General features: G+C 42.8%; 4 protein-coding genes across 5 annotated transcripts; 3 read left to right on the top strand and 1 right to left on the bottom strand.

Annotated features, from left to right (window-relative positions):
• The first annotated feature begins 12,620 nt into the window (after window positions 1-12,620).
• Window positions 12,621-17,177, top strand: LOC122040853 (phosphatidylinositol:ceramide inositolphosphotransferase-like). Of its 2 annotated transcripts, XM_042600310.1 has the most exons (13): window positions 12,621-12,865; window positions 12,949-13,178; window positions 13,304-13,393; window positions 14,172-14,258; window positions 14,365-14,433; window positions 15,378-15,458; window positions 15,551-15,622; window positions 15,728-15,788; window positions 15,878-15,980; window positions 16,067-16,162; window positions 16,251-16,297; window positions 16,386-16,507; window positions 16,807-17,177. In XM_042600310.1, exons 2-13 carry the CDS (start codon window positions 13,125-13,127, stop codon window positions 16,885-16,887), a joined length of 963 nt encoding a protein of 320 aa, XP_042456244.1. In that variant the 5' UTR covers window positions 12,621-12,865; window positions 12,949-13,124; the 3' UTR covers window positions 16,888-17,177. The 2 variants fall into 2 exon arrangements, with proteins under 2 accessions (XP_042456244.1, XP_042456245.1); XM_042600311.1 differs by lacking the exon at window positions 12,621-12,865 and having other exon boundaries at window positions 13,119-13,178; window positions 13,304-13,562.
• Window positions 17,178-18,545: 1,368 nt separating this feature from the next.
• Window positions 18,546-19,734, bottom strand: LOC122044429. Its single transcript, XM_042604909.1, has 4 exons — window positions 19,574-19,734; window positions 19,342-19,502; window positions 18,916-19,245; window positions 18,546-18,833 (listed from the first exon to the last, which is right to left on the bottom strand). Exons 2-4 carry the CDS (start codon window positions 19,421-19,423, stop codon window positions 18,712-18,714), a joined length of 534 nt encoding a protein of 177 aa, XP_042460843.1. The 5' UTR covers window positions 19,424-19,502; window positions 19,574-19,734; the 3' UTR covers window positions 18,546-18,711.
• Window positions 19,735-21,199: 1,465 nt separating this feature from the next.
• Window positions 21,200-29,810, top strand: LOC122040851 (protein DEFECTIVE IN EXINE FORMATION 1-like). Its single transcript, XM_042600308.1, has 13 exons — window positions 21,200-21,563; window positions 22,857-22,967; window positions 24,280-24,362; window positions 24,607-24,724; window positions 24,791-24,951; window positions 25,258-25,730; window positions 25,858-25,928; window positions 26,522-26,778; window positions 27,384-27,565; window positions 28,217-28,500; window positions 28,585-28,702; window positions 28,963-29,145; window positions 29,231-29,810. The coding sequence occupies exons 1-13, from the start codon at window positions 21,424-21,426 to the stop codon at window positions 29,543-29,545; spliced, it is 2,496 nt and encodes an 831-aa protein (XP_042456242.1). The 5' UTR covers window positions 21,200-21,423; the 3' UTR covers window positions 29,546-29,810.
• A 139-nt stretch (window positions 29,811-29,949) lies between these two features.
• On the top strand, window positions 29,950-32,129 carry LOC122040852 (protein NRT1/ PTR FAMILY 8.1-like). The gene is made up of 4 exons (XM_042600309.1): window positions 29,950-30,128; window positions 30,217-30,434; window positions 30,526-31,076; window positions 31,150-32,129. Exons 1-4 carry the CDS (start codon window positions 30,011-30,013, stop codon window positions 31,994-31,996), a joined length of 1,734 nt encoding a protein of 577 aa, XP_042456243.1. The 5' UTR covers window positions 29,950-30,010; the 3' UTR covers window positions 31,997-32,129.
• Window positions 32,130-70,830: the final 38,701 nt, after the last annotated feature.

Genomic DNA, 70,830 nt, shown 5'->3' with positions numbered 1-70,830 from the left:
GTTTAATTTTTAATTAATTGTACCATAAATTAATTAAATATGTATTTATTAATTAACAAAATATTTCTACATACATGTAATTAATTAATAGATGCATTTAATTAAACATTTTCGTGTAAAACCTATGTTTTTTTTCTACTATGCTTCGTCAACAGAACTTCATTGTTCATCTCATTTGTTTTCTATTGAATTGATTAAGATTTAATCGAATCGATTGATTAATTGATTAAAATGAATTCAATCTATTGATGATCGATTAAGTACATGAATCATTGTACCGTGAAATTAATCGATTCAATTTTCTTATCAATCGATTCAAATGAATGAATCGATTGAGTAATCGATTAAAACAGGGGAAAAAACGGTGCCGTCAAATAGCACTGTTCATCTTCTATCTTGCGACAAACGCGAGGCTTCCCTCAGTCGACTTTCACCGGTATTTAAACACGGTCGTCGGTGCTCCTCTGCCACAACTCTATGTCGTCGAGGACTATACGATTTCCATATAGCCGAGTGGAAATAGCGACTTCGGGATGCCGATTCTCGTAGAGATTGAGTGAAATCGCAACGTCGCGATTTCTCAGTTCCGCGCATTGATATTCATGCATTTAAAAATGCTCTAATACCATTGTTGTCTTTTTGACAGCATGAATCAAACATGAAATAAAACTATAAATATTCACAGTGATCTCCTGAGAAGAAATCGAAGAAGATGTCGACGAAGACGCTACTGCTGTCGCCGAGAAGATCACCGTTTGGAACCTCCTTAGATTTTTCATGAATCAAATCCCGACCACAGGACGTTCACTTTGCCCACCGTCGCCTCCACTATGCACACTGATCACCATCGCACTCACTCTCTCCGATTGCTCTTGGATACCAGTATAAATAGGAAGCAAGCATCGATTACAAACCGATGCTTTGATGACATTCAATGGAGGAAGATGAAGGTGAATGGGCATCCCTTCATCTTCCTAACATTGCAACTGATGCAACGTCCAATAGAAATGGTGCAGGAAAGTGTTCTTGAAGTCCTGAACCACTTTTATGTCGAGCCAGATAGAGTGTTTAAAAACACCTGACACTTAATAGCACCATTGTACTTGTGCAACAGTGCAGCATTCCGAAATTTGCGAATGTGATCTTTTGGATCCTTGCTACCATCATATTCTCCGATGGCTGGGGGCTTATACCCCTTCGACAATTTCTCCTCAAGCACCCTCAGAGAAGGGTACTTGCAATTCCTCGGGCAACTCCCTCGGCTCTTCCCTGACGACTATGGCCTTGCCCTTCTTAGAATCTCTGGGTGGGGAACTTTCGGCCGTGGAGGGCTGGTGTTACTCTTTTTTTGTTGTAATACTCCGGCAAGGGTCACGATAGAAAGCTCGGGAGAAATCCTCTAGCTATTTCCTCTTAGACTCTTTGTCTGAGGCGTGGGTTTGGTCCTTTGAAACTGCAGGCATCTTGTGTGATTTTGAAGCAGTGGTGTGCCTTTCAAAAGTCGCTCACCTCTTGGTTTTCTTGAACAGTTCGTATTCTCCGGTTGTCATGGTGACGTTGATCTTACCAGTGTCCTCCATCGTCATGTTCCAGAACATGTGAAGGAGATTCCCACAGACGACGCCAAATTGATCTTGTCCGGAATCTGAGTCAGACGGAGGCCACCGGAGATGGCGTTGGTGTTTGACGGAGAGGCGACTTTGGTGCACCCGGTGTATACATGATCGAAAAGTCAACCCTCACGTGGAACTCCTTGATCTATAGTACCAGAACTGATGGTAAACAAACTCTACACCCACTCAGACAAGCACCCAGAACATTAGAGATCAGAAATCAGGGAAAAAGTCCCCAGCAGAGGCCCCTCCGATGCTCAAATTAGGTTCTTTTTCCTAGAAGAACAATGTACGATGGAAAAAGAATTGTTGAAGATGAGTGCGTATATGCGCATACCTAGCTAAGGAAGAGGACTTCCCTTTTTATATGATGCTACATACCTTCAGAGTCTGTCGATTGTCAGAGAATGTCGGGTGTCATGGCCTGTTAGGTGAAAGAGAATGTACAGTGACCTCCTATTGGTGGAAGGAAGGTTCCATTCGCAGATGATAGCCGACCATGAGAATATTTCTTGACGTATGGTAGTTATTCTCTGACAAGAGGTTACGATTCCCTGACATTGTTGTCGCTTAGTGCTTTTCATACCACCCGGGTGTTAGTTATAGACAGCTCGGGATGACCGTTCAGATGTACCACCCAGCTTGAGTCTTGATGCAGAGGATGAGCTGTGGCAACCCGCCGAGCTTTATTTGAGATTGTGGCGAGAGACCCATCTTTCACGTCTTGATCGCTGAAGGGCTGGCCGGGAGTTGTCTTAGTGACTATATCAGGCCTGTCTACACGGCCCGAGCTGGGGAAGTCCGATCAGTCAAGGACAAGTTAGAAACTAGTCCAAGCTTTGTCTCACGCATCAGATCTGAGGACCTGCCCTACTTATGACTGACTTGAAATTATACGGTTGATGACGTGAGACGGTATAACTTGCTCCTTCTCTTGACTATCAACTGTCACGTATTCTTAACTTCTAACTGTCACGTCCTCTTAACTTCTAACTGTCTGATCTTATCGGACCCATCTTTATGCACCGTATCAATAATCATATGGTAGAATTTCATGGGTTGATTTTCTTAGAAAATCTCCTAGGTCATTCCTTAGAGAACAAATTATTCTAACTTAGAAGGTAGGAGGTGAATAGTGAAAGAGCGATGAGTATTATCATCTTATACATAACAAGTGAAGTTTGTTTTAAAACCGAACATCTACTTAATAAAAAATAAAAATTTTAAAAACTAAGGGAATTTTGTTTTGAAAGGAGACCATCATCTTAATTCTCAACCCGCAAAACTAATGATTAGCTGGACAACAATGTCTTAACTATAATTTTAAGACATTGAACAAAATTTTAATCGATCCGCCAGCCACCGACCGCACTATCATTCCCTTCTCCGTTCGTCCATCCGCAGCTTGCGTTCCTCGACCCTCTCCGATCCAGAAGGCTTCTTATTCGACTCGAAGAGGCGGCGGATGGCGACCCTCTGGTCGACTTGGTGGTGGTTGTTTGTTCTTCGGTTGTCCGTCGCTTCGGATTCGCTGGCCATGGCTCCGTAGTGCGTCTGCGCTCTCCTTTTCTCATATTCGATTGCTTTGGTGCTGTTCTGTATTATTTCCTTGAAGATTTTTTATTTCGATCGTGATCGCGTTCGCGTGGGACATTCGGAACTAGGGTTTTCGAGTTGAAGCCCGATTAGGCAATTAGGGTTGCATGTGATCAAAGCGGCCCACAAATGAGCACGTTTTGAGAGAGAGAGAAAGAGGGTACGGCACTACCCGCCGACACCGAGGTAGCTGGTGAACATATAGTAAAAACTTCTAGTTACAAAGCAGAGAAGACGATAGTTACAAAGCAGAGAAGACGATAGTTACAAAGCAGAGTTGAGTCATGCCATCTAAATTTCTAGCCTATGAAAAGGATGATCAAGAAAAAATGGGAAGTAAATCTGCAGCCCATGTCAGAAAATTTTCAACTAGCTGTCAATCCTCTCTATTATCAAAAGTCATGTACTGTGGGGAGATTTTCCCTCTAGTGCAGCCATGTACTCTCCCAAAGGAATTAAAACTGCCAATTTGGAAGAGCAAGAGCTTATAGAAACCAAATAGCTTGCAGATACAAGAGGCTCAGATTGCCACTCACGTTTCAGTTCCAGTTCGGTTCTATCAGAGTATCATTTGAAATCAAGCCAACTATTATTGAAGAGGAGCAGGTGAAATTCATGCCGATCAGTCAGTATTTGGAGGAAGCTTATAATATCCTGGCTAAGGCTTTCAAATCTGGCGTCATTGATTGGGGATTGCTCGAGAGACTGAAGTATCATCAGAAATGTGTGGTTGATGAAGGAACCAATAGACCCAAATCAATCAAGAACAAGTCTCCAGTGCTTTATACATTTGACACATCCGCACAACACACTAGAGGAAAAACTTGTCTCAAATCTGAAAGCTTTGGTTCTCTTAATCTCAAAATGAAACAGCTAACTGTGGATGAACATTTGGAGCAATTGAATGATTCTAATAAACATGCTGCTGATAGTCATATATATACAATGAGTCCTGTTCAGAATTGAAAACCGCATGGGCTGAGTTTGTCCATGCATTCGGATTGGGGAACTTCAGTTCCAACTTCCAATCTTCTCTATAATACTTCAGCTGCCACACATGATACCACAGAGATTCAGGCCGCTAGATTGCAAATTGGAAAGGAGTTCCAAGATTATCCTCATAATCAAGGTTTAACATATTGTTTGTGGCAGCTACATCATGGCAGCAACATACACAATCATCTATGCGAGGAACCGTTTTGAGTCTTGTTTTGATGACACCATTTTAAGGGAAGGAAATAATTGTGAAATTTCAATTTTTCATTTTGTGGGTGACAAATCCATTTATGAATCTCCTTGCCTTTCCAGCTCATGTCCTTTCCCTTGTGTCAGTCTCAGCAGAGCATCTAATACTTTGCAAGCTGAGACTGAGATCTCAACTGAAAAATCAAAAACCCAAATTAGTAGCCAGAAGCAAATTTCTCAAAATAGTCTCCAGCATTTTTTAATCCTTGCAGGTAAAGAAGAGAAAAAAAACAGTGAATGTGATGTTTAAAGGATAGTTCCTCTCCAGTAAAGCTGAAAACAGTGGATGTCAAGTTATAAAGTGAGGTGGAATCCATTGAGGATGGTATTTAACCCTTTGCTGATGCCTAATTTCCTCTTCACCTGCTCAGACTTATTTTATATATGAAAATGAAACAGTTCTGATGTCTGAAAAAACAACATATACTTCAAATGATGAATCCTGTTGAAAACAAAGATTACTCACAATGACAATCATGATGCTAAGATTTGGAAAGCTATTCTTCAAATTTCCTGGAAAAATGGAGTGTCTTTGTATATGCTCTCATCCTCACATGGTGATACTCTTGCAGCATGCACACAAGTATGATTCCGAGTGCACTTGTACAATATTTAGTCTTAATGAAGTTTAGAAGATTGATGCCTGGGCTAATATGGGAAAAAGGAGTAATAAACACTGGTTGGTATCTAATAATATCATTGGTAGGATGAATATTTACAGAACGAAGAATCATGACCTAAAAAATCATTATTTCACAGGAGAGTTTGTGTTGTGTATGGTGCTGAACCAACACCATTTCATCTACTTGTGTTCATTCTTCAAGGTTCCTGAAGAAACGCCAGAAAGTTGTGATTCTGTGCTGCACCCCAGCAACCTCAGTGATTCTTTTGAAGAGAGAAGTAAGACTGCAAGGTGATCGGGACAGTAGTAACTCAGATCTATGCATTATGGTAATTCGACTTCCAAGTGGAATTCATGATCCGTCAATTGATGGCAAACCTCCACCTATGATCCAAAGATGGAAACCAGGAGGAAAATGTGACCGAGGGACTGTCCAAACCTCAACACTGGGGAACAGTGGTCGACTAAAGCTGTTCCTTCAGGTACATATGCTCCTCTAATAGCCAATTTGTTTCCGTTGTTGGATCAATTGTTGTTAGACTTGAAAAAAGTTGCTCCACCTTTTTTCAAATAACGGTGTGGCTTTTCTCAGGGCGGATCACGGGCAAATGCTCATCACGCCTTCCACATGATCTCGTCTTTCATTTCTTGCATTCAAGCTTTTGCAATTTGCTTAGCAGCTCTGCACTGTTGGGGCCCTGCCATTCGTTCTGCTGCGTTAAGAAAGTTGTCACTGCCAGATAAAAGATCTCCTCCCACTAGTTATCAACTTCACTGCCCCCCTCTGTCTCCTGTCGGGAGAGCGTAGTTGTCTCTGAATCATTGTGGGTGGAGGAGGTAAGTTAATGAGGAAACATGCTTTATGACATTTTTTCTGATCCTGCTTGGATTAGCCACTATTTGTATGCATTGACTTGTCATAGTTTAATTAGGTGCATGGGTAAAAAAACAGAAGAAATTACGTTCCATCTTCATGCTATGCATTTACTTTTGTATACTCTAATTCTTGGTCTGTTAATTATTCACTCGGCTTACTGTGCAATTGAGAGTCGGCAGATGGTTCATAAGTTCAACATCCCTTAGTTGTAAGTTTTATTAGAAAAAAAAATCTCTATAAATACGTTGTAACTTGGAATTAAACCAGGATACTTAGAAGACAACTGAGCACTTATGCTAAATAAAAAAAACATTGATGATATTTGTATTGTAATTGTCATTGTCATCGCGCACGATATTATGACCTTGGGAGTGTAGGATGTACAACTTAGTATTAATTTTTGTATAGGTGCTATAAAAGGTTATCAGTTCTAAAGCCGTAGCCGAGCTAGTAATCATATTATAGATTTACAACATAAGATAAGGAATGAATAAGACGTAGTTGAGCTGATAATCATTTCGTAGATTTACAGCATGAGATAAGGGTTGAATAACGAGCTTTACAGCATGAGATAAGGATTGAATAACGGTGAAGTCATGAAAAATGTCCTCCTATATGAGGACTTGTTCGGCATCTAATTTACTTATCTATATTTAACCGTTAAGCTAATAATATTGGACTGTTTGAGATAAGTAATATCATCTTTTACTATATATATATATGAAAGATTATCAAATAGTTTGGAACACTGCTTATATGGTCATTCATGGTCTAGAGGTATGGAGAATTGTAGTGTTTTGATTTGTGGATTTGAAGGGTCATTAACCTTAAATTATTTGATGAACCAACATGGCTGATGTTACTGTTGGTGCAGCAGGGACCGATAAGAGGGGAGTGAATTGCCTGCAATCAAAAAGTATACCTTTCTCAAACTTTCAACTCTAAAATAAAGCAACACTAATAATTAAAGTAATTGACAGAAAAGAAAAGAGAGACGACTCAGCTATTTGACTTGGTTACAATCGAGACGGTTGTTAATCCAAGGCGGTGGAAAGGCGCACTAAAAGAATCTCCTTCTTTGAAGGCAGAGAAGCTTTTTACGCTTTAAGAGCACAGAGGTTGTTTAGAAAAGAATTACAGAATTGATCGTTTTCGTTGTGCAATTGTTCTGTTCGAGATCCCTTTATATAGGGGTTCCAAGACTCATCCAGAACCCCTGATCTTCGGGATTAGGGTTTGACTTCGAGAGGGGGATCGGTCAGCCGATCCCCAGGTTCGATCGACCGATCCCCAGGTTCGGTCAACCGAACCTGTGTACTTTCCCAGCTTCCCGTCTGGATGCAAGCTCTATGGATCGAGCTTAGGTTCGGTCGACCGATCCTTATATTCGGTCGACCGATCAGCCAACGGTCTCTGCTCGATCTGACCCGATCAAATCGCTTCGACCAAGTCTGTGATTATCTTCGGTTCGGTCGACCGATCAGAGGGTTCGGTCGACCGATCATAGGGTTCGGTCGACCGATCAGCCATTGGTTGCTGACGTGTCTCCAACGGCTGGCTTCTGATGAAAGGGGTTCGGTCGACTGAACAATTGTCTAGTCAACTTCCCGGTTGACTTGCTCTGGTTCGGCTTGCTTGGGTGATTTCGGCCATCCGGAATAGGGCTCAGCCGAACCCAGTTCCCGGCCTTCTCCTCGAGCAGTCTTCCGTCCCGGCTTTACGTCTTTCGAACGCTGCGCACGTTCTTCACGGCTACCGATGTACTCTTCCGTAGCTCTCTCATCCTTCGGACGCACCGAGCCCGTCGGCTCCCTTCCCGTGTCATCCTTCTTGCTAGCTGCGTCTTCCGCTCGACTTCCTGCGATCCTAAGTTCCTGCACACTTAGACACAGGGATCAAACAAACAAGACCTAACCTAAACTTGGTTGATCATATCAAAACAACCACAGAGTCCAATAATCTTCTCATTTTTGATGTGCATCAACCCAAGTTTAAGTTAGGGTAAAAACAAATAAATAGTAATTTTAAGAAAATTACTAAACTAATATTTTAAGTACAAAAATGATAAAATTTGCAACATAAGTTAGAAGGGAAAAAATATTAAAAGTTTAATTTTTCCTAATTCCCCCTAAACTTGTTACTAAACTCTCCCCCTTTGATCACAGCGAAAACGGGGTAAGAATAATTTTCTAAGTCATTTTGTAAATTTGCTAAGTGAAAATTTAATATTATTTTTTTTAAAAAAAAACTTAGCTTTGATAATTTTATCAAATCTAATTTCAGAAAAGATCTTTAAAAAATGAGAATTTTTATTAGTAAAAATTTCAAGAAACAAAAAAAAAATTTGGAGAATTTTTAAGGAAATGTTTAAAAATTTTTCAAAGCATTATTTAATTCTAATTTTAATGATTTTATCAAAAAGTTAATTAAACATTTTATTTCGATATTTCGACATCCAGGTCGTGGCGAGGGACTAAGCCTTCTTGGTTATTGGAGCAACAACCACTTCCTTAGACAAAGTTTTCATAAAGAAACTCATTGTTTAATTTTCTCACTGTAAGTTTTTAACTAAAAGAAAATTTTAAACTAGCAAAGATTTTGAAACCCAGTAAAGGTTCCTTCCTACAGGGTTGGTCAAAAACTTAGTGGTATATATCCTTTAGGTATTCTTCTATGTTGACCTTGATATTTTCTTATATACCAGTTTAGTTTTCCATAAATATTAATTTTTTATTTTTGAAAAGCATTAATTTTTAAATATGCATTTTCAGTTTTGAGTTTTTCAGTTTCCAAATTTAATTTCTTATTTTCTAAATTCAAAATTTCTAACATTATTTTTAAATTGGTAATTTCTTTTTTCTAATTTTACTAAGTCTTTAGTAAGCACTTTGATAAACTTAAAAGACTGAGAAGGAGTGAGATCACGTACCTTACTTACATCACTTGGTAATGCTCCCCCTTCATCGTTGCTTTCTTCTTCTGATTCTCCTCCTTGATCAATGCTCATCTCTGAGTCTGAATCACCTTCGAAGAGATGGTTGGCCACCAGTGCTAGTCCCGAGAAAGCTTCGGCTTCTAATTCGGAGGATGAAGAATCATCCCATGTAGCCTTCAGACTCTTGCGTGTTGTGGACGTTGGTTTTTGAGGCTTCTCTTTGTTTTTTTTTTCTTCAGTTTGGGACAGTCATCCTTGATGTGTCCTTCCTCGTTGTAGTTGTAGCATCGGACCGTCCTTCTGTTGCGTTGATGATTCCTCGACTATGATTTAAATTTGTTAGATTTAAGGAATTTATTAAAACGTCTTACCAGTAGCGTCGCTTCGGTTTCGTCGATCGATGCTTCGGAGTCAAGATCGTCCTTTTCGGCTTGTAGGGCAATGTTGAAGTTCGACTTCTCTACTGGTTTCTCTGCAAGTCGAGACTCGTGAAGTTCGAAGGTAGAAAATAAGTTTTCTAAACTACTTACCTCAAAGTCCTTAGAGATGTAGTATGCATCTACTAAGGACGTCCAGTCTGGTGTTCTGGGGAAGGCGTTGAGCGCGTATCGGATGGAATCCCGGTTCGTTACTTCTTCTCCAAGGTTGCTTAGTTGAGTTATTAGCTCCTTAATCCTTGTTTGGAGTTGCGCTATCTTCTCGCCATTATTCATTCGGAGGTTCGTTAGTTGTGTCCGAAAGATATCGCACCTCGCTAGCTTTGCTTCCGAGATACCTTCCTGGAGCTCTAGGAATTTTTCCCAGAGGTCTTTTGCGGAGTTGTAGCTTCCGATCCGATTTACCTCCTAGGGCGGAAGAACGCTGAGCAAGTGGAACTCAGTCTTTCCGTTAGCGACGAAATCAGCCTGCTCCTTCTTCGTCCATTGGTTTTCTTCTTTGTCTTTTGGAATTGCAAAATCATATTTCATTGTAATAAGAATGTCAAAATCCGTTTTAAAGAATACCTCCATTTTTCGCTTCCATGTAGCGAAATCTCCGTCGAAATTCGAGGGATGAATGTTCGCGCCGACCATTGTTCTGATCTTTGTGCTTCAGATGACGGTTAGTCCTTCTGAGGCTATTGGGCTCTGATACCAAGTGTTGGTGCAACGGGGACCGGCAAGAGGAGTTAATTGCCTGCAATCAAAAAGTATACCCTCCTCAAACTTTCAACTATAAAATAAAGCAACACTAATAATTAAAGTAATTGACAGAAAAGAAAAGAGAGACGACTCAACTATTTGACTTGGTTACAACCGAGACGGTTGTTAATCCAAGGCGGTGGAAAGACACACTAAAAGAGTCTCCTTCTTTGAAGGCGGAGAAGCCTTTTACACTTTAAGAGCATAGAGGTTGCTTAGAAAAGAATTACAGAGTTAATCGTTTTCGTTGTGCAATTGTTCTGTTCGAGACCCCTTTATATAGGGGTTCCAAGACTCATCTAGAGCCCTTGATCTTCGGGATCAGGGTTTGACTTCGAGAGGGGGATCGGTCGACCGATCCCCAAGTTTGGTCGACCGAACCTGTGTACTTTTCCAGCTTCCCGTCTGGATGCAGGCTCTGTGGATAGAGCTTAGGTTCGGTCGACCGATTATTGTATTCGGTCGACCGATCAGCCAACGGTCTCTGCTCGATCTAACCCGATCAAATCGCTTCGACCAAGTCTGTGATTATCTTTGGTTCGGTCGACTGATCAGAGGGTTCGGTCGACCGATTAGCCATTGGTTGCTGACATGGCTACTGACATGTCTCCAATGGCTGGCTTTTGATGAAAGGAGTTCGGTCGACCGATCAGAGGGTTCGGTCGATCGAATACTTGTCAAGTCAACTTCCCGGTTGGCTTGCTCTGATTCGGCTTGCTTGGGTGATTTCGGCCATCCAGAATATGGCTCACCCGAACTCAGTTCCCGGCCTTCTCCTCGAGCAGTCTTCCGTCCCAGCTTTACGTCTCTTGAATGCCGCCCACGTTCTTCACGTCCACCGGTGTACTCTTTCGCAGCTCTCTCATCCTTCGGACGCACCTAGCCCGTCGGCTCCCTTTCTGTGTCGTCCTTCTCGCTAGCCGCGTCTTCCGCTCGACTTTCTGCGATCCTAAGTTCTTGCACACTTAGACACAGGGATCAGACAAACATGACCTAACCTAAATTTGGTTGATCACATCAAAACAACTACGGGTCTAACAGTTATTCATTCAAAAAATAATAATAATAATAATATGTGAGGGGGTCTGGTGTTAAATCTTTTTTTTTCATATATCTATTTTAATTTTTTTTTAGAATTACTAAAAAAGTAAATCTAAACAAATAAAATAAAATATTAAAAAAAAACATTTTTAAAAATATTTAATATTATTATGAAAAAAATTTCATATTAAAATCAACCTAATCAATCCAAACCATTTTCTTCCAAGTCAACATTATGAGAGTCACATTAGTTATCCTATTAAAAATTTTATTTTAAATTTGATAATGAATCACATTCTTTAAATATCATAAGGAAAGAAAAAAACTAAAAAATTGATATAAGAAGAAAATATTTAAATTTAATAAAATATTTTTTATTTTAAATTATACATTTTAATAATGAAACAGTTTAAATAAAAGTAATTTGTTACTTTAAATTATATATTTTCGATAAGGAAGTAAGTGTGGACGTGCATCTTCAAGCTCTAGGTGTTAAAAATGAATCCGATTCGATAAATCAACCGGAATCGATCCAAAAAATAATAGATTCACGTTAGAGATTTTTGGTTTAGGTGTTTTTTTGTTATGTTAAGATTTAGTTCGGGTTGACCAGAAGCTCGTCCTTTGTCAAGTTGGACTCAGTGTTTCTTCGACTGAGAATATTTTAATGTCCATATTTTCTTATTCAATAGAATTTTATTTTGCTGCCGATCGTTCCAATAAAATTTGTTTGCATCGATTACAGAAGCCGCCCTCGGCCGTCCTACGCTCTTTTCTTTTTGATCGATTCAAAGCTTCCTATGCTTTGACTTTCTGACCCGAAATCTCTCTAGCTAGCCAACACAATCTAGTGACCCTCTGCTTCAGTCGAACGGTGCTTGTGTATTTTATAAAGCTGCATGGGACTGGTCGAGCACGCCCAAACTTTTCTCGATATTCCCTCCTTTCCTCTGCTTTATCTTCGTCTCCCTCCGATTCCCTCTCTGCTATCCGCCCTGTCCCGCTTCAGACAGCCTCCGGTGCTGCGCAGTGCGCAGGCCAGCGGAGACGTTGACAATTCGAACACGCGCAAGCAACAGCGCAGCAGACGCGCAGGCAGCGGATTCCCACATCAACTTGCCTCTTCCGTTACGCGCGGCTCGCAACGGTCTGCGCCCTCACGTGGCTCGCCGCGTCGCGCGGAAGCAGCACTAGCACGAGCGTAGCGCGAGGGCGGCCGTTTTCCAGCTGCGCGTCGTGCTGTTTGGTAACGGGCGGGGGTGGGTCGAAGTTTTGAGTGCAAGCCACGAGGTGACAGCCAACGTGACCTGGATCCTGACGCCCCCTCACTCTCCCTCTCCCTCTCGCCCAGTGGGCGCGGGCCACCACCGCGGGGCCCAGTCTGTTTCCGGCGGGCAGCGGATCGGGCAGTGCGACAGCCTGTTTTAAGTTACGCCCCTGAAGAATTAAATATGACTCGAATCGTATTAAGAAATTCCATTTTTATGATTAAATAATTTTGTTAGACAAGAAGGGGTAAAAGAGGAGCGTCTCTCTCTCTTCTCTGCTTTCTATTAATTCTTAAATCTCTTCTTGACCTTCGGTGGCGGTCCTTTTTCTCTGCTCCCCTTGGTCTCCTCTCCTAGTCGCCGGAGATCCGTGTGAAGGCCGCGTTTTGTACGAGGCGAGGAGAAGGGAGAGGGGGGAATCTGGGATTCTCAATTTTTCATCCTTATTTAACCCTGATCACTTCTCAACGACAAATTACATAATCTCGTAGGTGTTTGTTAGCGTAGGGGAATCATAGAAATAGTTTTTTTTTTTTAAAATCAGGATTCTGTTTTCTTTGTTTGTTTCAGATCGAGGTCGCCTTTGGGATTTGGACTGACGGAGTGCGAATTCGGTCTCCGTCCGGTGAATAAGGTTTTGTTTTTTTTTATCTGCGTGCTCCGATCGGTCGGGTTGACTACAGAGGAACGAAGAGGGGCCATGTGGAAAAGAAAGGAGGGTGGATGGTGAAGGAGTATGGGAGTGAATGGGCCTCTGGTTATCAGTGATGACGATGTACATTGCTCGCGAGTCTTCCAAGGTGTTCCTTTTTTCTTTTTCTTTCACAGGATTCATCTGTTTTGGTTAATCTTCTAATTTGCCTTTTTTTTTACTTATTTTAATTCTTAACGCTTTTTGATATGGGTTACGGGTTTCCTGTTGCAGCTATGGAGGAAGATTTACATGGAAACATCTGTGGAACTTCAACTTCTTATGGAGAAGTGGAAACTTCTGCTCGCAGGACTGATTTTCCAGGTATGTTGATGATACTTCTCCTCAAAACTCATTATTTTGTAGAGTTGTGCTTTTTGTAGGGTTATTCTGGAATGCTTTTTGAGGACTAAAGAGAAAAGTGGCACACACAACTTCCCGTTCAGAAGTACTTTAGTTGTTTTTGATCATGGAAAAACTTTTAGTTTGTAAGGTTGATTATGAATTTCGTCTATCCTTTTCTCGAATGAAAATTCCACTTGCATTATTTCAACTGATGTCTCTGTCCATATCAAATGTTTTAGAATGATTTATTGTCGATGCATCATTTTACTTATCTATGTGGTCATAATATTTGAAATTTTTTGTCTTGTATATGACAGTAGGAACATTTGAAATGGATAAACTGACAGTTAACCACAAAATACCCCATGCAAAAGTAATCAATAATTCTTGAACATCTTATTAGGTTATAGTTCAGACAAAAAAATCTATAAGTTATGTACTTATCTATAGGTTTGGCAGTATAAACTTACACTTGTTAATTGACCAATTTTTTTATTATTATGTTTCTCTTAGCATCTAATAGAGCTATTAGCGACTACATATGCTTGGAATAATGATTGGAGAAAGGGATTACTTCTCTTTTTAATACTTGACAAGTTATTTAGTCAAATATTTTGTAATTGTTGAAATATATGCTGTGCTTTTTAATTATGACCATTTGCTAAGTTTTGTTAGCAATAATTTTGTCAGCATTATTTGCTTAATTCTTAACTTAGCAATTCTGTTGATTAATCATGCAAGAATACCTTGTCTCCAGTATATTCATGGGCTATCTGCACGAGGAGTTCATTATCTACATCGACCTGGTCCAACTCTTCAAGATCTTGGCTTTATGCTCCTTCCGGTTTGTTCTACTTACTGGGATTAACTGTGATCTAGAAAAATTGAATGCCAGTAAGATTTTAGGGGGCATCTGAGTTTTTTCCTTATATTTTGCTTTATATTTCTAGGAACTTGGGAAAGAACGTGGCTACCTCAGTGAAAGTCTATTCACCTTCATCTTTTTGTCTTTTGTAGTGGTATGATTTGTCTATCTGTTGTTTTATGACTGTTTTCTGCAATCACAGTTTTGTTTGGAAAAACATAGAGTTCTATTATGTAAGTTAACTTTGTCCACCTCCATCTTTTTGTCATTGTTGTCTTATGATTTTTCTAATTGATGCATAGAACTAAGAATGAGTAACTATTAACAGAAGAAATGCCAAAGTTAGTTCAAATTCAAATATAAAACTCGTTAAAAGCTAATGCCAGAAAATGCCATGGTAGTTTCATGATTTGCAGACTTTCCATCTTTTTGTGTCATATGCTTTTTTCTACTTTCATGTTCTATAATGATTTTATTCTCATGACACTTATCGTCTAATTATGGCATCATAATTTCACATGGTCATCGTTTACAATGGTAGAGAGGCTTTTAATTTCCAAATGATGGTAGGGAGGGAAAATTTAAAAATCGAATTATAATCCTCAATCAATGTATTGAAGCTGGATACTTACATCTTAGTTTTCAGTTTTCGATAAACATAGGATATCAACGAAGAACTAGAATGTTGATTTTTCTCTCAGCTCAATGTCACCTGAATGTACTATACTGGGTTGTCTAATTCTTAGCTATTCCAAACATGATTATGTAAACAACCGGGCTCATCATTCATGTAAGTGACTCATGGATTGTTGTTCCGAAGCATTAGATTTCTACTCATATCAAATAAGACACTTCCAGTTTTTGTTACTTATATCTCTCCCTCTGCCTCTTCCATTGGTTCCTTCTCTTTGTGATGTCTTTATGTTCATGTGCATCCATTACATATGCTGTTATGCACCTTGTTATAAACTATAACTTGGGGCAGGCATTGTGCTTTGTACTCTCTTATTTGTATTGACAAGGTACTGTTATTAGTTTATTACTAAATACCATTTATTGATTATTTGATGATGTGTCGGTGTGCATTTACTATTGCAGTGGACTTTTCATCCTTTTGTTTATCATAGCAAGCGCTTCTACACTGTCCTGCTCTGGAGAAGAGTTTTAGCTTTTCTCGTCGTAAGATTTTGTTGAGCTATTCTTGTTTCGTAATGCTCTATGCTTCTTTTTTGCAATTTTTCTGGTTTTTAAATGGTCAATGGTCTTTTCAGGCTTGCCAAACTTTGAGGATCATTACGTTTTATTCTACTCAACTTCCTGGTCCTAACTATCATTGCCGAGAGGTTTTTGCAAAATTTTGTGCTAATTTCTAATTTTCTGTCTCAGTTTATCTGATCAACTAATTCTTGTCATGATTCACTGTAACACTTGTTTTCCTTTCCACGTAGGGATCAAAGCTTGCCAGACTCCCCCCACCAGATACTATAGCCGAAGTGCTGTTGATTAACTGTGAGATACTTTTTTGATATTAGCTCACTCATTATAGTGAAATGGTATAGTTTTGTATTTTGAGTTTTCATTATTTAACTTGTTTGCAGTTCCTCGCGGAGTCCTTTTTGGTTGTGGTGATCTCATATTTTCATCCCACATGATATTTACGCTTGTTTTTGTCCTTACCTACCAAAAATATGGATCTAGAAGGTACATTTTACCCTTAAATTGGGTTCACATCTTTAACTGCTTGCTTCTTTGGGAAAAATTGTCATAATTTGTTTAAATTCCTGCAGGTTTATCAAGTTCATTGCCTGGGTTATTGCTACTATTCAGAGTTTACTTATAGTAGCTTCTCGCAAACATTACACTGTTGACGTAGTTGTTGCATGGTGAGATGGATTTGCATGCCAAGATTTTCTTTAAATTTGGTACTTTAATTGTAGCATTTGTATGATATTTCCGATTATTTGCTATCAGGTACACTGTCAATTTAGTGGTATTCTTTATCGACAAAAAACTACCAGGTGTGTGTAAATAATGCATGAGATTTTTCTCAAAAATTATATCCTATACAACATCTTTGAGATTTGAATTTTCTTTTATTTATTACAGAAATGCCTGAACGTTCTAGTGCACAACCATTGCTACCACTAACTGCTAAAGAGAAAGATGGAAAATCCAGAGAAGAGAACCACAAACTATTGAATGGAAATTCAGCCGATGCTGCTGATCGGGTACAATATTATTTGTGATTTGTTGCTTTTTTATCATGTGGTTCATTAGCTCTAGTTTCATATTAATTTGAATATACCATCTCACTAAAGCATTGTTAACTAAACCTGAATACATCAGGATGATCGACATGAATATTTACTTGATTTGTTGAACAAGTAGATAAGAATTGCAAGTTACATGCATTAAAGAGGAACCGTCTACTAACTCATGGAGTGATCATAATGTATTATTAACAGAGTATCCTACAAAATTACTTTTGTCGACTTGAGTGCAAATGTCTGTTTTTCTTCCCAACCAGAGGCAGAGACTGCAAATGAATGGGAAGCATGGAGAAGATGCTAACCACAATCATTCTGAATCGTTAGCAAACGGTGCTTAGATGTTCCCGGACATCCAAAGGCTTCAGCTGTACACAGGGAATACAAGCAATCAACATGGAAAACACCCTGTACTTATTCAACTTGAAGCCGACAGGGAAGTCCTAAGCTATCTCCACACCCCATATGACAACTGAGCATGTTACTTCTTTCACTCCTTGCATCAAGAATGTTCATATGTATTATGTCTCTATCTTCAACAATTCTTTATCCTGCAGTAAAAGAAAATGTTCTGACTTGCAGTTCATTTGCTGAAATCTGATGTGCTGTCGCCGGTGATGTTCTTGTTTCAGGAGTTCCTGCCATACTTATTTTCTATGTTGAAAAATCCATCAGAATTTGTTTGACACCTCTCCATTACTGCATTTCAACAACAGCCCTTTTGCCTACTACTGTTTTACGAACGTTTTAAACTCGGTCGAAAGCTTCAAAGTTCCTCAGCATTATGCATTTTCTGACTACTGATTCAAACCATTCTCTGTATATTTTCAATATCTTTTTCTCTTTCACGATGCCTCTTCGCCAAGAGTCTTTTATTCCGACCGCTCCGTCCATTCAGTTAGACGAGCAAGTCCAAGGGTGAATGGTTAAATGTGATATTAATATATATATCTATAAATTTGTCCAATGTAAAATTATTTACATGTTTTTCTTAAAATTATATCTAAATTTTTAAAAGAATCTAAAACTATTCTCTTCTTTTTTAAAACAAAAGAAAATGCTTTAATGAGCACGGATCCTTAGTCCATTTTTTTATGATTCTTGTCTGCTCCTCTTCGTAATTGTGGTTGGATGGTGATTAGAATTTGGTCGTGATTAATTATGATCCTTTCTTGAGTTCATATTACCATCCAGGTTAAATAGTTTGGATTTAGACAAGTGTGTCACAGGTTGCTCGGAGGTTACTGGCAATGGGTGGATTGTCGGGTTGCTGAGTAGAGCGTTCTCTCATCTTTTGTTTTGATCTAAATTATAATTTAGATGGAAATGTAAACTCATTACAATTGTGAAAGAGAGTAAAAGGAAATCATAGAAAAGCGGACTAAAAAATTTGAGCTCGACACGCTCTGTTTTAATTGCTATTTAAAATGTGACTTGATATACATGTCATATTTTAGCATGCTAGTTTAGGCAACAATAAAAAAGCTATTTCTTTTAATTGGAATGTCATAGGTATGTTCCGTTTTTATTTATTATCCAAAGGTGTCTTATTCAGTATATTTTATTTTTCACTCTTATTTATGAATTTATAACTATTCACATTTCAATTTTGACAACACAAACAAATTATATTATAATTATAATTTATAGTTATTACAATTATAACTATTCACATTTCATATCATTACTAGCTAATATTATGTTATAACAGTACTTCAACTCAACACTAATAACAATCTATTGTAGCAAATATCGTGTTATAATTGCTATTATAATTGCATACCTACGTTAAAAATAAATATAATTTTTAAAAATAAAATATGTAAGGTGAAATAGGAAATCTTTTTTATAATAAATAAAAAAAATGTCCTTTTAAAATTCTAATATAAAAAAGTCCCTTTAATTTTTTGCACTGGTTTACATGTGGATGTTAACATGGAGTTATTACATTTTCCTTAAACCAAGATTAATACATTAATCTATCAAAACGTTTACACAATTTTCAAATCTAAGCTTTATTATAAGTTTATCCAACTTTAACTAAAAACTTGGCATGACCTCCACGTCACAGTTCTTAAAAATAATCTATTGAACTTTAACAATTAATCTAAATATAAATGAGAACATCACTGTTAATTTTGATGACATAGTGCATGGAGAAGCAATCAATAGGAAGTCGGGGCAGGCGCCACGGCGCCGCCAAGCGAGGCGCCGGAACTGAGAAGCTCCGCCATGGCTCGCCGAGGATTCACTTTATGCTCCGCGCACAGACCCGGTAGAAAAACTCCTGCGCCATTTTCACAAAATGAATATCAGATTCCGCGATTTCTTGAGGCTTCATGATCGGAAAATGCATATATATACAACACCTTCCCCGGCAGCGAGATTGAAGTAGAGGTCGACGATGTTGGGGCAGTTCTGGTAGCACGCGGCGGAACAGAGCTTCCCGGCGAACTCGTGCTCCAGCAGGGAGTCTGAGGAGAGGCCGACGGCGTCGCGGCTGACGCCGCACGCCCGCACGCACTCGTCGGTCTCGACCCAGTCCCTCATCCTCCGCTCCACCTCCACCTCCGACGTCCTGCACTGGTACTCCGTCGGCCCGCCGCCCCGCAGAATGCTCTCCAGCAGGCACCGCTTCCCCGCCGACGAAATGGCAAAAGCGCACGCATCCTTCGGCAGCTCCTCGCAGGTCACGGCCCCTGCCAAGGCGCCGCACATATACGCAGCAGTAATCCATCAACAACAGAGCAAATTAAATTAACCTTACCATTACGTCGAACAGGTGGCGGGCAAACCTAAAGCGTAGGGGAAGAAGAGGAAAAATTGAGAGAGCAGGATGAAGGCCAGGGCCATATCGGAAGACACCGGAGAAGCCATCGTCGGTGCTATCGATGTATCGATCGAGCAGGGAGACGATGGTGCTTATATAGCCGACGGGACAACGTTCTCTGCCTGGCTGCCAACCAAATTCTAAAATATTTATTTGTGCAACCACAGGCAAGAAATATTTATTTTCCAGTAACCTACTGAAGCTAAGCGTTAGAGGCATAAATTTGGGTATTTAGTAGCATGGGGAGAAACTGCTTCCTGGTTTAATTTCATTGAATCAATTCAAACGACTGGCATTTTTATCGAGTTGATCATTTTGATCAACCAACAGGATAAATCAAGAAAGAAGTTCTCACAAACGTCCATTCCAGCTGCTGATATTTCTATTCACAAAAATTTGTTAACAACCGTCCATTCAAGCTGCTGATATTTGTATTCACAAAATTTTGTTAACAACCACCGAAATCAGAAAGTATTCGTAGAAATCCATTTCATCCATTGAAATGAATAGCATTCTTAAATATAATATTCTTAAATTTATCATTTCATGAGAAGAAAATTTATATAATGTAATGCGGTGATAAGGAGGGTCCATCAAGTACAGATAAAGGACGGAATAGTAATTGACGTGGAAGTCAAAATCAAGGTGGTCAATGCCAAGGAACCAACGAGCTCACTAAAAGTGAGCCGAGCAGAGGTCAACTTCAACTGCCGATCGGACTTGATGGGTCTGATCGTCCTGACAAAGTCATATAGAAAGAACATCAGATAGTGCACAATTGACCAAGCGAGTGCGGACCGACTGGAGCTCGTGTCCGGTCAAGCAATAAACAATTTGACGAACTGAGATACTATGAAGAAAGCAGCCAAAACTGACCGGGTAGAGGGTCCCGATCGAGCGGCTACCCTGCTCGGTCAAACAGTGACCCCTTCCCATATCTCTTAATATCCCTCTGGAAGATAATGCCGCTGATAACATGACATGGTCAATAGACGAATTGTACGACGGAAGTTTCTACTGTCTTGTCAGGGAATTGCATGTCCTGTTAAAATATGGTATTAGAGATACTTTTCTGACATGTCCTTTCATATGATAGTTTGGAGAACATGTGCACGCCTTGAAGAGCGTGCACGTCGCCTACTTTAGCACTATATAAAGGGGGGGCATCGGCGATGGCATGTGACATCTATTATTTGCACTTGTATTTTCACTGTTGCTCCGTCATCTTTCTACTACTCCAGTGATTGACTCGAGAGTCGGAAGGTCAAAGTCGAGGATCCTTTTTTTGATCCGACACTGACATTTTTTATGTTGTATATTGTAACAGAATCTTTATGAAATTAGAGGAGAGTCTTCTTAAGTAAGGTCAATAGAGAAGCCACGTCCCTAATTAATTTTTTTTTACTTTTTTCAGACAAGATCGTGATGTATTGTAGTTGAGATTTTTAATTTAGAATTTTATTATTGTTATTTAAAAAATAAATCAGTTATTTTGATTTTAATCTTAGTTTTAAAATTTAAAAATTGATCAATGTACATGATCAATATTTTTTCAAAAAAATTTAAATCGTGACTCGACTCTCGATTGATGATGATGGATTCAATTGTCCAATATTAGCAATAGCAGTGTTGATATAAAATAGGTTGGATTTATTCGATTTTTGACAAAGTTTGATTGATTTAATTTATTTTTGTTTTATGCTCAATCGGTTCGATTTTAAATCGATTGGCATTAACCTGAGTTATCAAGGTTACAAAAATGGGCCACAATCAACAGCCCAGCAGCCACAGCCAACCCATCTAACGGTCACTTCCGGTCTTCGACAAGTGAACTACGGCCGACGAAGGACCGAGCGAGTTCTCGGTTTGTTGTTTTTTTTCCATTCCGCTTCATCGTCTCTTTTATCGACGGCGGTAGGAGGCGATGCCAGGCGATCCTCCTTGTTGATCATCTTCCAGCGCCGGGTTGCTCTCTTCTCGCCTTTTGCTTCCATAGTTTACGGCGTTAGGGTTCTATCAAGTACCTGGAGGGAAAACTCCGGATCCGATGGGGCTCCTTGTGGGTCTTTTCATCCTAGCGCTCCTGGTTGCTCCGCAATCGCTCGCGGTGGATGGTGCCTCCTCCAACAGAACCAACAAATTCCGCGACCGCAAAGCAACTGACGATATGACTGGATATCCCCATCTGTAAGCTCTACAATATTTGTCCCCGTCATTGATTTCCTCTAATTATTTTCATCTTATTTATGTTTGTCTTTTAATTTGTGAAAGATCAAAGTAACGAAAGATGCAAATGCTAATTTTGGAATACTATTTGCTTATTGTACTTGAAAGTAACATGTGAGAGTTAGAGAGATGAAAGTAACATAACCAGACTTAGATGAAAAAGAGCCATCAACTATGCTCACTTTTTCTCTACCTGAACTTGGAGCATATGATACAAAAGAGTTTTGACGAACCATATATATGATTAGATGATAAACTCAATATTCCAAGAAAACCTAGAAAAGTTATGCAAGGAATTAGCTACACAAGACACCTGATTAAGCAAAATGAGAGTTGTCCACTGAAGAGGAGGATGAAACTTCGACTGTGGTAGAGGATGGAGGTCCAGTAGAAATGTAACCTAACTTAGCCATAAGAGTTTGAATCTCATCTGATGATATGGAAGTAACCTGTTAAGGACTATCATTGAGCTTGGAGTAGTGAGCTTGTCCAAAACCATGATTATCATTCCGTCCTCCTCCTAGGTAACCGCCTTGACCTTGCCCACCACTATGAAAATGTTTACTATATAATTTCAACAATTATCCTGTGCACGACCATCTTCAGGATGAATATGCATCTACTTTGATCCAGAGTTATTTGGTGAGCCAAACAATAACTCTCCTCTCAATGGCCCAGGAGCAACTGTTTGCACTTGAAAGCCAATGCCTTCAGGAAGCAGGATAGAAGCCGGTGCACCTGGTGCACCTCACCAGTCACAGATCTGTAATGAAGGTGTGCCTACACGACACAAGGGAAGCACTCATCACTTCTTCCATTTTTGCAACTCCACCAGTTCTTACAGCTCAGTTAGGTGTCTTCCAGGTCCATAATGAGAACTTACTTGTGAAGCTGATTTCACAAGAGCCTCCTCTGATCTGTGCATTGCAAAGGGCACCAGAACCGAGTGGTTTGATACCAACTTGTAAATAGGGATCCGTATTTTTCCCTTATTCCATTAGATAGTAACATACACATGTTATATTAGAAATACGGCCTTAAACTTTTCAACATACAAAGTAAACCTTAACAACAATCATGATATTCATTTTTATCTAGCTCCATTACAGTGCCCGTATTGGTAGTTTCTTAATTACAGTATTTCTATGCCATGCATGACTCAATATAGAAAATAGGTCCTTTTAAGTAATTCTAGGTTCTGCTTTGAGCATGTTGGTACTAATGGGTGTTCAATTTCTTGTTGTTTTATTGTAGAGATGAAGATGCGTTGCTGAATACCAAATGTCCCAAGCATATAGAGCTGAGATGGCAAACTGAGGTTAGCTCCAGTATATATGCAACTCCACTAATTGCTGATATCAACAGGTAAGTGGTATCCATCAATCAATCTATCAAATCGTTAGATGCATGACAAGACTGAACTAATTAACTTTTTTGGGTATGGCTTCACTGGAATAAGTGCATGTTTTTGTATGAATTTTATAAAACAACTTACTTTAAAATTCATATTAGGAAATTTTACACGAGTTTCTGGATTTCAAATATCTATTCTTAAAGAATTCAAGATCAAATTGGGCCATTTATTTTTTCTAAATTCTTATACCATGCCACTGAATGCTGCTATGTGGAGAATATGATGTTGCTACAGCATTTGTTTGGGGAAGGTTAATAAATTTAGGATTTCAACAAACAAAGTGACAGGATCACTGGGTTTAAAGGATTTGTCATATCATCATTTAAAGCTGAAGATGCGCAAACTTTGGATTTTGTGCCTAATTTCTTGTACTAGCTGTGAGGGAGTTAAATTGTTGACCTAACAAATATTGAAGATAAATCATTGACTCAATTGTATAAATTGGGTGTAGTAGTGAACCAGATGTGGTGGGACTTTTAAAGTTGTGATGTTACTGGAAAGTAGGATTGGATCTTTTTTCTTGATCTTCATCAATATTTATGCTGAGATAAGTGTGAATATGTCATCCAGTCAATCAAATTCATAGAATTTGAAATAAGGTTAAATTAATTACTCTTCTCTCTCTATAAAAATATGTAAATTAAAATAAGGTTAAATTAATAAAAATAAGGCTTATTTTCTATCCATCCGTGCATGCATCCATATTATATGTACTCTTTCAATTCAAATTGAAGCTGAAATAAGCCTTTTGAATAGCCAGAACCATTAACACTTCCTACACATTTACTAATAAAAATTCAAGGAATATTAACTGTGGTCTAGCCATGAAGTCAATCCAAAGAATAAGGTCTGTTTCTTGTTTATGGTTGTGTAACATGTGTTTAGTCTAAATTTTTCTTTGGTTTTTGTGGCTTAATTTTGAAGAATAACAGTAGCTGATTGCTAGACATCTGTCTTTTCTGGGCTTTTATTGCCTCCGACATTGTGCTTTGCCTTGCCCTACTTACTGCCTCATGCACTGTTAATATCCTTCTAATTTAAACTGGCACCACAATTGGACATACCAATCATATGTGCTAGCTGGGAGGTTTTTTCCATGGCTTCATTGTATATATGCAGCTTGTAAAGGCAAAACCTTATCTTAGAACCAAATCTTGCCAGTACTTATTGCTTAATTCTATTAGCATATGTAGAATTTCCAGTTCGTTTTTCTTATATTAGCAAAGTTTACTTTCATTTATTGTTGTATTCTTGCAACTCTAGTGATGGCAAGCTAGAGATAGTGGTACCATCATTTGTCCATTACCTTGAAGTACTTGAAGGTCCTGATGGTGATAAAATGCCAGGTACTTTGTGTTGATTTATCTCATATGTTTAGATTTGATAATTTTCTCTTAGTGAGTGTTAAATGCAATTGAATTTTTAATTAAATCATCAATTTATCTTCTAGAAACTCTGAGGGAACCTATTTCTTTAACATTATTATTTGTTTCATCTAGTCTTGTATTTGGAAATTTTTATATCTTATAGGTTATTGAACACAAAATAACATCTCAGTTTTCATTGATGTGAAAAATGCAAATTCATCAGGATGGCCTGCTTTCCACCAATCAACAGTCCATTCTAGCCCTCTCTTATATGATATAGACAAGGATGGTACACGAGAAATAGCGTTAGCTACCTACAATGGAGTTGTGAATTTTTTCAGGTAAGTGCCTTCGACAATTTTTTGGTGTTTTGGTGCAGGTTGACATAAATGTGGTGGTTATACTAGGGTTTCTGGCTATCTGATGATGGATAAATTAGAAGTACCTCGTAGAAAAGTTCATAAAAACTGGTATGTTGGCTTGGATCCAGACCCAGTGGATCGTTCACATCCGGATGTTCATGATGATTTAATTGCCCAGGAGAACTCTGCTATGAATTCAGTATCTCGTATGTGATCACAAAACTACTGCAATCAACCATATTATATTTGTGCTTAATGTTGTGGGCTCTTTTGTTAGTAACTTTCTGCATTTTATTTTTTGACAACATGTTTAAAATGTCTTAAATAACTTTGCTATGATAATTACATTAGCCATTAGGATTCGCGGATCAAATTTTGTAAGTATGCCATACATTGAGAAATTTAGCATAATGGATAAACTAATATTCCAAGTATCACATATTTTTTGATGTTCTTTTTTGAAATTATGAGTTGTGTATCAAGTTAGAAAATTTTTGTTGCTTTGTATCCAGATATAAATGGGAGTATGAATGGGTTGAATAATTCTGATTCTCCAAACATTGTGAATAACCCCTCAATGAATACATCTAAGCTAGAGGACAAAGAAAAGAATGGATTGTCAAGCAATCTTAATGACACAGTCACACAGAATGTTTCATTGGGAAATGTTATGGAGGACAATCAAACACGAATTCAAAGAAGGCTTCTTGAAGAAACTGATAATAAAAGCTCTCAAGATGAACATTCTGAAGATGACAATACTGGAATGCAAGGAGCAACTGTGGAAAATGATCAAGAACTGGAAGAAGAAGCTGATTCATCTTTTGATTTACTTAGAGATACAAATGAGTTAGCTGATGAATATAATTATGACTATGATGACTATGTTGATGAGTCAATGTGGGGGGATGAAAATTGGACAGAAGAGAATCATCAGAAAGCAGAAGATTTTGTAAGCATAGATTCTCACATACTTTGCACTCCAGTAAGTTCCACAAACTGATGTTTTTGAATTTATTTTCCATTGGTGTTGAGCATACAGGGGGAAAAAGGATTTCAATTTCTATAGATTTGATAAAAAAACTTTTTTTTTTTTTGTATTTTGTATGAAGGTAATTGCTGACATAGATAATGATGGTACTCAAGAAATGGTAGTGGCTGTTTCATACTTCTTTGACCGCGAGTAAGCATTTGTCCTTTTCCCACCTGTGATTGTACTTTTACTTGAAAAATTGCTAACAATGATCTTCAAAGCTACTTCTGATTTTCTTTTGGATATATTCTTAATTTTTTTTTGATAAAATTTTTCTCAGCAATTTTTTAAGAAATCTTCTTTACCCAATCATATCAATTTCCTAGCCATTTCTTGTTTCCAGAAACGAAAAATGATGCTGAAGTCAGATTAGTATGATACTTTCTGCATCTATCATATGAGATGTTAATCTTATGTAGGTCACATTATCACAATAAAATCTCAGTATTGGTGGAAGTTTATTAGATGAATGCAGTGAGTAGCATTCTTTGCTATGTTTCTGTTGATGCAATCCTAATGCACATGAACCATGTGGAATACTTGTACAAGTCTTGGGTCACGATTCTAACAGAATTAGCTTGTCTAATTGATTCTTCATCTTCCCACAATATGATTGTGCTTTAACTATCATTTAGTTCTTGAATGTAATGTGTTTCATCAGGCATTGATTTTCTTGGTCAATGCCATTATTTAAGGTTTATGATGCATTTGAATCCTTCTCATTACCATTGATAAGTTGGCAGGTATTATGAAAATCCGGAACATTCAGCAGAGTTAGGGGGAATCAACATTGAAAAGTATGTAGCCAGTGGGATTGTAGTGTTTAACCTTGATACAAAGCAAGTCAAATGGAATGCAGATCTTGATTTAAGTGTTGATTCGGGAAATTTCCGTGCCTATGTTTATTCTTCTCCCACTGTGGTTGACTTGGATGGTGATGGAACATTGGATATTCTTGTTGGCACTTCCTATGGCTTGTTTTATATTTTGGATCATCATGGTAAGCCAAGTTTCTTTCATTTTATACTTGTAGTTATTATCTTTGTTAAATCAATGGGTTCTCTGTATGCTGTTAATTGTGATATCTTCACTGCAATTTACCCAATATATATTTGAGGAAATTTGCAGCTTCTCTATCATAAAAAATCTTGCATTTTTTCTGTATGGGAAGGATTCCTGTTTAATCTGTTGAGATTTACAATACAATTTCAAACCTCACTGAATAGAAGCCAGTAAATTATATCCCTGAAAAAGTTTTACAAAATTAATCATTCTACATAGTAGGAATTTTGCATGAGATCAAACCTTGTGGTTGTCTATCTTAAAGGTGGATTTTAGTTTAGTTGCTGACATTAGAGTTGGTCATCCAAGACCAGTGCCACTAATCTTGAACTGAAACAGACTAGGTCTCATGCCAAACTATTGCCTTTGTTTACTTGAACTTTCCTAGATTAAACTTTTGGCTTGTATTTCATTTTCATTAAGAGAAGACATGTAATTATGCTCATGCACGTAAATATTCAATTATGCAATCTTAAATTTTAGGAATCCAGTACAAGGCTTCGATTTCCTGATTCTTTTTTTTTTTAAAACAATTTCTGTTAGGCAAAGTGAGAAACAAATTTCCTCTCGAAATGGCTGAGATTCAAGCACCAGTTGTGGCAGCTGATATTAATGATGATGGCAAAATTGAAATAGTGACCGTTGATGCTCATGGAAATGTTGCAGCATGGACTGCACAGGGAGAAGAAATTTGGGAAGTGCATCTTAAAAGCCTAATTCCACAGGCATGTTTTATATGATATATCTGGATGCAGTTTTAATGTGATTTATGACTTAGGATGGCCTTACATGTGCTTGTACAGATTTATGCAACTTTGATGCCAAATTTGTTATGTGCTCCATGCTAGGATAAATAGCAATACTTAATATTCTTTATCTCGAACAGAGACAGATAGAGAGAGAATTCCGAACCTGATCAAACTTATATGGAAGACCATAGAGTGAAATGCCATTTGATTATTGTGACATGAATGTCTTAGATAGATTGTCTACAAATATCTCTCTTCATTGATAATGAGATTAACTTTTGACAAAGTGAAATGCTTTTCCTACCATGCTCTAACTTTAGTTCTTTTGTGATACATCCTGATGAGAATGTGAAACTTTGAGCTACAAAGCTGGCAAGCTGTCTTCTTGGCTCATTGCACATCTAATCTGCTCCATTCTGTTTTGAATTATCAAAAGTTTGATTCTTGTTTAACTGCTTCTGATACATGTGCAGTTTCAGTTCTGTTTATCTTGAATTGTATCTGTATTTATGCCCGTTTTTGTGGCAAGCAATTGTGTTAGTCACATGTGACAAGTCTCATTAGGATGTTACTAGGTATTAACATTTATTTATCAGTTGTTGAAGTGACTTTGAGATTTGATTCCAGAGTCCAACTATTGGTGATGTTGATGGAGATGGTCGCACTGATGTAGTGATCCCAACAGCATCAGGGAACATCTATGTTCTAAGTGGCCGTGATGGTTCACATGTTCGACCTTTCCCCTACCGAACCCATGGAAGAGTGATGAGTCAGATTCTATTAGTTGATCTCAATAAACGAAATGAGAAATCCAAGGGGCTAACTCTAGTTACCACTTCCTTTGATGGCTATTTGTACCTGATTGATGGAGCCACAGGTTGTCCAGATGTTATTGACATTGGCGAGACTTCGTATGTTATTGACCATGATACCTTGTAATCATTATATAATATAATTTTCTTACCTTTTATTTATAATTGTTCTTTTATCTACAGATATAGCATGGTCTTGGCTGGTAATGTTGAAGGTGGGGATGACCTTGATCTTATTGTGACAACCATGAATGGCAATGTTTTTTGCTTTTCCACTCCCTCACCGCATCATCCTCTTAAGGTGCTCCTACTGGCAGAATTTTAATAGTTCTCATGAATTGGATGGTTTTCGTTTATATTTAATCTGGAAGTTGTGTGAACTGTGTTAATATTATGAAATCCATTACCTATCCTGTATAGCCATGTGTATTTGAGTGGAAATGAAAAACCATTGTTTGCTATGATGATATTCATACTAAATTTGTTATAGCAGTTACTTTTTTTTTTTTTTTTATCTCCATCTTGCAATGTGTCACTGAGATTTTCTACCCTTCATCGCAGGAATGGAGGTTGCCAAACCAAGGTAGAAACAATGTTGCGGTTCGCAATCACCGTGAAGGTATATTTATTTCCCATGCATCCAGAGCATTCCGGGATGAAGAAGGTAAACACTTCTGGGTGGAGATGGAGATCATTGACAAATACAGGGTGCCCTCAGGGTTTCAAGGACCTTATAATGTTACAGTAAGACATTTTCACCCTGTTTCTTATAATCTCGAACTCAATGGATAATCATTGATTTTATTTCCACCCTTTATTGAACTCTCAGACAACTTTGTTAGTGCCTGGAAATTACCAAGGAGAGAGGCGTATTGTGGTAAATCAGGTCTACGATCGTCCTGGGAAACAGCGGATCAAGCTTCCAACAGTCCCTGTCAGAACAACAGGAACAGTACTGGTTGAGATGGTGGACAAGAATGGGATTTACTTCTCCGATGAGTTTTCCCTTACGTTCCATATGCATTACTATAAGCTATTGAAGTGGCTTTTAGTGTTGCCAATGCTCGGGATGTTTGGCATCCTAGTTATCCTTCGGCCTCAAGAAAGTGCCCCTTTACCATCCTTTTCAAGGAACAGAGATTAATGTTTGCGAGTTGGAACACCTTTCCAAACTTTCTGTAGCATAGAATTTATCAGTTTTCACTAATTGCCAGCTCGGTTGAATCATCAAATTAGGAAAACTCAAATGTCGTACTGTATCATTTCATTACTTCTAAGTTTTATGTTTGTTTCTTGAGAAGGGAAAAAACGTACAGTGACTCCCTGCTAAAGTTACGAGGCTCGGGCATGCTCAAATATTTTTGTATGGGGATAGCTAAGTTATTTTAAATGCATGAATGTTGTATTCATATCTACACCATTGGGCAGGAAGTTTGTCACAAAATCACCCTGGAGAAGCAAATTGGAATCCCATCTCTTCTATATCTGCACGTAGGAAGGCGTGCCAAATATCCCAGCATCATCCACCACGCAGTTGCTGGCTCGTGCAAGCTTCGTTTACTCGCTCTATATAAACAGACACATCCCATATCTTCATCTCCGACTCAAAATGAGGAGCGCGAACAATGGCGAAGAACCATACACCAAGGATGGGACAGTCGACTTCCATGGCAACCCTGCAGTCAAGAAAAGCTCTGGGAATTGGAGAGCATGCCCTTACATCCTCGGTAACGCCGTAGATACTAATAATGGATTCTCGAGATATATCGATTCTTCCTGATTGCGTGATTTCTGGTCGGACGATATCAATTTCAGCAAACGAATGCTGCGAGAGGCTGGCGTATTATGGGATGAGCACCAACCTGGTGAACTACATGAAGGATCGTCTCCACCAGGGAAATGCCGCCGCCGCGAAGAACGTCAGCAACTGGTCCGGCACTTGCTACGTCATGCCGCTGCTCGGTGCGTTCGTCGCCGATGCCTACGCCGGCAGATACTGGACGATTTCAAGCTTCATGATCGTCTACATCATGGTAGTCAAAGCGATACTAGAAGGAAATTGATGGTTTTGAAGTGAAAGAGAGGGAAAACAATTTATGTTTCTTGTGCTCGTTCTGCAATCAGGGTCTGAGTCTACTGACGCTGACGGCGTCCGTGAGGGGCCTTGAACCCCGCTGCCACGGCGGCGTCTGTGACGCGACGCGGTCGCAGACGGCGGCGGTGTTCGCGGCTCTGTACCTGATCGCGCTAGGCACCGGCGGAATCAAGCCGTGCGTCTCCTCCTTCGGCGCCGACCAGTTCGACGAATCAGATGCGTCGGAGAAGAAGAGGAAGACCTCCTTCTTCAACTGGTTCTACTTCTCTATCAACATCGGTTCCCTGGTCGCCTCCTCGGTGCTGGTTTGGGTTCAGACCGACGTGGGGTGGGGGTGGGGATTCGGGATCCCTGCGGCCGCCATGGCGCTGGCCGTGGGAAGCTTCTTCCTGGGCACGCCGTTGTACCGGCACCAGAGGCCCGGAGGGAGCCCCATCACGAGGGTGGCGCAGGTGATCGTGGCGGCGCTGCGGAAGATTCGAGTGGAGGTGCCGGAAGATAAATCTCTGCTGCACGAGACTGCACGGGAAGCTTCTGCCATCCGAGGGAGCCGGAAACTCGACCACACGGATCAATTCGAGCACGTCAATTCTGATTTGGTTAGATTAACGTAACGATCTAGGGTTCGTAATTCACGTTTCTGTTTCCTCCAGATTCTTGGACAGAGCAGCCGTGGAGACGGCCGGAGATGAGGCGACGAAAGATGGGCAGGCGAACCCGTGGAGGTTGTGCACCGTCACGCAAGTGGAGGAGCTGAAGAGCCTGGTGCGGCTTCTGCCCGTCTGGGCCAGCGGCATCGTGTTCTCGGCCGTGTACAGCCAGATGGGCACCATGTTCGTCCTCCAAGGCAACACCTTGGACCGCCGACTGGGCCGGGGGTTCCAGATCCCCTCCGCGTCACTCTCCCTCTTCGACACCCTCAGCGTCATCGCCTGGGTCCCCGTCTACGACCGCCTCGTCGTCCCCATCGCCCGGCGGTTCACCGGCCGGGAGCGCGGCTTCACCCAGCTCACCCGCATGGGCGTCGGCCTCGTCATCTCCATCTTCGCCATGCTGGCCGCCGGCGTCCTCGAGCTCACGAGGCTGAGCGCCGTTAAGCGGTACGGCTTGTACGACGACGGCGGCGGCGGAGCGGTGCCCGTCTCTGTTTTCTGGCAGGTGCCGCAGTACTTCATCGTGGGGGCGGCGGAGGTGTTCACCTTCATCGGGCAGCTGGAGTTCTTCTACGACCAGGCGCCCGACGCCATGAGGAGCATGTGCTCTGCTCTCTCGCTCACCACGACGGCGCTCGGGAACTACCTCAGCGCCTTCCTCGTCACCATCGTCACCGGGATCACCACCAAGAACGAGAATCTCGGATGGATTCCCGACAATCTTAATCGCGGCCACCTCGATTACTTCTTCTGGCTGTTGGCGATCTTGAGCCTGCTCAACTTCGGCGCTTACCTTTTCATCGCCAAATGGTACACCTACAAGAAGACCACTGAACAAAGTCGATGATGACGTCGAACTGCGTTGACTCAATTTTAAGCTGCCATTTTCAATTCATCTACCGAGGATAGTCAACCACCTTCTGCATATGAAGACGCAAATAAAACACAGAGGAAGTCGAACTATGATTTCCAAGATGAAAACAAGATGATCCCTGTTATAATAAAACGTATTTTCGAGCAAAATTTGGATAAGATGAAAACTAAGACCTTCCCCGATTCATAACCCATAGGCCATAACATCATATTTGATATAGTTTTCATATTAAAATAGTATAATTTTAGTACTAAAGATTATTTCAACTCTAATTCACCCACATCATATTACACACACAAAAAAGAAAGAAATATTCTTTAAAATATTTTATTTTTTATTCATAATTTAATTATCAATCTACATTTAAATTTATTAATATTTTTATATGATAATTATTATATTTAAAATTGATACTTCATAGGATAATTATAATTCAATTATATTAAATAAATTAAAAATAATAATTTTAATAAATTAAATCTTTATAAATATACATAATAAAAATTAAATATGCAACTAAATATATTTAATTTAAATTTATAATAAATAACGATTACATTTAAATATCCCATATGTAAAGACAAAAAAAAATAATAATTATAAATTAATTACATTTGATTTTATTAATTATATAATAAAATTAAAAAATAAAAACCCTCTCCCACATCAAATATAGTGTGATAACTATCTTTGGTGTTGTATTATTCACATCATCATATTTAATGTGAAATTTGACGTATAGATTAGAGTATTTTGGTATTAATTTTATACTAAATTTAGTATTTTGGTTATGGATTAGAGATGCTCTAAGGAGAGTGTCTCAAAAGCACAAAGTGCATCTAAACTGGCACGGACGACCAGATTTGCTCTCATTGCTTGTCACATTAACTTTGAAGTCAATTAATATTTGTCCATCATCTTCATCGTTTGACCAAATCACGGTTCCTGTTGGATACAAATGGAACTGTCAATAAATATGATGAAAATGTAAAGATTTGGAAGCAACGTGATTGAGTAGGAACTGTTGTTTACCTTTGTATGTGATCAAGAATGAGAAGCCTATGCCAAGGAGGAATATTGACATCTCGAAGAGCACTGCAACATGATTGTAACAAACATTCTCATAGTTCTGAAGGCCGAGGCATGTTAACATTCCTTTTGTGCGGGAGTAGAACATGTCATCAGCTGGTGGCTTTGTGAATATTTCGCTTTCCTGAAATTGTAACAAACAAGAAGATATCAACAGAAATGTATTAACTGACCAATATAGATGTATGAGTGAATGACTTGGACTCTTATACTTTTATTGATAATAATATTTGTAACAATTGATTCATTATCCATTTCTAAAATGCCTGCCGAGGAACCAGGAGTATATCAATGCGATTCAAGCATATGCGGTGAACAGGTTGGACATCTACTCTACAAAGCTATGCAAAAGGAAGGGAGGGGGGCTTTCCATTTATGTTCATTCCTATAATCCTATTTCATTGAAGAATTTTCTTTTCAGCATTAGATAAAATACTAAATAGATGATAGATCATTTGATTTATATTTAATTATTTAGACTTGTTCAGGTTGAATTTCTCTTATTAGTGATCACAAACTTTTTCTATGTTAGTACCTAAATGAGTGCAGCACTTCATCCAGCATAGATATGATTGTTTACATGTTCTTATGTGTGTCTTCATGAGCTAACATAATTGATGCGCGCGCGGGCATATATATATATATATATATATATATATATATATATATATATATATATATATATGAGGAATGATTCTCGCAGCGAACTCGGTCAGCGAAAACTCATCGCGACCGAGTTGGCTGCTTGCGTGGCGATGCCCACCTCAGCGCGAAGCCTGTGCCCTAACTTTTTCTCCTCCCCCTTTCTCTTGCGCGAAGGCCGTCGCATCCTCTCCTGCCCTAACTCAGCTCCTCCTCCTTCCTCTTTCGCGATTCTCCTTCGCGAAGCTCCCGAGCCGCTTCTGAGTTCCCTTTCGAGAAAAGAGAAGCGAAGCCCGTCGCTTCCTCCCCTGCCCTAACTCAGTTCCTCCTCCTCCTCCCTCTTTCGCGAGCGTTTCTGAGTTCCCCTTCGAGAAGAGAGAAGCGAAGCCCATCCCCTTCGCGCCCTAACTTCTTCGGCCGCAGCCTCGCGTTCTCCTTCCTCTTACTCCCAGTGAGTTTTCTTTCTTTTTTTTCACAGTTCACGTTTTTGCTCCATTTGCATGCCCTAACTCCTCCTTCTTCTTCCCTCTTCCTTAGCACCAGCAGACAAGGAGCAATTTGAGTTTGAGCACCAACCAGCAAGTTATAGCACATCAAGTTTTGTGTGAAATCAGGTTTCGCTCTACTTTGTCGGTCGCAACTTCGGTAACCCACTTTTTTCTTTTCATCTCTGCACCTCTCCGATTCGATTTCAACATTCAATTTCGTGCTTGATTAAAAATTGACTGAGTTAAAGGGTATTTGATTTATACATCCGTTGATTACTAGATTTCCAACCAAAATAGTCAACTATATACTCTTTTTTTTTTTTTTTGTTTATGCTCATAAATGAGATTTTTTGTTTATGATTTTAATAAGTTAGTCTACTGTTTGCTTGAATTTTGTTCATGCTCATAGTTGTATGCCTGCAAATTAGTCTACTGTTTACAAATTATATGAACCGGGTGAAGAATTGAAGGTCTATATTCTTTTTTTTAGCTTTGTTTTGTTTTTCTCCACTTTGTTTCATGTTTTTTGATCCTGTCTATGTTTTCTTACTATTCATCGAAGGCGCCGTCCATCCATGGAAGGCACCTTCCACAGTGAGGCGCGAATACGCCTCAGAGGCGCCTTCAATTCACTTTGAGGGTGCCTTCAGCAGTGTTTCCATCCTCCTTTCTCTCTTCTGCTGCTCTGATTGCTTGGGTGATTGTGACCATCCGGAATAGGGCTCACCCGAACCCTTTTTCTGGATTTCTCCTCGAGCAGGCTTCCGCTTCGGCTTCTCGTTCCTTGGACCGCCGTGTGCGTCCTTCTCATACGCCGGTGTACTCTTTCGTAGCACATCGTCCCTCGGACGCACCGAGCCCGTCGACTCTCTCCCGTGACGTTCTTCTCGCTAGACACATATTCCGCTCGACTTCCTATATTCCTAAGCTCCTGCATACTTAGACATAGGGTTAAACACTAACAGGACCTAACTTGACTTGGTTGATCACATCAAAACTACCACAGGGTACTAACAATCTCTCCATTTTTAATGTGATCAAACCCAAGTTAAGTTAGGGTAATTAAAAAAATTTCTCACTTTTGCAATTAAAAAAAAATTGCAAGTAAGAAAATTTGTTTAAGTAAAATTTGCTAGAAAAAATTTTACAAAAAGAATTTTTCAAAGAAATTTTTTTTGCAACCACCCTCTAGACTTGTTCTCTACTCCCCTTTTTGATTACATTAAAAATGGGGGTTCATTTAAAAGTCTAAAAAATTTCTAACTATTTTAAAAAGATAAGAATTAAAAAATATTTAATTAATTTTTAACAGAAAATTAAGGTATTTTTATAACTTCTAAATGCTTAACAGTTAATCAATTAAATATTTATTTCAATAATTGACTTCCAGGCTGTGGTGAGGCACTAGGCCTTCTTGGATATTGGAACAATAACCACTTTCTAGACAAAACCTCTTAAAGAAATTGAATATTTAATTTACTCTGAAAGCCATAATTTAAAAACATTCAATCCAAATATGATTTTGGAACCCAATATAGGTTCGTTCATACTGGGTTAATTAAAATTTTCTTAGGTATGTATTTTTGTGAAATTTCCCTAATCTATCCTTTATGATATTTAAGGTACCAATTCAATCCACTATCTTTTCTAATATATTGAATATTTGAGCATGCACGATTTTTCAAATTCTCTATTTCATTTTTATTTTTTATTTTATCATAGTCTTCTAATCGACAAGATTTAGCTAGAGTTGACTTTAATTCTTTAACTTCTTTTTCTAATTTACAACAATTCTTTGTTAATGATTTAATAAACTAAAATAATTTATCAGGAGGAAGAGACCGTACCTGACTTACCTTGTCAATCCCATGATCCAAAGCTCCCCCTGAAGTACTGCTTTCTTTCGATGTCGCTCCCCCTTCATCGATGCTCATTTCAGACGAGCTTGCTTCGTCTCCTTCTTCTTGGCGACTTGCTATTATCGCAAGTTCTACGATGACTTCAATTTCTAATTCGGACGACGTTTCATCTCACGTCACCTTCATATTCTTGTACTTGTTTGCTTGGGTCGACTTCTTGTTCTTGCTCTTGCCCTTGTCTTTCAACTTAGGGCAGTTATCTTTCACATGTCCTTCTTCATTGTAGTGGTAGCATCTTATCCTTCTTTTTCTACCTTGCACTTGATTAAATCTTCTAGTTTTAAACAATTTTTTAAATTTACATACCATCAGTGTTGTTTCATTATCGTCGAGAGAAGATTCTGAATCTTGTTCGTTCGCCTTTGCTTTTAAGGCAATGTTATGCTTCTTCTTTGGACCTGCACATTTCGTTTCATGGACTTCAAAAGTTGAAAATAATTCTTCTAAAGTAGTTGACTCTAGATCCTTAAATATATAATAAGCATCTACTAATGATGTCCATTCAGTATTTCTAGGGAATGCATTAAGAGCGTACCTTAGTAAATCTTGATTACTTACCTTTTCTTCGAGATTTGTGAGTCCAGTGATGATCTCCTTGATCCTTGAGTGAAGGTGTGCAATGGTTTCACCTTCTTCTAGTTTGATGTTGTTGATCTAGTTCTGAGTATATCCCGTCTTGTGAGTTTTACCTCCGAGGTTCCTTCGTGTAGTTCCAGGAATTTTTCCCAGAGTTCCTTTACAGACTCATAGGCTCCGATTCGGTTGACTTCTTGTGGCGGTAAGACGCTTAGCAGATGGAACTCTGCTTTGTCATTTGCCACGAAATTGACCTGCTCCTTTTTGGTCTAGTGGTATTTTTCTTTGCCTTCAGGTGCTACAAAACCAAATTCCATTATTAAAAATAAATCGAAATTAGTTTTGAAAAATACTTCCAACTTTTTCTTCCAGTTGGCGAATTCCCCTTCGAACTTTGGTGGGTGGTTGCTTGATCCGGCCATTTGTATGCTTCGTTCAGTGGTTAGTCCTCCTAAATTTGTTGGGCTTTGAAACCACTTGTTGGCCCAGATAGGCCGGAAGGAGGGGAGTTGAACTAGCTGTTAAGAAAAACCTTCCTCGACTTTTAAATCAGATTAAAAAAATAAAATGAACAACAAAAAAATGAGGCCAAAAGAGTTACTTGGTTACAACCGGGGAGGTTGTTAATTCAAGGCAAGTAAACTCACTAAAGATCTCCTTCTTTAAAGGCGGAGAAGCCTCTGACACTCATTGGAAGCTCAGAAAGTAGCTAGGAAATAAATACTGAAGTTGTTACATATTTACTAGATCCAAGGGTCTTTTTATAGCCCCTGTAGAATCTTATATGCAGCTTGAAGGCGCCTTCTATAGGGCTGGAAGGCGCCTCTAGCGAGGCGCCAAAGGATAAAGCTTTATCCTTTGGCAACCACTAAAATCAGCCTGGTCAAAGGCACCTTCCATAGGGCTGGAAGTCACCTTCTTACTATTCATCGAAGACGCCTTCCACAGTGAGACGCAGAGGCGCCTTCAATTCCCTTTGAAGGCGCCTCCGACAGTGTTTCCATCCTCCTTTTGCTCTTCTGTTGCTTTGATCGTCTGGGTGATTGCGACCATCCGGAATAGGGCTCACCCGAACCCTTTTTCTGGCCTTCTCCTCGAGCAGACTTCCATTCTGGCTTCTCATCCCTCGAACCACCACGCTCGTCCTTCTCGTCCGTCGGTGTACTCTTCTGCAGTACCTCGTCCCTTGGATGCACCGAGTCCGTCGGCTCTCTCCCGTGTCGTCCTTCTCGCTAGCAGCGTCTTCCGCTCGACTTCCTGTGCTCCTAAGCTCCTGCACACTTGGACACAGGGTTAAACACCAACAGAACCTAACCTGACTTGGTTGATCACATCAAAACTACCATGGAGTACCAACAACAGTGACCAAGATTCCCCGAGCAGACAACTAGAGAGTAGATGAACTAGCCAAAATGGCCAGCTCTTTTACCACTTAGGTGTTGGATAAGTTGATAGCTCAGAGTTTCCTGATAGCTCAGATTGACCTATAAAATAATTTGGAAGAACCAATTGATTGGAGAGTGCCAATGATCATTTATCTTCAACAAGGAGTTGTAGGATTAAAAAGAATTTAGATATCTCCACAATGATAAGATATTGTCCACTTTGGGCCTAAACCCTCATGGTTTTGCTCTTGGGCTCTACTCAAAAAGCCTCATACCAATGGAGATATCTTTTCTTTTATAAACTCATGATCTTTCCCATGTATTTTCAATGTGGGACTATGTTTGCAACCTTGCAACCCCAACAATCCCTCCCTCAAACAAAGCACCACATGCTTCCCACGTCCGATCCTTTACCCACCAGGTCTTCCTGCCCCTCGGTCCACCCGACTTACTAGGACTAATTAGCTAGCCACAACTAGGACTTCCTGCCTGTGTCTAGTCCTCTTGATCTGAACATAGGAGTCCCCACTTTCTTTGTTCGAGGTCAATATTGTACTCACATGGCTCAATCAGACCATAGCTCTTGTGTACAGTTGACGGTTAAACATTTTGGCAGTTCAGGCTTTGATACCAATTGTAAAATCAAAAAGATTTAGATATCTCCACAATGGTATGATATTACCCACTTTAGGCCTAAACCCTCATGGTTTTGCTCTTGGACTCTACCCAAAAGACCTCATACTAATGGAGATATCTTTTCTCTTATATACTCATAATCTTTCCCATATGTTTTCAATGTGGGACTATGTTTGCAACCTTGCAACTCCAACAGGAGCCTTACCTGCCAATGCTGAAGAAGCCAGAGCAATTAGGAAGAGAGCTCATGCATATACACTGATTGGGGATCAATTATACAAACGGGTATTCTCCCAGCCACTACTCAAATGCCTAGGTCCCGACGAAGCAGAGTATGCCATGCAAGAAGTTTACCAGGGGTGTTGTGGTAGCCATGTCGGAGGAAGGACACTAGCACGAAAAGTACTCCTGGCCGAGTATTTTTGGCCTACTTTGCAGAGAGATGCTCAACGGTTGGTGGACACTTGCCTCTCTTGAAAAACATCAAAACTTGACCCATCGACCGATCAAGATTTTGAAGACCTCAATAGTCTCCTGTCCCTTTGACTAATGGGGTATGAACATCGTGGGACCTTTCCCCATAGCTCTCGGGCAGAGGCATTTTTCACTCATGGTGGCGGATTACTTCTCTAAATGGGTAAAGGTAGAAACCCTGGCCAGAATAACGGAAGGAGATGTCATCCAGTTCTTGTGGAGGAACATCTTGTGTCAATTCGGAATCCCTCACAAGTTAGTCTGGGACAATGATCGATAGTTCCAAGGGCACAAGATCCAAGAATGGTGCTGAGGGTTTGCCATCATCCAGGCATTCACTTCCGTGGTGTACCCACAGAGTAATGGACAGATCGAAGTCACTAATAGGGAGATAGTGTGTGGGCTGAGGGTCAAGATGGACCATGTGGGTGGCAATTGGGTTAAAGAGCTCCCCAACATCCTATGGGCATACTGAACGACTCCTTGGGAAAGTACAAGGCTCACTCTTTTTCATCTCATCTACGACAACGAGGCAGTCATGACAGTCGAGGTGGGGATTCCATTCGTCCGATGTTTATTGTATGACCCGAGAATGTTGAGCGGTGGCTTCTAGTGCTAGATCTTATCAGTGAAACTTGTGAGAGGACGACTGCTCAATTAACTTCCTATCGACAAAGGATGCCACAAAACTATGATAAGAAGGTGATTCCCCACTTCTTCGGAGAAGGCGACCTCGTATGGAAAAGGATCAGACTAATAGGCGAGGTAACTAGGTTAGCACCTCAGTGGGATGACCCCTATAAGGTCATTAAGAAGCTAGCGTCCGGTGCCTACTATTTGCAGGACGCTCAAGATAGAAAATTAGATTGTTCATAGAGTGCTAATTACCTCTAGCCCTACCGTGTCTGAGGGTGTTATTTTTGTAAGAATAGTTGTTTAAGAGAAAGATCTAAGGCTAGGGAATGAGCAATATAGGCATATGCACAAGAAAACCCGGTCGGGTAATCCAGACCTAGATTAAGCTTAACTCTTTCCACGAGGCACTTCAGAAGTCCTCAAGTCATAGATGCAGGACTTAGTTAAGTCCTACTACGCTCCTTGGGCAAGCCTCGAATGAAGCTCTTCTAATTCCTGGCTGACTGTCCCAGCCAATCCAGCCTAAGGAAAATCCCAATGGAAAGCAAGAACTAAAAAGCCAGAGGCAAGATTTTATAAACAGGGAAAGTAAAAAGAAAAAAAGTCAATAAATGTTCTAGACAAGGAATCACTTACATTTGGAAAAAATATCATCAGACATTTCTTTAATGATCCGATGATGATTTAGGAAGTGTTCAGGAGGGTCGAATGACAAGTATCCTCCCTCTTGGAGTTGTTGAACTACTCCTACTGCTCTATAGGCCAGCGATAGAACGAAGCGATCTCCTACGTGAGAGCCAAACTCTGGAGAGCGCAAGTACTCTGCCTGATTGGTCAAGCGATGCTCGTTCTCTCACGCCTTATAAGTTTCTAAGGCCTGGGCTGATTGAGACAACACTGATCGGGCTTGAGATAGATTTGCCTGTAAGGAGCCCATCTCTACAGCTTAAGATTCTAGGTCCCTCCTATGGTATATGAGGAGCACGCCCTTGGGGTTAAGTTCCTTGGTCAGACGATCCATCTCTTGTTTGTGCATGAGCTTGAAGTTCTCTAAAGTTGTAGTTTGTTGAGCCAGCTCTGACTGGGCCTTCTCCTTGAGGGTCAACTCCTCCTGATACTTAGCATCCGCTGATTAATAGAGGGCCTCAAGCTTCTTCTTGTCATCCCGTAACTGTCGGGCTTCTAGTAAGGCCTCACTGAGGAGCTGTTCCTGGGAAGCATTCAACTTTTCTAAGGACACCACCTCCGCTTTTAGTTGACGTAGCTCTGGAGGGGGGGGGGGGGTCAGAAGGAGGAGACTCCAGGTCTTCAATGTGCTCCTTCAAGATATTATTCTGCTGATACATGTCTGCGGCTATTTGACTCATTCGTAACATCATGGTATAGAGCTGGCCATAGAAAAGGACAATCAGAATTAGAAGGGAAGAATAATAAAAGAAGTCAAGGACTAACCGCAGTAGCATCTTCAGCGAACACGTCCATCAGGCTATGAATTGGGAGAGAGTCTGTCTGATCCATATCATCTTTCTAGGCCATTGCCAGTTTCCCCCAAAGTAAGATGGTACCGGCACAAAAAGAACGGTCATGGTGTATCCCCCGCTCAGAAGGTATATTGGCATGAAAGTGGAACACACGGGACCTGGAGGATCCGGGAGTAGTCCAGCTGGGGGAAAGATGAGTGGAGGTAGATGGTTGAGAAGAGGAAGGCCCGATCGATGCAAATGGTGTGGATCCCCCTTTAGATCGATCTCTTCATTGATGACAGGGGTTTTCCCTCAGTCAAGCCCCGTTCGAGCATCTGAAGGAGTGGAAGGGCCGCCCTGGGGTTGTGGTCTTGGAATAGAGGCTGCTATTGACTGAGGTACCTGGGTCGCAAGGGAGGCCCAGGTACCATGGTCGGCCTTAGCAAGCTTGTGCCATGGCCGATGCAAAAGTGGCTGGTCGTCTGAGTCCGACCCCTCTTCCAAAGGAAGAGGGTGATGAGCGGGAGGAACACGAGGATTTTGTTGAGCGGGTTGGGGGATAGAGCTACCAGGATGTGTCACGAGAGGGATGGAAGAACAAGATGCAATATTATCTGCGGTCGTCCCGAGAGCGGTTAGATTCGAAGACGAGGGCGTCGCCTGCTTAGGATTGTGCGCCCTCGATTATTTATGTCCATATCACTCAGTGGAAGATCCCTGATCAGAGATGCCCTGGTAATAGTGTCCGCTACAGCAAAATAAGGGGCAGGATAAGAAGGCCAAAGCAAATTAGGACAAGGGTATTACTTACTAAGGGAATGTAGAAGCTTCGAAGGAACGACGCTTAGCCTAAACAGGTACAACACATCCTCCGTCAGTAACACACGTAGGTCTAAGCGTCAGCCCTCCAGTTGCGCCTCTGCTTCCATAAACATAGGGTTCGCACGATAATTGCCCAGAAAAGGTGCTGAAGGAAGCACGGACCTTCGCCTAGTGGGCTAGTCTATGATAGAGGGAAGGTGAAGGAAGAAGTACTTTGCTTTCCACTTGGTCCCTAAAGAGGGTAAGGGAGTGAAAAGAGTGGTCTTGAGGCGAGCCTGGAGGCAGAAAAAGCCCTCGGTAGGGCGTCGAGGGGAAAAGAAGTGGTGGAACAGGCAAGGGGTCCAACAGAGATCACATAACTTGCAAACAAGAACAAAGCCACACGGAATCCAGATGGAGTTAGGGGTGAGTTGACAAAGGGGAATGAGGAAATAGTAACTCACGTCACAGATGAAAGGATGAATAGGAAAACAGAGGCCAACTACAATATGTTCTTTGAAAAAAGTTACATAACCCCGAGGAAGCCAGGAGAGTTGGTGAACCTCGGAGGGTATGATGATGTGCATGACTGCGGACACTTCATAGTTGAAGGGAAAATCGTCCAGATCTACGCGGTTGAAGGTCGATACGCCAATAGCAGACCTAGGTGTTGAAGGATCCATGGAGAGCAAAAGAAAAGCGAAAAGGTGAGAGTGTGAAAGGAAGAAGAGAAGGGAGGAGGGCTCATGATAGCAGTAAGAAGTCCGAAGGAGATGTGGAATAAATTATTTATAGCTGTCAGGACGGACGACAGAAGAAGCGCCTCGATATCAACACTAATCATGCGATCCGTAAACAATGTGTGAGGCGACAGGGGTAGGCACATAAGGGATGTGGGCCGTTGGATCGCCTTAGAAAATCATGCAAAAAGGTCTTGTCAGAAAAAGCTGGGTCAAAGAACATGTGGTAAAAAGGGGTTGGAAGCCTATATGACATCAGAGATAGGTGATGCTACAGTAATCCCTACTCGGGCAAGTGAGAGGACCCTGGAATCACTGTGGCCCGCGACCAATCGAGTAGTTGGACTACGTAGCTCGTTTGGGGAGATGAATTGGCTAGTAAGGAGTAATACCCGATAAGGTGAAATGACCCCTATTGATGCTACCCGGGTAATAAGCTGACTAGGCATCCACGAAGGGGTCAAACACTTAACAGGTCACTTAAGAATATAAGGGGAAATGCCCCAAGATCCTGGACAGGCCCAGTAGACATATGAGCACCACATTGCACACTGATAGCAAGTCCACTTACACAACACTTACTCACATCTTAAAGAAAGGTTAAGTTCAAAGTCACAAAGAGTTGTGGAGCCTTACATAGTCGTTAGAAAGGGAGGAAGATAGTTACAAAGGGACATCGACTATTCAAAAGTGGGAAGGCTTAGTCAGGAAGCTTGCTCAGGAGACGGGTCTGGTCTAGGAAGTTTTCAGGGGGAGTCAACTAGAGTGAGCATTTCTCTTGCAGCTGCAATAAAGCCCCTACGCCGCCATAACAAAGCATGTGGTCGATGAGGTTCCCTATCTTAGATCTAAAATCTTTGGAGACTAGGAAGGAGGTCTTGTGAGCTGCTAGATGAGTCTTTGCCCGCCTTATAGTCCTTCAGCTCTTCCCTCGTCTTGTCTGTGTCATCCCGTGCCTTAGCCAACTCCTGACGAGCTGCCACTATCTCTGCCTTGGCCGTTGAGAGCTCCACCTGCACTGACTTGAGGGTAGCGTGAGCCGCGTCCACCTACTTTTGAAGGGCGGTCTCCTGATTAACGCTCGCAGAGAAGTCGGTTGTTCTAGCCGCCATGTTTGTCCTCAGGGAGGCATGCGCCTCTTGGAGCTCTTGCAGCTATGAGGAGAGGTCGGTAAACTTTGAGTCCCTCGCCTCCAAGTCATCCAGGATCTGGATGCGCCTTTGGCCCTTGGACTTGAGCCTGGACTCACTGGTCTTCAGGGCGGTCTTCAAGGACTGCACCTTCTCTGACTCTGCCTAGGCTAGGTCCCGGGCAGTTCGAGTTTGCTCCTTCACCGTCTGCAGGTGAGACTGAATTAGGCTCTCAGGGGTCGTTAGGTCGAAGGCGCGACCCAGGGAGGCGAGAGAGGCTAGCCCTTGAATTTAAGCCCTCAAGGACTCATTCTCCCGATGCAAACCAGCTACATATTAGGATAGTCTCAACCCCATGACACAAGTCTGCAAAGAATGAAGGATTAGTGATGTCTTAAGGGTATGGAGAGGGGGCATATAAAGCTTACCAATACTATTCATTGAGAAAATTGGTCGGCTAAATCCAGTTGGGAGTATTCCAAAATTTGGTCGGCGGTAGTCTTCTATGAATCAGCTAGGGCACCATGAAATTGCAGCTGACCACAGTTGGGGGAGGTGCTGGAGGAAGGGATTGGACCAAACACTTATAAGGATGGTAGTTGAAATGAAGAAGTGAAGGCATACCATCCTTTGAGTTGCTCCTTAGGGCGAGAAGAGGAAACGGGAGTTGAAGGTGGTTGTTGGCTCGAGGATGGAGGAGCAGAGGGCGTAGAAGTCCTAGGCTAGACTTCTGCTCGGGATGCTGTTTTCTCTTGGACTGGGACAGGGATAGCAGGGGAGGTTGCAACCTCTGACAAAGCTGGAGTGCTACCCTGGGTGGGAGTTTTTGCGTTAGAGGACTCCCATGACATAGGAGGCCTTTGGGAGGAAGATTGGACTGATGGAGTAACGCATCATCTCTTGCGTTGAAGGCACAAACGCTTCTCGGGAGCCAGAGAGGAAGCCTGCTCATCAGCAGTTGCCTCGATGGGAAGTGATTCATCTTCGGGGGTCTCAGGGTCCCTCGACTGTTGAGAAGAGGCCCCTACTGAGGCGCTGGTCTGGGGAACCTCTTGGCTAAACATAATCTCTCTACCTCGCTTCTACAGGATTTTGCTGGGCATTACGGAGGAGTCAAGGGCGAAGGCTCAGAACACGATGACTTCTGCAAGCAAATGAAAACACCTCAGTTACTAAAGATATGAAAGAATAGTCGGGTAATCTTATCGAAAGGTGTGCTCAAAGGCATCTGGATGGGGCTCAACTCGAAAGTGTATAACACTCTCTCTCGTAGAAAAGAAGAGAGTTGAAGTTGCACTCCATCCAATTTCTCAAGAGCAAGGAAACAAGTAGGCCGATGATGTTGGTCACTTAACTCAAAAGGAGAGGGGAGATTGGGACACCATTCAATAGGCCAAGTCACGAAATTAGGCAACTAGACATAGAAAAAATGGGACTTCTAGCCCTTATTGGAAGAAGGCATGCCCTAAAAAAATTTATACCCGACTCTGGATTGCACCATGAAGACACTCGGCTCCGATCTCTTAAGGGAATAGAAGTGGTGAAAAAGTTGAGGAGTCAAAGGAATCTCATACAGGCAACATAGAATTATCATTCCACATATGATACAGAAGGCATTGGGGGTAAACTGGGTTAAGGGGATACCAAAGTACCAACTCAAGGAGGAAAAGAAAGAAGGGATAAGAAAACAAAGACCGCCGAGAAGCTAGTCTTTGAAGAAGGTCACGAAGCCAGTGGGAAGAGGATAAGGATGGTCATTGGGCCCTGGAATGCGAATCTGGTATGTTTCAGAAAGCTATAAGCTAGATTGCATCACCCTAAGGTCACTCCTACCAAAATCAGAACGAAAGTACGCGTACCACGGTACTACTGCTTCTCCGGCCATTATCGAATCAAGAAGCGAAGGAGCAGAAGATGGGGAAGGAGAAGCACTTACAAGGGAGATGCATGAAGGGGAAAGCGAACAAGCATAAATGAGCAGAGAAGGGAAGGTCGAAGGAAGATGAAGCGTTGTTGAATAGCTGTTGGAGGCTTTAGGGTTTTTAAACCAAAACCCTTAAGGAGCATAGGGATTTGATCCAGATAATCAAAATAGTAGGGCGTACGAGGACCATTAGGTCAAGGGAGAGAAGCGCTATCGGGTCGCGTGCAGAAAGCGTGCATCATACATCATATCAAGGGAAGTTTGTGGGACACATGTCAGCTTCCTATAAAGTGACATTTATGATGAAAAGGACAGGGAAATCATGGAGTTGATATGCAAACAGTGGCACCATGCCTCACTGGGGACTATGCCTCAAGGATCGAAAATTCCATGTGACTACCTTGGGAAATAGAGTAGGAGGCAACGGAAAGTGTTGATCAAAATTTGGCGCCTCATCCTAGCCACGGAATCAGAGTAAGATTCAAACTTAACTATTGTCTTATGCAATACACTTCATGATCATAGGTGAATGGGGCTAAGTTCAAGGAGGCATTTCCTTCAAACTCCAACTCCAACGATCTCTCGGTCAGCGTTCCAGGCTCTCACCCCAGCACGAGTTATAAGTGAGCATGCTCTCACGACCAACGACCTCTCAGTCAGAATTCCAAACTCTCGGCCCAAGGTGAGTTATAAGTGAGCATGCTCTCACGACCAACGACCACTCGATCTAGATTCCAAACTCTCGTCCCAGCGCGAGTTATAAGTGAGTATGCCCTCACGACCAATGACCTCTCGGTCGGTATTCCAGACTCTCACCCAAACTCGAGTTATAAGTGAGCATGCCCTCACGACCAACGACCTCGCCCTCGCATGGGTTATAAGCAAGCAAGGTCTTCACTAACTACCTCTCGGTCAGTATTTTAAACTCACCCCATCAAGGGTGATAGATGGGCAGGGCCCTTGCCATGGCACAGAGAAGTAGCTTTTCTGAGGGAAATTAACATCGCTATGGTCATATAATTCGTGGATATTCAAAAACACCCTTTCTGTTATAGAGGTCTGCATGAAGCAGGTGTTGGTTGCTGCTCAGAATATCGTACCGATTCCCCTGTATAAAAATTTTGTACAAGTCCTGAACCTTTCCTAAAAACCTATTATGTTCTTTAGAAATTAAATTTGGAATCGCAAATAGAACTTAACATTATTGATTCCAAATTCAACTTATCTGTTCTTAGAGGTTTAGACTTGGATCACAAACGATGCTTAACATTATTAATCCAAATCCACCTATGTTACAAATTTGATTAAATATTTATTTCAGAGATTGGCTTCCAGGTTAAACATGGCGAGACACTAGGCCTTCTTGGGTATGGGATCATCCACCACTTCCTAGACAAAGCCTTTCAACGAAATTCAATATTTAATCTCCTTATAGTAACCCTAGGTTTAACCATTAAGAGTAATCGAATCACAAGATCGAAAAACAAAAGAAACACAAAATTGAAACATAAAATCGATTGCCTAGAATCGTTAGCCTCTTGTGTTTGGTATTTCAAAATCCATACAAAGCAAAACTAGTATGATGCGGAACAAGACAACTAGTTATACCTTTCTTTGTAAACAAAAAAACCTCTTGATCTTCTATTGTATTCCTCTCATTCTCTTGGACGTCGTGTGAGCGACAACCTAAGAAGAAATCCACCTAAGCCTTCTTCTCTTTCTCCAAGCTTCGACCACCAAAGGGATCTAGACAAGAGAACCTCCTTTCTCTTCTTCTTCTCCTCCTAGTAACCAGCCACCAAGACTCCTAGAAGAATAGATGCCGCCGGCCACAAAGTGGAAATCAAAGGAGATAAGAGAAAAGGAGAGGGCTGACCACCAAAAGAAAAGAGAGAGGAACAATAGAATAGAGTTGTGTCTCATGAAGTCACCCTCCCCCTCTCTTTTATAATCCTTAGTGAATCCATAAAAGGAAAGTTTTATAACAAAAATAAAACTTCCTTTAATTACTCTATATTGGCCGGCCACCTCTTGTAAAACCAAACAAGGAAAGATTTTAAACAAAAATTAAAATCTCTCTTTTAAAATATCCCTTTTGTGGTTAGCTACAAAAGGAATGCTTTATAAATTAAAATCTCTCTATTTTAAATTCTTTTATGGATATCTATAAAAGATAAGATTTAAAAATAAAACTCCTTTTATAACATGGTTACAAAAAAAAGGAAAGTTTTGTCAAAAAATTAAAATATTTCTTTCACATTATAGATAACTACAAATAAGGAAAGATATCTAATCTCTCTTTTAATCCTTTGTAGAAAATCTATAAAAGGAAAGATTTTAAAATTTAAAACTCTCTTTTAAAACTATGTGGATGAAAACATAAAAGGAAAGATTTTATCAAAATTTTATTTTTAATAAAATCCCTCTTCCCTTTCACACTTGGCCGACCCCTTGCTTGGGCACCAAGCAAGGCTTGGCCGACCTTAGCTCAAGCACTAAGCTTGGCTTGGCCGGCCCCTTGCTTGGGCTTCAAGCAAGGATAGGGGTCGGCCCCTAGCATGGGCTAAGAGGCTAGACTTTGGGTGGATATAAGGCTTCATATAAGAGGCTACAATAGAGATCGAGAGGAGGAATTGGTTATGGTCTCTCGATGAACTTAAGCTTCCCGTGTTCACTCCGAACACCCAACTCAAGTTCATCAATAATAACTCATACCACTAAAGAACTATTATTGAACTACCGCACCAATTCCAAATTACATTTTGAGCTCATTCTTATCATGAGTGTGTTAATCTCCCTGTGTTTAAGATATCGAATGCCCACTAATTAAATGAGTTACTGACAACTCACTTAATTAATATCTAGCTCTAAGAGTAGTACCACTCAACCTTATCGTCATGTTGGACTAAGTCCACCTACAGGGTTTACATGACAATCCTTATGAGCTCCTCAAGGGGACATCATCAACCTAGATTACTAGAACACAGTTTCATTCTATAATCAACAACACACCATATAAATAATATCATTTCCCAACTTATCAGACCTATTGATTTAATGAGCTAAATCACATCCTTTGATAAATCAAAGAAATAAATACTAAGTATATGTGCTTGTTATTATATCATGATTAAAAGTATACACTTCTATAATAACAGAGGTATTGTTCTTTTATATAGTCAATATAAAAAGATACTACCTCAATTGGTCCTGCTAAATACACTCATAGTGTACTAGTGTAATTTATTAGTCAAGATAAACTAATATCTAATTACACTACAACCACTCCAATGGTTTGTCCCATTCCATCTTAGTTGTGAGCAACTGTTTATAATTTAAAAGGATCTGATAACGTGATCTTCTGTGTGTCTCCTCACACCATGTTATCTACAATATAAATTAAATGGATAACTACACTTAGCATAAATGTAGACATTTGACCAATGTGATTCTTATATGTTTATACAAAAAGTTAAAGTTTTAGTATACACTGTAACAACAGGGAGGTTCCAGTAGGAAAGGAATAAAGAGATAGGAATAAAGACTAAAACCCGAGCATATCTACACTTAATTGATAAATTACAGGGGAGTGCCCCTCAAAATCTCATTCTTAAATTTGTAAAGACATAGAGGTTATATAAGTACTCAGAATTCTCTTCCAATTCAACCATGAGTCGACACCTTGGGCAAAAGCGTTCTGCATGACCTACTTTTCCCAAATGGATTCGAGCCTGTTCTAGCTCAGCTTAAGTCAACTAAAGGTTGCGCCATTGTTGAGCAATTGTTTCATCTTTACTCTTGGCCTCTTCCTGCAAAGGGGACATTGAGGAGGAGTGATTTTCTTTCAAATAGATCATGAATTGAGCTTGGCTCTCTAGGTCTGAATAAGCTTTCTGTTTTAGTGCTACCTCAGCACGAGCCTGCGATTTAGCAGCTAGCTAGAGTTCTTCAATTTTCCCATGAAGGGAAGACTGAAGGTCCCTCTCTTGCGTCATCTCGGCTAAGGCCGTATCCTTCTGGGCAAGCAGTTGGGTCATGTGAGCCAATTGCTAGCGAAGGTGTTGCAGTTCATCAAACTCAGAATTCAACTCCATGATTAGGGGACGACAGTTAATGGAAGTATGTCTCCACAAGTGGAGGTCAGCCCCTTTTAAAGAGAAAGAGGAAGAGGGGAGCAGTAAGCTTCTATAGAGATTCAAGTGGCCCTCCTCCCAAGGTTGATTGAATAATTAAAAAGGTTATAATACCGATGGTCTGGGAAAAGAAGAAGCATTTATAATGACAAAGTAAATGAACTTCGAGTTTGGGTCTAGTCAGTCAGACTTGAGCCTTCTTCGACTAGACTTGGAGGGGAGACTTGTGATACGATGCATAAAGGTAGGACTCGATAAGGCTGGGTAGTCAGAAGTCAAGGGGACGTGGTAGTCAGAAGTTAAGGGGATGTGACAGTCAGAAGTCAAAGGAATGTGGCAGTAAGAAGTCAAGGGGACGTGACAGTCAGAAGTTAAGGGGATGTAAGAGACAGAAGTCAAGGGCATGTGGCAGTAAGAAGTTAAGAGGGCGTGACAATCAGAAGTCGGGGGAACGTGGCAGCCAGCAGTTAGGAGAGGAAAGGAGTTAGACTACTTGAAATCATCAGCCTCATAATTCCCGGTCAGGTACAGACAGATCAGGGTCCTAGATCTGAGACATAAGATTCAGCCCGGGGTAATGCCTGACCTGCCCCGACTAGTCGGGTTTCCTCAGCTCGATCTGCATAGCTAGGCCTGATACTTTCAGTAAGACAACTCCCGGTCGGCCTTTCAGTGATCCAAGCATGAAAGATGGGCCCCTCTCGAACTAGGTGCTACACCCGAACGGTCATCCCGAGCCGTCCATAGCTAAACCTGGGCAGCATAGAAAGCACTAGGCGACAATAATGTCAGAGAATTGTAACATCCTGTCAGGGAATAACTGTCATACGTCAGGGATTATCCCAATGGTCTACTATCATCTGTAAATGGAACATTCTTTCAACCAATGAGAGGTCACCACGTGTCCTCCATCACCCGACAGGCTTTGCCACTCGACATTCTCTGACATCGGTCAGACTCCAGAGGTACGCATTTTCATATAAAAAGGGATGTCCTCTCCCTTAGCCAGGTACATGCGCGCATTCGTACTCGTCTTTTACAGTTCTTTTTTCCTTCGTACACTATTCTTCTAGGGAAAAAGGGTCTGACTTGAGCGTCGGAGGGTCTGTGCCGGGAACTTTTTTCCTGGTTTCTGGTCTCTAACGTTCTGTGTGTTTGTCTAAGTGTGCGCAGAGCCTAAGTACCGCTGATCTCGTCACCATTGTCCTTGAGCTCCACGTGGGGGTCCGCCTTTTTGGTACACGTACGGTAGGTGTGCCCAAGTTGTCTCTCCGTCAACACCGACGTCATCTTAACTGGCCTTCATCTGACTTAGATTCCGGATAGGATCAGAAACTATCTACAATTAGGAAGCTAATTAACAGCTAACAGAATGGACATATATATACGGCTATATATACAGCTAACAGATACATACTGCTGTGTGTATCTATATATATATCTATAGCTAACGGTACTTAAATGAATGCAGCAGTTCAGCAGTTCATTCAGTAAAGATATGATGTTTTACATGTTCTTTGCTCTTTTGCAGGTATAGGAAATATTATACAAAAATATCCATAGTGTTGATTTGTTGCATTGGAAGAATGTAACAATTTAAAATTATAAAACATTATTTGTGAAGCTATTCTCAGTTGCCTCTTCAGTCTTCACAGAAACAATTGTTATGGTTCGGACTGACGCTGTTTGTTGCATTACAATGGCCATCCTAAGAGAAGCTCAACTTCAGATTGTGACGACAAACCCACTAGTTATGAGAAATATACTCTCATTATTTGTATTTTATTTGTAAGAAAATCATATGTGAAGATGACAAAGCAAAGATACTGTGGCAAGTGGAAAACTTAAATTTCTACATGAATTGTAGCTTGGTCATTATACAAGCAAATACTGATAATCTAACCAAAATGTAAGATATCATAAGGGTTAACATAATCTAAAAGACGCTTTATTTACCTTGAAATACCACCTTGAATTAGTGCAAAAAATAATCCTGAGGTAACCGCATTCACAGCCTGGTTTGAACCTCCAATGCCACTGACCAATGAAAACATCGCACCAGAACCAAATGCTGCAACCATGCTGCAAGATAAATCAGAGTAGCTGAATAGTAAGTCAATTTTGATAGAAAACTGGTTTTGTGCAGTGCATTATATAATTAGAATGAATAATTCTTCTCTTATAGGTTAAACTCAAGAGACCTTTCTATCTTAGTTTAAGCAATATGATCCATGAGGTTTTAATCTGAGAACTTATAAGAAGGAACCATTCTGTTATGAGAGCTTTGGCAGAATGTCGATGGATGGATAATGGATTATTGATGAATACAGAAGAATGAATTAAAGTATTTTAGGGAATTTTTGTTGGTGCAATCACCAGATGGTAGAGTCCGACAGTATGATTTTATTCCTATCACTAATGAAGTGTGTCAAGTGCATGCTACTTGAAATTGATATTGCAAGGGAAATAGATAAAGACCAAGTGAATCGAGATATGACAGAAAAGGAAAGCTTAATAGATGTTGGAATGGGATGAATGTTACCAACAAGGTATTTACTGTATCAGTCAGGATTATCATGGTATTTCCTGAATGTCAGCAACAGATGACCCAAAAGTAAAATTGCATGATATATGTTGCTTCTCTTCAAATGTTTCATTATTTGTAGTGTACGTATCTGATACCACCCAAGTAACAAAGGTTGCTGAATCTTAAACTATTAGAATACAAAATGTTGGTGAACAAGTGAGAGCATTCCATTCAAAAATGACTAATGACTTGGGAAGGAGATTCCCTCCTAATATAAGCACATTCAAGATGCTCCCACTCGGCTATGTTGGACTATGAGACAATGGGCCAAGAAACAGGTTGACACACTAAGCACACCTAGGATGAGCCATCAAGCAAACAGACATGAGTCGAGACTCCAAGCACTAACAGGATGCCTACTAGCTCCTCATTTCGTATGTAAGTTGATACGGTCGACAATGGAGGGGCCCAAGGGGAAAGGGTGAGAAGGGTCAAGGCCATGTAGCGGTCAAAAGTCAAGAGGACGTGACGGTCAATAGTCAAGGTGACGCGACAGTCAATGGTCAAGCTGACGGGGCGGTCAGAGGCAAGCATGTGGGGTAGTCAGAGGTCAGGCAGACTGGTTGATCAAGGGGGCAAAACAGTTGAAAGACGAGGGAAGACGACAGGCGGAACACCGGGCACAGGTCGGGATCGGCAGAGCTGTATAGAGGCAGCTCGGTCTGCAGGTCCGCCATTCAAAGGCCCGGGACTGCAAGTGACAAATCACGGGTCGGATGCGGCAGAGCTGTGTAGAGACGGCTTGGTCGGCAGGTCTGCGATTCGAAGGATCGGAAGTGTAAGTCACGAGTGGTCTGCAGGCCTGCGATTCAAAGGACTAGAGGTACAAGTCACGGGTCGGGATCGGCAGAGCTGTTTAGAGATGGCCCGAGCTACAGGCCTGCGATTCAAAGGACTGGAAGTACAGGTCACGGGTCAGAAGAGACAGAACTGATCAGAAGCAGCTCGATCTATAGGCCTGCGGTTGATGGCCAGGAAATACAAAGCGCAGGATACAGGTCAGGATCGGCATAGCTGTGTAGAGACGGCTCGGTCTGCAAGTCTGTGACTCGAAGGCCCGGAAGCGCAAGCCACGAATCGAGGGTTGGAAGCAGCAGGGCTGTGCAGAGACGGCTCTGTCTGCAAGTCTGCTACTCGAGGATCCGGAAGGGCAAGCCACAAGTCACAGGTCAGAAGCGACAGGGCTGCGCAGAGTCAGCCCGACTAACAAGTAACGCTTAGAGGCGAGATCTGGTCGAGGGGTGCGAGGTAGATACCGACCGCGATACATAGGATGAGCCAAGCTGTGCAGGAATGGAAGGATCACAATTGTCCGTCAAGGTTAATCATCACATACCAGTGAGATGTGCAAAGGTGGAGGTTTCTAAAGAAGAAGATGCTCTCATGACCAACAGCGGCCTGACAGGTGTCCCTCACTACAAGACAAAGCCCACGTGTAAAGGCGGAGGTTCCTAAATAGGAAGATGCCTTCACGACCAATAGTAGCACGACAGGTGTCCAGGACTACATGACAAAGCCCAGCGTCTAACATTTTCTGACAAGAGGGCAGGTTCTGGAAGCGAGGCGAGTGCATAAAAAGAAGGAGATTCCTCGTATGCGGGTAGGCGCACTCTCGTCATTTTTTCCTTTCACAGTTTTTCATTTTCGACTCTCTCTGTTTCTTCTGGGGAAAAAGGACCTGACTTGAGCGTCGGAGGGCCTGATCCGGGGACTTTTTCCCTGGGTTCTAGTCTCTAACGTGAGAGGGGGGATTGTCTAAGTGTGCGCAGGATCCTGCAGCAGCGTCAGCCACCCGTGGGAGCCGGATCACCTACGACTTTCCGTCAACAACCAGGCCACCGCGACCAGCCTCCGTTCGACTCAGCCTTCGGACGGGATCAAATTTGGCGCCATCTGTGGGAAACACAATAGCCTGATCCGAAGCGTGAAGATGGAGGACTCTGGCCGAAGTTCCAGCAGGAGGATTAATGTCACCATGACTGCGGGGGAGTACGAGCTCTTCAAGGAGGTCAGGAAGCAAGCCGCCTCTGAAAAACAAGGAACGGTTTCACGACCTCGCTTGGTGCCCGAAGCGTCTAAAGAACCAGCTCCTGCCTCCGACAGGGGCTCAAAGAGGAAGCAGCAGGAAGAACTCCCTCGTACTTCATTCCGAGAGCCTCGTCGCAACTATCATCAGCCTGGACCTTGCGAGCATAGTCCGAAGAAAGAAGAGCCACAGGCGTCGGTGGCAGAGAGCTCTCTACATCCACCTCGGGATGCAGGAAAGGGAAAAGCTATAGCCTCTGCCAGAGATCTGCCTGAAGATCCGGACGACAAGGTACCTTTCTCGGCTCAGATCCTGAGGGAAAGCCTGCCTAGGGGTTACCGAGCCCCGAACATTGGAGAATACGATGGGAGCAAGGATCTGGAAGAGCACCTGCGGAAGTTCAAGAACGCGGCTATCTTGTATCAATACAGTGATGCTGTCAAATGCCGAGTATTCCTACACACCCTATCCGGGTCGGCGCAGAAGTGGTTCGATGGATTGCCCCCAGAGTCCATCAATCGCTTCATGGATTTCAAAACGGCCTTCCTGCGCCGTTTCGCCAGTAGTCGAAAGTATCAAAAAACCGACCACTGTCTTTTTGCTTTCAAGCATGATTCGACCGAGCCCTTGCGAAGCTACATCAACCGGTTCAGTCAGGTGGCCAATGACGTCCCCTCCGCCACCTCAGAAATATTGATGAGCGTCTTCTCCCACGGATTGCGAGAAGGGGAATTCTTTAGGGACCTCATCAAGAACCCTGCCCGGAGTTTTGACGATATGGTGGAGAAAGCTTCTTGCTACATCAAGGTGGAGGAAGCTCAGGCCGCTAGGCGGAAGGCTGAAAAGACGGTGACTCCTGGCAACCGACCTGAAAGGAGAGCACCACAGCCAGCTCAGCCCTTCTAGCGCGTTCAACCCAGGTCTGCCCCCCAGCCCGCTCAGGGAGTTAGGCCAGCTCCGCGAGTCGCTGCCATACACGCGCCCAGGCCTGGACCAAGGGGAGCACCATATTGCACATATCATCGGTCCAGGACGCACGATCTCAGTAATTGCTTCCAATTTGCCCGTGACTCCAGGCGAGCTGCAGAGCAGGGCTTGCCTCCCCTGGAGTTGGCGCCCCAAATACAGAGAATGGAAGAAGAACGGGTTGCAGCTGGGTGTGCTCGGCAGACCCGGCCCGACCTAGCCGGCCCGGCTTGTTGGTGCAACCTTAGGTTAAGGTTGACCTGGTTGACCCGACTCGAGTTGACCTGACTCAAGTTGTATTTTGATGTTTGACGAGAACAAAAGAGTTGTATTTTGATGGGAGATTGTTGGTGCAACCTTAGGTCAAGGTTGACCTGGTTGACCTGACTCGAGTTGACCTGACTCAAGTTGTATCTTGATGTTTGACAAGAACAGAAACTTGGGAGGTTGTGGGTGCAACCCTTGGTCAAGGTTGACCTGGTTGACCCGAGGTGAGTTGACTTGGCACGGGAAAAGTCCAAGCAGGGAGCTTGGCACGGGAGAAAGTCCAAGTATGGAGACTTGGCATGGAGAAGTCCAAGTATGGGAACTTGGCAACTGGAAGTCGGAGAGGGCTCGGTAGCTCGGACTAGGTCAGAGAGGGCTCGGTAGCTTGTTCTCTGGACCGGAAGTGAAAGACGGAGAGGGCTCGGTAGCTCGTTCTCCGGACTAGGTCAGAGAGGGCTCGGTAGCTTGTTCTCTAGATCAGGAAGGCAGATGGAAAATCCTGGTGAGTGAAGCCAGGTGAAAATCCTGATGAGTGAAGCCAGGTGAAAGTCCTGGTGAGTGAAGCCAGGCAGATGGAAAGTCCTGGTGAGTGAAGCCAGGCAGACGGAAAAGTCCTGGTGAGTGAAGCCAGGCAGATTGGAAATCCTGGTGAGTGAAGACAGGTGAAAACCCTAGTGAGTGAAGCTAGGTGAAAGTGAAAGTCCTGGTGAGTGAAGCCAGGCAGTTGGTGAAAGTCCTGGTGAGTGAAGCCAGGCAAGGGAAAGTCCTAGTGAGTGAAGCCAGGCAGTTGGGAAGTCCTGGTGAGTGAAGCCGGGCAAGGAAAAATCCAGATGGATCAAGGCTGATCAGACATCTGGTGTTGTAAAGGTCAAGTAGGTCAAGGAAGTGACCGGATACTTGGCACGAAGAGAAAAGTCTAAGTGGGTCAAAGTGATTGACCGGACACTTGGTAGGGAGTCTTAGCAGGTCAATGGAGTGACCAGATGCTAAGCATGAGATACCAATAGGTCAAGGTTGACCGGATATTGGTTTGGAAGGCGTGAGACTTGGTTTGGGCAAAAACCAAGAGCTGGATCGATAGTGGATCGATCCAGTGATACACTGGGTTATCTGATCGGTCTGGTGACCGATCAGTAACCAAACAGTATGCTACTGTATGTTATCTGATCGGTCTGCAGATCGATAAGAAAGCGAACAGAAGTTTGGGAGAAAAGGAAGGGACATGCATGCTGATCGGTCCCTGGACCGATCAGAGGAAGCTCTGATCGGTCCCCAGGACCGATCAGGGTCTTTCTGGACCGATCAGGATATGTCCTGATCGGTCCAGGTATATCCGTTGAGATTCAACGGGTATCTCCGTCTTCTTCGCTGTCTGCTTTGCAGGTGCAGTTGTAGGTTCAGGCTATATAAAGGAGATCGAGGGCTACTACAGGATACTTTTTCTTCTGGTTCGAAGCTTCTGCTTCTTCTTCTTCGCTGCTGTGATTTGAGCTTTGCTAAGCTTGCTTCTGCTTGAAGCTTCGTGTGAGCTTCATCGGCTGGTTCCTGCTGTTGTAGGCGTCTTGTGAAGCTGCTGCTTCATCCAGTCGAAGAGAAGAAGGCAAGCTAGTGTTGTTACATTTATGTTCTTAGCTTCTTGCTGTATTTGTACTTCTGCTTGCTGTTGCAAAGTTTGTGGCGAGGTTTCTCCACCCAGAAGGAGTGTTCATTAGCCGGTTCTCCGGGGTTTCATCCACCGACGGATTGGTAGGCTTCGTCTACCTTACGGACACGCCGAGGAGTAGGAGTTTATCTCCGAACCTCGTTGCATCGCTGCGTGTTGAGGTTTGATCTTCTTGTCTTTGTTTCTTTGTTTTATTTTCCGCTACGCTAACGTCAACTTGTAGAAAGAAACGAAGATTTGGGGTCGGCTATTCACACCCCCTCTCTAGCCGCGACCATCGATCCTAACAAGTGGTATGAGAGCGAGGTCGCTCTTCGTTGGATCAACACCTGGGGGAGCACGAGCTAGAGAATGGAGTTATTTGGAGAAGACGTCACAATTCCACCTTTCTACGATCGCGACGACTTCGCATTTTGGAAGGTAAGAATGAAGTACTTTCTTATGACTAACCTAGAAAATTGGAGGTGTGTGCAATTAGGTTTTACTCCTCCATTGGATAAAGAAGGAGAACTTTTGGAGAAGAAGAAGTGGACGAAGGAGCAAATCCACCAATCAACCATCAATGATGAGGTAACGAAAATCATTGAATTTTCTTTACCTAATGATGTTTTGTGTAGGATAGGTGGATATAACGATGCCAAGGAGTTGTGGAATAACTTGGCAAAGTTCCATGAGGAGAACTCCACTTCAAGTCATGAAGAGGAGTCAAGTGAGCCAAGTAGCTCACACCATGGAGATGTGGAATTAGAGGTTGAGGGCTACTCAACATATAAGGAAGAAGAGGAGGAGAGTTCCTCTTCAAGATCGGAGCAAGAAGAAGAAGCTTCTATCTCCGGAAGGGATGAAGAAGAGAGCTCACATCCATCCTCAACCCTAGGTAACTCAAGCCATTTAATTTCAAATAAATTACACATAATGTGCTTTGAGTGTAGGGAATTTGGGCATTACAAGAGTAAGTGTCCAAAGAGGGTTAGGAAGACTCCACCGGCACCAAAGGTCAAGGAAGCCGGAGTCCCGACACGCAAAGGCAAGGAGCACGTGGTGTGCTTCCAATGCAAGCGAAAGGGACACTATAGGAGTCAATGTCCGAGGGAGAGGCAACCTCACAAGGACAAGAGACCGAGCACGTCAATAGGGGGAGCTAAGGCAAACCCTAAGGTAACATTTAAGTCTCATTCTTGCAATAAGACACATGCTAGTAGTTTTGTTACAATTGTTAATAATGATAAGCATGTTAACTTTAGGAACCAATACATGAGCTTAGGAGCCAAACATGTTAACCTAGATAAGGATAATACTAGAAATATCAACCCTAGAATTAACCCATCTAAGGCTAAGGAAAATCTAGGTAGAAATCCCAAATCATCTAGACATATGCCTAGGAATACCTCAAAGAAAAATGATAAATTAAAGCTTGAGGTATTAGAGAAAGAAAATCAAGTCTTGAGGTCAAGACTTGACTCTCTAGAAAAGGCTCTTGAGGATTTGACTCTAGAGTCTAGGGGTCAAAAACCCAAGTCCAAGGACAAGGAAGGTTTGGGTCACAAACCTAAGTCCCAAGTGGTCAAGCCCACTTACCATGATGTTCCATTCGATTATGGAACAAAACCTAGGACTAGGAAGACCATCACCAAGGTCACAAGGGGAGTCACCCCTAGAGTTGATCTTGATGAGTCCCAAATGACCAAGGCTTCAAAGCCTAGGAGGGTCATTAGGAGGGTTGCTAGGGAAGTCATTCCTAGTGAATATTTAGTGAACCCAATGAGCTCAAATAGGTATTGGGTTCCTAGGAGCGTGATTTCATCACGCTAGATGAGTTAGGGTGTGCCAACCTTACTTGAATAGGTAGTTAACCTAATCATGGCAAAAGGTGGCACTTTAGGAATTTTCAAGGTGTGATCAAGCATTGAAAATGAAATTAAGAATTATTCCTAAGGTGATTAGAATGTGCCAACTACATTTGAGGAGTTCTCTTAGGTCAGTTTAATTGGCACATAGTGATCTAAACATCCTTGGTATATGATTTTAGGTCTATTACTCTTAGGAATATAGAACCTATGGCAAAATGATCAAAATTATCAAAAATGACAACTAAGGCTAGAATTAGGTATTTCCTATACCTTTACATGTTATTTTCCATATATTGTTTGTCATATGCCATGTCATGACATCATATTTAATTTAGTATCATTTGAAATGTCATGATAATGCTTAGGTTATTTATATGTCATGCCTTAGTTAGAGTTTCACACTTTATGCCATGACATCATGACATTGGCACATGTTCCATTTATGATACTATTTTATGCCATGTCATCATCTCTTGCATTTATAATCAATGAAATTGATTTAAGGACTAAAACACAATTTGATATGGAGATCAAATTGTTGTTTAGAAAATGCATGAGAACCTAGTTAAGATGACCTAAATCCATATCTCACATCAAAATTGACTTGGATGTGTTTAATACACCTTAGATATGTGTGAGATATTAGGATGATGAGTTAGGATCAAGGTGCATAGTTCTTGTACCTAGATGAGCCTAATTCGAAATTGGAGGATCATAGGGAAAACTTGTGTACAAGTCATGTACATATAGTCCTGAGATTATGGTCCTAAATTAAAGGGTTTAAAATCATTTTAAAATTGATTTGAAAAACTTTGATGAAGCTTTTCTAGTGATAGCATTCATCATTGAGCAAGTTGAAACAAAGTTGAGTTAAACTTGAACTATTTCAAAGTTTTTCGAACTTTGTATCAAGTTTTGAAAATGGAAGTTATTTTCATCGAAAATTATTTTTCCGTGATAATATATGTTATGAGGAATGTATCCTCAAAATTTTACAATTTTTGAAATTTTATGTGATTTTTGAGAGGTTTCTGAATTTCGGAAGTAGAAAAATCAGAAACTTCTGATATCAGAGTTGGGGACCGATCAGAGGGGATTCTGATCGGTCCAGGGCACTCTGGATCAATCACTAGACCGATCTAGGGAAGTGTGGATCGGTCTGGTGACCGATCCAGGGAAGGTCTGATCGGTCAGGTGACCGATCAGTGCTTGATTTTCGACTGTTTTGTCTGAAATTTCAGCTGGGAGTTGGTGTTTTGGATTTCTAAAGGCTTGAAACTCTCCAAGACATTGTTGGTGCAATGGTCAAGGGGGAGTTGACCTTTAGGAGGAATTTTACCTATTAGTCAAGGGGGAGTTGACTTTTGGGGGGAGTTTTTACTCCTAAAAACTTGAGTGATATGGGATTATCACTAAGTTAATTGTTGACCTTAGTATCAAGGGGGAAATTAAGGGTTTCAATGAAAGGTATGAGACCTTCATTAGAAAGAAACTCTTGACCTTGATTCACTCTTTTTGATGTGTGTCAAAAAGGGGGAGAGTGTAGGTTTGGGGAGAATGTTCAAGGAAGAACATTAGAAAACCTAAGTTAGGTTATGGTTTTGTCAAACATCAAAAAGGGGGAGATTGTTGGTGCAACCTTAGGTCAAGGTTGACCTGGTTGACCCGACTGGAGTTGACCTGACTCGAGTTGTATTTTGATGTTTGACGAGAACAGAAGAGTTGTATTTTGATGGGAGATTGTTGGTGCAACATTAGGTCAAGGTTGACCTGACTCGAGTTGACCTGACTCAAGTTGTATCTTGATGTTTGACAAGAACAGAAACTTGGGAGGTTGTGGGTGCAACCCTTGGTCAAGGTAGACCTGGTTGACCCGAGGTGAGTTGACTTGGCACGGGAAAAGTCCAAGCAGGGAGCTTGGTACGGGAGAAAGTCCAAGTATGGAGACTTGGCACGGAGAAGTCCAAGTATGGGAACTTGGCAAGTGGAAGTCGGAGAGGGCCTTCTTCGGACTAGGTCGGAGAGGGCTCGGTAGCTCGTTCTCGGACCGGGTGAAAGCGGAGAGGGCTCGGTGGCTCGTTCTGACTGGTCGAGAGAGCTCGGTGGCTTCTCTAGATCGGCGGTGCGGATGGATCAAGAGCAGTGGGAAAATCCAGTGAGGGAAGCTAGGTGAAAGTCCTGGTGAGTGAAGCCAGGCAGATGGAAAGTCCTGGTGAGTGAAGCAAGGCAGACGGAAAAGTCCTGGTGAGTGAAGCCAGGCAGATTGGAAATCCTGGTGAGTGAAGCCAGGTGAAAACCCTAGTGAGTGAAGCTAGGTGAAAGTGAAAGTCCGGGTGAGTGAAGCCAGGCAGTTGGTGAAAGTCCTGATGAGTGAAGCCAGGCAAGGGAAAGTCCTAGTGAGTGAAGCCAGGCAGTTGGGAAGTCCTGGTGAGTGAAGCCGGGCAAGGAAAAATCCAGATGGATCAAGGCTGATCGGACATTTGGTGTTGTGAAGGTCAAGTAGGTCAAGGAAGTGACCGGATACTTGGCACGAATAGAAAAGTCTAAGTGGGTCAAAGTGATTGACCGGACACTTGGTAGGGAGTCTTAGCAGGTCAAGGGAGTGACCAGATGCTAAGCATGAGATACCAATAGGTCAAGGTTGACCGGATATTGGTTTGGAAGGCGTGAGACTTGGTTTGGGCAAAAACCAAGAGTTGGATCGATCAGTGGATCGATCCAGTGATACACTGGATCGATCAGTAACCAAACAGTATGCTACTGTATGTTATCTGATCGGTCTGCAGACCGATCAGAAAGCGAACAGAAGTTCGGGAGAAAAGGAAGGGACATGCATGCTGATCGGTCCCTGGACCGATCAGTGGAAGCTCTGATCGGTCCCCAGGACCGATCAGGGTCTTCCTGGACCGATCAGTATATGTCCTGATCGGTCCAGGTATATCCGTTGAGATTCAACGGGTATCTCTGTCTTTTTCGCTGTCTGCTTTGCAGGTGCAGTTGCAGGTTCAGGCTATATTAAGGAGATTGAGGGCTGCTACAGGATACTTTTTCTTCTGGTTCGAAGCTTCTGCTTCTTCTTCTTCGCTGCTGTGATTTGAGCTTTGCTGAGCTCGCTTCTGCTTAAAGCTTTGTGTGAGCTTCATCGGCTGGTTCCTGCTGTTGTAGGCGTCTTGTGAAGTTGCTGCTTCATCCGGTCGAAGAGAAGAAGGCAAGCTAGTGTTGTTACATTTATGTTCTTAGCTTCTTGCTGTATTTGTACTTCTGCTTGCTGTTGCAAAGTTTGTGGCGAGGTTTCTCCACCCAGAATGAGTGTTCATTAGCCGGTTCTCCGGGGTCTCATCCACCGACGGATTGGAAGGCTTCGTCCACCTTACGGACACGCCGAGAAGTAGGAGTTTATCTCCGAACCTCGTTACATCGCTGCGTGTTGAGGTTTGATCTTATTGTCTTTGTTTCTTTGTTTTATTTTCCGCTACGCTAACGTCAACTTGTAGAAAGAAACGAAGATTTGGGGTCGGCTATTCACACCCCCTCTCTAGCCGCGACCATCTATCCTAACACGGATAACCCAGCTGGCCTCGGGGAAGACCGAAGAGATGCAGGAGAACTGGAGAACCGGGGCAACGCTGCTGTGCGAGAGATCGGTATGATTTCAGGAGGGCCCACTGACGGGGACTCAGGCCGAGCCCGTAAGTCACACGGTCGGCGATTGTATGTGGGAGCTGTGGGGTGCATCCATGAGCAGGCATCTGGCCCTGTCATTAGCTTTGGGCCACAAGATTTGGAGGGTCTGGAACTGCCCCACGACGACGCCCTCATAATCAAGGCCGTTATTGCTAACAGCCGAGTGGCTCGGGTCTTTGAGGATAACGGGAGCTCGGTCAAAATTTTATTCAGAGCTGCGTTCGAGGAGATGCAGATTGACGTTGCTGAGCTCCAACCCGTAACCACTTCTTTGTACGGGTTCACAGGCAACGAAGTCAAGCACATGGGTCAGATCAAGATGGCCATCTCCATGGGCACTGAGCCACTGGTGCGCACCCGAAGGAGTACCTTTATAGTGGTGGATTCGCCTTCCTCCTACAACGTCATCCTGGGAAGGCCAGCTCTGCATGAGTTCCGGGCTGCCGTCTCCACTTTTAACCAAAAGATCTAGTTTCCGGTCGGCGAGCAGGTCGGGGAAGTCAAGGGTGTTAGGATCGATGGTCGCGGCTAGAGAGGTGGGGTGTGAATAGCCGACCCCAAATCTTCGTTTCTTTCTACAAGTTAACGTTAGCGCAGCGGAAAATAAAATAATAGAAACGAAAGCGGAGAAATCAAACCTCAACACGCATCGATGTAACGAGGTTCGGAGATATACTCCTACTCCTCGGCGTGTCCGTAAGGTGGACGAGCCCTATCAATCCGTCGGTGGATGAGTCCCCGGAGAACCGGCTAATAAATACTCCTTGTGGGTGGAGAAACCTCGCCACAATAGCTTGCAACAGCAATATGGAAATACAAAGAAGAGCAAGAACAAAATACACAATGAATGTACAAATACTCGCTTGCCTTCTCGTCGACTGAAGTCCCGGATGAAGCACCAACTTCACGGACGAATGCCAACAAGCAACACAGTCGAAGAAGCTCACACGAAGCTTCGGAGCTCAGCAAAGCTCGCAGAAGAACTTGCAGCAGCAAGAAGAAGAGGCAGGAACAAGAAGAAGCAGAAGCTTCGGAGAAGAAGAAGAAGATTACTGTAGTAGCCCTCGATCTCCTTTTATAACCTCTGATATCCTGAGCCAACCTGCGAACCTGCAAACAAAAAGACCAGAACACAGAAGCCCGAAATAACCTAGCCGTTGAGTCACAACGGCTAGTCCTGGACCGATCAGACTCCACCCTGATCGGTCCAGGGTTCTTCTGATCGGTCATGGAGACCGATCAGGCTCTATGCTGATCGGTCTCCAGACCGATCAGAATGCTTTCACAAAGAGTTGCCCAACTCTCTGTGCGTACCCTGATTGGTCCCGGGGACCGATCAGGTTTCCTGCTGATCGGTCCCCAGACCGATCAGTAAGCTCACAGAGGAACACTGATCGCTTTCTGATCGGTCTCCAGACCGATCAGGAAACCACAGTATCAGTGGATCGGTCACCAGACTGATCCAGGTCTTGGTTTTTGCCCAAACCAAGTCCAAACCAATATCCGGTCCTCTTGGTACATCATGCTTAGCATCCGGTCACTCCCTTGACCTGCTAAGACTCCCCACCAAGTGTCCGGTCAATCCCTTTGACCCACTTGGACTTTTCTCTTCGTGTCAAGTATCCGGTCACTCCCTTGACCTACTTGACCTTCTCAACACCAGATGTCCGATCACCCTTGATCCATCTGGATTTTCCTACTGCCTCACTCACGGACTTTCACCTAGCTTCACTCACTAGGATTTTCACCGCTTCACTCACCAGATTTCCAATCTGCGGCTTCACTCACGGGACTTTCCAACTGGGCTTCACTCACAGGACTTTCCCACCTGCTCGGCTTCACTCACCGGACTTTCCATTCCGACTTCACTCACGGGACTTTCACCTAGGTTCACTCACTAGGGTTTTCACACTGGCCCGACTTTACTCACCGGGACTTTCCCCTCGCTTCACTCACCGTGACTTTCACCTAGCTTCACTCACTAGGATTTTCACCGCTTCACTCACTAGGATTTCCAACTGCCTTCACTCACCAGGACTTTCCAATGCCTGGCTTCACTCACCGGACTTTCCCACCGCCGGCTTCACTCACCGGGACTTTCCCACCGCCTGGCTTCACTCACGGGACTTTCACCTAGCTTCACTCACTAGGATTTTCCGCTGCCTGGCTTCACTCACCACTTATCCGTGCCACTGGCTTCACTCACGGGACTTTCCACATCCGGTCCAGAGCGAGCTACCGAGCCCTCTCGACCTAGTCCGGGGAACGAGCTACCGAGCCCTCTCCGACTTATTCCGGTCCAGAGAATGAGCTCCCGATCCCTCTCGACCACCAGAGAACGAGCTACCGAGCCCTCTCCGACTTCCCATGTGCCAAGCTTCCATACTTGGACTTCTCGTGCCAAGTCTCCATACTTGGACTTTTCCGTGCCAAGCTCCCTTGGACTTTTCCCAATCAGGCAAACTCTTCACCATGCTAAACTCCCTGCTTGGACTTTTCCCATGCCAAGCTCCCTTCTTGGACTTTTCCCGTGCCAAGCTCCCTGCTTGGACTTTTCCGAGTCAGGTCAACTCACCTCGGGTCAATCAGGTCAACCTTGACCACGGGTTGCACCCACAATCTCCCAAACTTGTATCCTTGTAAAACATCAAGATACAACTTTTCTGTTCACGTCAAACATTGTCAAACATAACTCGTCAAACATCAAAACACAACTCGAGTCAAGTCAACTCGAGTCTGGTCAACTAGGTCAACCTTGACCTAAGGTTGCACCAACAAAGGGAGAGCAGAAGGTGTCCCGCAGCTGCTACATTGACATGGTCCGTGTGGAGGCGCGCAAGAGCCGGAGGACGCAGGATGGGGGAGTACACGCTATCTAAGAGGAGCCTCTGCCTATTGCCGAGGAGCCTATCCCTTGGGAAGAAATTCGACTGCATGCGGATAGAGTAGAGAGCGTCACTCGCATTGCCAGTGACCTACCACCGGAGCTTAAGTTGGAGCTGATACAGTGTCTGATCCGCAATAGGGACGTTTTTGCTTGGTCACCGGAAGAGCTGCCCGGGGTCAAACCAGAAGTAGCTGAGCACAAGCTGCATATTATACCCGAGGCCAAGCCAGTCAAGCAGAAGAAGAGAAATTTCTCTGCTGACCAGAATAAGATCATCCGAGCTGAAGTGGATCAGCTCAGGAAGGCAGGACATGTTCGAGAGGTGCAATTCCCGTCCTGGCTTTCTAACGTTGTATTGGTGAAGAAGCCCAACAACAAGTGGAGGGTGTGTATAGACTTTTGCGACCTCAACAGAGCCACCCCCAAGGACTGTTATCCTCTCCCGCGGATCGATCAGGTGGTGGATTCAACTGCTGGCTGTGAGAGGATATGCATGATGGACGCTTATCAAGGATATCATCAGATACCCTTGGCTAGGGAGGATCAGGAGAAAGTCAGCTTCATAACAGCCGACGATACTTTTTGCTATACGGTCATGCCATTTGGACTCAGGAACGCTGGGGCTACCTACCAAAGGATGATGGACAAAGTCTTTCGGAGTCAGATCGGGCGGAACGTAGAAGTCTATGTTGATGACATCCTGATCAAGTCCCCCCTGGCGTCCAGTCTAATAAAAGATGTAGAAGAAACCTGTGGGACTCTGAGGCAATATGGGGTAAAGCTGAATCCCCTGAAATGTCTGTTCGAGGCCAAAGGAGGGAAGTTTCTGGGCTACCTGGTGACTGAACGAGGGATAGAAGCCAATCTTGAGAAGGTTCAAGCACTTCGGAACATGCAGATCCCTCATAATCTGAAGGAAACACAGAAGCTGGTCGGCAGGATAACAACACTATCCCGATTCATCTCCAGATCTGTAGATCGAACGACGCCCTTCTTCAAAGTGCTCAGGAAAGCGGCCAAGTTTCAGTGGACGGAAGAATGCACACAGGCCTTTGAGGAGCTAAATCAATACCTGGAGTCCTTGCCATCACTGTTCAAGCTTGTTGTGGGAGAGCCCCTTTGGGTCTACTTGTCAGCCACCCCCGAGGCCGTGGGGGCCGTGCTGGTTAAAGAACAGGACAGTGTACAACGGCCAGTGTATTTTTTCAGTCATCTATTGAAGAGGCTGAGTCTCAGTACACGGCCTTGGAAAAGTTGGTTTACAGACTTGTTCTAATGGCTCGGCGCCTCCGATCGTATTTTTTGGCGCATCCCATCACTGTCCTGACAAACAGTAAAATGCGTCGAGCTCTCACCAAGGTGGAGGTAGCGGGTCGGCTTATCAAATGGGCGACCGAGCTAGGGGAATATGATATACAGTATTAGCCCCGAACCGCGATCAAAGCACAGGCTCTGGCGGATTTCTTGACAGAAGTTTATCAACCAGACTCGGAGGAGGTCTGGAAAATTTATGTAGACGGATCAGCTACCCAGCGGGGAAGTGGTATAGGTGCACTTCTAATATCTCCGCTGGGAGACATTATGCAGCTGGCTGTACGGCTAAATTTCAGAGCTACCAACAATGAGGCAGAGTATGAAGCCCTATTAGCAGGTTTGCAAGCAGCTCGGCATGTGGGGGCAAGCAGAGTCGTAATATACTCGGATTCACAGCTAGTAACTCAGCAGGTGACCGGACATTTTGAAGCAAACAACGAAAAGATGCAAGTTTACAAGGAAGCCTATGAGAAGATGAGGAAAGATTTTAAAGAAGTCACAGTCACCAAGATTCCCAGGTCTGAAAATGAAAGGGCAGATGAACTAGCTAAAATGGCCAGCTCCTTGACTACTTGGGTACTTGACAGATCTATAGCGCAGACCTTCCTTATAGCTCAGATCGATTTGCAAAATAACCTGGGAGGAGTTATTGATTGGAGGGCGCACTCTCGTCATTTTTTCCTTTCACAGTTTTTCATTTTCGACTCTCTCTGTTTCTTCTGGGGAAAAAGGACCTGACTTGAGCGTCGGAGGGCCAGATCCGGGGACTTTTTCCCTGGGTTCTGGTCTCTAACGTGAGAGGGGGGATTAATTGAGTGTGCGCAGGATCCTGCAGCAGCGTCAGCCACCCATGGGAGTCGGATCACCTACGACTTTCCGTCAACAACCAGGCCACCGCGACCAGCCTCCGTCCGACTCAGCCTTCGGACGGGATCAAATTTGGCGCCGTCTGTGGGAAACACAATAGCCTGATCCGAAGCGTGAAGATGGAGGACTCTGGCCGAAGTTCCAGCAGGAGGATTAATGTCACCATGACTGTGGGGGAGTACGAGCTCTTCAAGGAGGTCAGGAAGCAAGCTGCCTCTGAAAAACAAGGAATGGTTTCACGACCTCGCTTGGCGCCCGAAGCGTCTAAAGAACCAGCTCCTGCCTCCGACAGGGGCTCAAAGAGGAAGCAGCAAGAAGAACTCCCTCGTACTTTATTCCGAGAGCCTCGTCGCAACTATCATAAGCCTGGACCTCACGAGCATAGTTCGAAGAAAGAAGAGCCACAGGCGTCGGTGGCAGAGAGCTCTCTACATCCACCCCGGGATGCAGGAAAGGGAAAAGCTATAGCCTCTGCCAGAGATCTGCCTGAAGATCCGGACGACAAGGTACCTTTCTCGGCTCAGATCCTGAGGGAAAGCCTGCCTAGGGGTTACGGAGCCCCGAACATTGGAGAATACGATGGGAGCAAGGATCCGGAAGAGCACCTGCTGAAGTTCAAGAACGCGGCTATCTTGTATCAATACAGTGATGCTGTCAAATGCCGAGTATTCCTACACACCCTGTCCGGGTCGGCGCAAAAGTGGTTCGATGGATTGCCCCCAGAGTCCATCAATCGCTTCATGGATTTTAAAACGGCCTTCCTGCGCCGTTTCGCCAGTAGTCGTAAGTATCAAAAAACCGACCACTGTCTTTTTGCTCTCAAGCAGGATTCGACCGAGCCCTTGCGAAGCTACATCAACCGGTTCAGTCAGGTGGCCAATGACGTCCCCTCCGCCACCTCAGAAATTTTGATGAGCGCCTTCTCCCACGGATTGCGAGAAGGGGAATTCTTTAGGGACCTCATCAAGAACCCTGCCCGGAGTTTTGACGATATGGTGGAGAAAGCTTCTTGCTACATCAAGGTGGAGGAAGCTTAGGCCGCTAGGCGGAAGGCTGAAAAGACGGTGACTCCTGGCAACTGACCTGAAAGGAGAGCACCACAGCCAGCTCATCCCTTCCAGCGCATTCAACCCAGGCCTGCCCCCCAGCCCGCTCAGGGAGTTAGGCCAGCTCCGCGAGTCGCGCACCCAGGCCTGGACCAAGGGGAGCACCATATTGCACATATCATCGGTCCAGACGACGATCTCAAGAATCGCCCCATTCACCGTGACTCAAAGTAGGCAGAAAGGTGGCTTGCCTCCGGAGTTGGCGCCCAAATACGAGAATGGAAGAAGAACGGGTTGCGGTATGGCGTGCTCCCGGCCCGACCTCAGCCGGCTAACCCACCGGCCTCGGGAAGACCAAGAGATGCAGAGAACTCGAGAACCATGTAACGCCGGGCGAGAGATCGATGATTCGTGAGGGCCCACCGACGGGACTCGGTGCCGAGCCCGTAAGTCACACGGTCGGCGATTGTATGTGGGAACTGTGGGGTGCAGCCACGAGCAGGCATCTGGCCCTGTCATTAGCTTTGGGCCACAATATTTGGAGGGTTTGGAACTGCCCCACGACGACGCCCTCATAATCAAGGCCGTTATTGCAAACAGCCGAGTGGCTCAGGTCTTTGTGGATACCGGGAGCTCGGTCAACATTTTATTCAGAGCTGCGTTTGAGGAGATGCAGATTGACGCTCCTAAGCTCCAACCCGTAACCACTTCTTTGTACAGGTTCACAGGCAACGAAGTCAAGCCCATGGGTCAGATCAAGCTGGCCATCTCCATGGGCACTGAGCCACTGGTGCGCACCCGAAGGAGTACCTTTATAGTGGTGGATTCGCCTTCCTCCTACAACGTCATCCTGGGAAGGCCAGCTCTGCTTGAGTTCCGGGCTGCCGTCTCCACTTTCACCAAAAGATCAAGTTTCCGGTCGGCGAGCAGGTCGGGGAAGTCAAGGGTGTTAGGATCGATGGTCGCGGCTAGAGAGGTGGGGTGTGAATAGCCGACCCCAAATTTCGTTTCTTTCTACAAGTTGACATTAGCGCAGCGGAAAATAAAATAATAGAAACGAAAGCGGAGAAATCAAACCTCAACACGCGTCGATGTAACGAGGTTCAGAGATATACTCCTATTCCTCGACGTGTCCGTAAGGTGGACGATCCCTATCAATCCGTCGGTGGATGAGTCCCCGGAGAACCGGCTAATAAATACTCCTTGTGGGTGGAGAAACCTCGCCACAATAGCTTGCAACAGCAATATGGAAATACAAAGAAGAGCAAGAACAAAATACACAATGAATGTACAAATACTCGCTTGCCTTCTCGTCGACTGAAGTCCCGGATGAAGCACCAACTTCACGGACGAATGCCAACAAGCAACTCAGTCGAAGAAGCTCACACGAAGCTTCGGAGCTCAGCAAAGCTCGCAGAAGAACTTGCAGCAGCAAGAAGAAGAGGCAGGAACAAGAAGAAGCAGAAGCTTCGGAGAAGAAGAAGAAGATTACTGTAGCAGCCCTCGATCTCCTTTTATAACCTCTGATATCCTGAGCCAACCTGCGAACCTGCAAGCAAAAAGGCCAAAACACAGAAGCCCGAAATAAACTAGCCGTTGAGTCACAACGGCTAG

This window comes from Zingiber officinale, chromosome 2A (assembly GCF_018446385.1).
Source record: "Zingiber officinale cultivar Zhangliang chromosome 2A, Zo_v1.1, whole genome shotgun sequence".
In the NCBI taxonomy this organism is placed as follows: Eukaryota; Viridiplantae; Streptophyta; class Magnoliopsida; order Zingiberales; family Zingiberaceae; genus Zingiber; species Zingiber officinale.
This window is presented reverse-complemented; position numbering and strand designations above follow the sequence as displayed.

Bases quoted from the DNA above. Each gene is read 5' to 3' on its own strand.
- LOC122040853 (XM_042600310.1), top strand. From the start codon at position 13,125: ATGGGCCTCTGGTTATCAGTGATGACGATGTACATTGCTCGCGAGTCT. The intron at 15,981-16,066 runs GTACATTTTACC...AAATTCCTGCAG, and splicing joins CAAAAATATGGATCTAGAAG to GTTTATCAAGTTCATTGCCT. The intron at 16,508-16,806 runs GTACAATATTAT...CTTCCCAACCAG, and splicing joins CAGCCGATGCTGCTGATCGG to AGGCAGAGACTGCAAATGAA.
- LOC122040852 (XM_042600309.1), top strand. From the start codon at position 30,011: ATGAGGAGCGCGAACAATGGCGAAGAACCATACACCAAGGATGGGACA. The intron at 30,435-30,525 runs GTAGTCAAAGCG...TTCTGCAATCAG, and splicing joins TCATGATCGTCTACATCATG to GGTCTGAGTCTACTGACGCT. The intron at 31,077-31,149 runs GCACGTCAATTC...TGTTTCCTCCAG, and splicing joins GACCACACGGATCAATTCGA to ATTCTTGGACAGAGCAGCCG.
- LOC122040851 (XM_042600308.1), top strand. From the start codon at position 21,424: ATGGGGCTCCTTGTGGGTCTTTTCATCCTAGCGCTCCTGGTTGCTCCG. The intron at 25,929-26,521 runs GTAAGCATTTGT...ATAAGTTGGCAG, and splicing joins TCATACTTCTTTGACCGCGA to GTATTATGAAAATCCGGAAC. The intron at 29,146-29,230 runs GTAAGACATTTT...TTGAACTCTCAG, and splicing joins AAGGACCTTATAATGTTACA to ACAACTTTGTTAGTGCCTGG.
- LOC122044429 (XM_042604909.1), bottom strand. From the start codon at position 19,423: ATGGCTTCTCCGGTGTCTTCCGATATGGCCCTGGCCTTCATCCTGCTC. The intron at 19,246-19,341 runs GTTTGCCCGCCA...GCGCCTTGGCAG, and splicing joins CTTCTTCCCCTACGCTTTAG to GGGCCGTGACCTGCGAGGAG. The intron at 18,834-18,915 runs GTGTTGTATATA...AAAATGGCGCAG, and splicing joins CAATCTCGCTGCCGGGGAAG to GAGTTTTTCTACCGGGTCTG.